At 37.8% G+C, this 71,807-nt stretch overlaps 4 protein-coding genes and 2 long non-coding RNA genes across 11 annotated transcripts in view; 2 read left to right on the top strand and 4 right to left on the bottom strand.

Annotated features, from left to right (window-relative positions):
- Positions 1–21,668, bottom strand: part of LOC113670255 (uncharacterized) — a 31,110-nt gene extending 9,442 nt beyond the window's left edge. For 4 of the 5 annotated variants that reach the window (XR_016187488.1, XR_016187486.1, XR_016187487.1 and 1 more), the window contains exons 1-6: positions 21,541–21,668; positions 18,748–19,092; positions 13,702–13,956; positions 6,613–6,879; positions 5,313–5,603; positions 3,623–3,934 (exon numbers count right to left, since the gene is read on the bottom strand). Coding sequence is in view for 2 of the 5 variants with exons in the window: in XM_089208964.1 (XP_089065090.1) it covers positions 3,623–3,934; positions 5,313–5,603; positions 6,613–6,879; positions 13,702–13,956; positions 18,748–19,092; positions 21,541–21,607 (1,537 nt within the window). In the remaining 3 variants the exon portion in view is untranslated. The remainder of the gene's footprint in view (positions 1–3,622; positions 3,935–5,312; positions 5,604–6,612; positions 6,880–13,701; positions 13,957–18,747; positions 19,093–21,540) is intronic. The other variant, XM_089208965.1, reaches the window with a different exon arrangement.
- A 4,813-nt stretch (positions 21,669–26,481) lies between these two features.
- LOC149044042 (tyrosine kinase receptor Cad96Ca-like) lies at positions 26,482–33,564 on the bottom strand. Of its 2 annotated transcripts, XM_089209069.1 has the most exons (15): positions 32,999–33,564; positions 32,775–32,827; positions 32,274–32,452; positions 32,007–32,117; positions 31,870–31,888; positions 31,706–31,736; positions 30,715–31,018; positions 30,438–30,548; positions 29,822–30,012; positions 29,005–29,127; positions 28,697–28,767; positions 28,487–28,527; positions 28,252–28,348; positions 28,067–28,166; positions 26,482–27,214 (listed from the first exon to the last, which is right to left on the bottom strand). In XM_089209069.1, the coding sequence occupies exons 1-15, from the start codon at positions 32,999–33,001 to the stop codon at positions 27,149–27,151; spliced, it is 1,500 nt and encodes a 499-aa protein (XP_089065195.1). In that variant the 5' UTR covers positions 33,002–33,564; the 3' UTR covers positions 26,482–27,148. The 2 variants fall into 2 exon arrangements, with proteins under 2 accessions (XP_089065195.1, XP_089065196.1); XM_089209070.1 differs by lacking the exons at positions 31,870–31,888; positions 32,007–32,117; positions 32,274–32,452; positions 32,775–32,827; positions 32,999–33,564 and adding an exon at positions 31,178–31,254 and having other exon boundaries at positions 31,706–31,720.
- Positions 33,565–42,009: 8,445 nt separating this feature from the next.
- On the bottom strand, positions 42,010–43,248 carry LOC149044041 (uncharacterized). The gene is made up of 2 exons (XR_016187552.1): positions 42,992–43,248; positions 42,010–42,505 (listed from the first exon to the last, which is right to left on the bottom strand). It is a non-coding gene; the product is annotated as an uncharacterized LOC149044041 (long non-coding RNA).
- A 522-nt stretch (positions 43,249–43,770) lies between these two features.
- Positions 43,771–71,385, bottom strand: LOC149044038 (peroxidasin homolog). The gene is made up of 5 exons (XM_089209967.1): positions 71,250–71,385; positions 60,073–60,420; positions 49,468–49,722; positions 44,960–45,232; positions 43,771–44,057 (listed from the first exon to the last, which is right to left on the bottom strand). Exons 2-5 carry the CDS (start codon positions 60,077–60,079, stop codon positions 43,771–43,773), a joined length of 822 nt encoding a protein of 273 aa, XP_089066093.1. The 5' UTR covers positions 60,080–60,420; positions 71,250–71,385.
- On the top strand, positions 45,810–49,479 carry LOC149044040 (uncharacterized). Its single transcript, XR_016187534.1, has 5 exons — positions 45,810–45,960; positions 46,682–46,727; positions 47,182–47,237; positions 47,590–47,755; positions 47,930–49,479. It is a non-coding gene; the product is annotated as an uncharacterized LOC149044040 (long non-coding RNA).
- Positions 52,174–56,848, top strand: LOC149044039 (uncharacterized). The gene is made up of 3 exons (XM_089209968.1): positions 52,174–52,305; positions 55,629–55,797; positions 56,283–56,848. The coding sequence occupies exons 1-3, from the start codon at positions 52,174–52,176 to the stop codon at positions 56,405–56,407; spliced, it is 426 nt and encodes a 141-aa protein (XP_089066094.1). The 3' UTR covers positions 56,408–56,848.
- Positions 71,386–71,807: the final 422 nt, after the last annotated feature.

Below are 71,807 nucleotides of genomic sequence, written 5' to 3'. Positions count from 1 at the left end.
AAATGAACTTTTGTTTGTTTGTTTGCACAAGAATTATCATTTGAACTCATGTATAAAGCCTTTACTTAAAAAGAACACTGACATAAAACGTACGAATGGGAGGCCAATTTGAGAGATATTGTTTTTCTTGTATTTTGTGTCACGATGGTGTCTTCAGAATCGTTCCCCTAGTCGTCTTCCTTTTCGCCGAAGTATAACTTTTTTAAATAACCGCAAGTTATGAAATAGATGACATCGGTAGAGCCAGTCTTAACATTATACTGACCAAACAGTTGTCCGTTTTACGCAAAAATAATATACCAGTTTTTGGATCATTTTGAAGTTATTTAAATTTGTTAGAAGGACAGGTCTTATTGCGTGATTGTGCCGCTAATATGGAATACGATCATTCTCTTCCTACTGTGACGTTTGTGGATTGCCAACTTTCGATCAGTTGTTAAAGACTCCCTTGAATGACAAAGGTAGGATGGCCACGGGTTTTTGAAGAACTGGCATATTGCCTCTGATATCTTGAAAAATCAGAACTGTCAATGTCTAGGCGATGAAGCCTAAGACACTTAGAATAAGGAATGGTATTCTTGACATGTAATGGATTTGAAGATGACAAAACCATGCGACTCCGTGGGTCTGCAGCACACCCACTAATGCATAGACCGTCATCTGTTAACTTTGACTTGTAGAGAAGCCAAAGAGGTGTCAGAAATTTCCCAGATCTATTTTAGAGCTGGATGAAAGTAACTGACAGCAGTTAAAAAATAATCGAGTTCCTCTCTGATGGAAAAAGTAGCGCTGATACAGTGATCAACGTAGCGACCTCAGACCCCCTATTTACGCCTAGTGGGTGACTCTATCTCTTTGTAATACATTTGCATGTCAAGGGTCGATTCCCTGTCACTATAAATAAGTCCCGTCTCGGAATGTAATTTCTGAATTCGATATTATTCACACAGCCATCGGCTGAGAGTGTAATTGCTGCCGTTCGTGAAGATCCTTAAGCAAGACTGCTGTTTCGATTCTTTCTGAATCTCTTTAGTTGCCTCCTAAGAACGAATTTGGTCGCGGAAGAATGACGAGAGCCCACAGGCCCTTCAACACTTTTTAACTTTCCTTTTTAACGAAGGAGCGGCAACAGACAGTGAATTCCCATTACATACATTTCTTGCTATTCTGTCTTCCATAAAAGATGTTCACTCGACTGCAACAGGATGCAAATGACTTAAGCCCCTTTCAAACGATCACGATCGTTGATGATAGACAACTGAACGATAGTTTCAACTTTCATTCACATCGCTGACTATCAAGTTTGTGTTCAAACGGTTCATGATAGTCGATGATAGTTGACAAGATACCACCCAATGAGATCGCGTAATTGTACACAAATATGGTGCACGCTGAGGTCAGCAATTTCAGTGACATTTGAAATTTTAGTCAAGAAGTTAATTACAAGTTAAAGATACTGAAGCCTACCAGGAAATGATGAGAATTAACTACGAGACATTCTGGGGAATTTCGACGGCTATTTTAGTCATTTTACCATTTGCCATCTCGGTTTGAGCCCGTTTTTGGCAAAACTGCTGACCTAACCACTATCATTCACTATCTTCCTCTCGTTCAAACAGCAAAAACTATCATTAACTATCATGTCGAATTTGAACATGTCCAAACTACATGATATTTGATGAAATGCGATGATAGAGCATGATAGTTCGTGTTCAAACGCGCTTGATAGTTGAAACTATCGTCAACTATCCTGACCGTTTAAACGGGGCTTCAGTTTTTCTTTTGCGATCATGATGATAGGCAATCAGAGTGCGCACAGGTTCAGGATAAATAACGTTTTCTTCTTCAGATGTCGTGTATGATGTAGGCGTCGGTTGAAATGATATTTCATTGAGCGTTATTGTGAACTTTGGTTTGGGAAAATAAGTTAGAGTTTTAAAGAAACGACCGTAAGCAACCTCCAGTTAAGAGATTACCGGTCGATTAATAGATGGGTATACGTGAGAACAGTGAGTCAGTGAAATAATTCGCCAGAAACGTACGGGCTTCTCTTATATCTTCTCTTTATGTCGCCAAGTATGACTGTTTACTCCACAGTTTTCTCTATTGTGTCAAACTCCTCCGATAATTGTATTAAATTAAAAAGAATAGTCACTTTCAACCAGTTATTTTCTCAATTCTTCTCTTTTGATTATTCGTGTTTCATGATTGTCCTCATTAAACCAAATTTCAATGATCATGGCAAGTCTGGCCGCTGAAATATGAAATTTGTCTTGTATCTGTTTCATGCGCTGCTAAAGTTTGATTTAAACAAAGACAAGCTAGAGCTAGAATATCTCATCTCAATCTTGATAACGACAAGAGACTTTAGACTCGACTTCAAAGATGTTTGTAGAAAACTAGAAAGGCTTCATGTTGGTTAGAGGGTGTGAAGCAACGCAAGGAAAGAATTTGCAACCCGTGTTTTGAGCGGGAAATCATACTGGTGAGGTTGTTGTTGAAAAGTGATTCTTGGTATTTTGCAATCTCTAATGAACTTGCAAAGCAACGATACTCAGAGCTAAAGTTTTTCCAAACGGAAGAAATTACGACAGTTCAAGTTCATGGGATCTCGAGTGAAAATAGACTGGAAATAGAGAGAGAGAGAGCGACCTAAGAGAGAAAGAACTGAAAAGACGTGGAGCGAGTCGAGAAAAACGCAAAATGGGGTTTGATAGGGCGAAGAATAGGTAGAACACAGTGAGGGGAAGACGATAGAGAACAAGAAAAGGCTGAAGTAAAATGGCGAATATCATGCGAAGACCAACGTGAGAAGGTTGAAAGAGCTCCAGAAAACAGACTAAAAAGAGGTCAACAACAAAGAGAAAGCGAACAACGCTTGTAGCGAAAACGAAAGTCCCCGAAAACTAGGACCTAAGACCTAAGGAAATGAAGACCCCTTCATGACCTTGAGACAGGAAGTTTGTGTCACGCTCTGTAGCTTCACCGAAGAAAATCTCTGAAAAGATTGACAACCTCTCTGCGTGAGGCAGCGTGATCATACATTCTTAATTAAGCTAAAGCGAAATCGCCGACAACAGGCCACTTCTGAGTTCTTGCGGCTCAGTAATCTGGTGTCGAAATTACGGTGCGCAGAGGAAGCTAAGTGCGAAGTCGCTTTCATCGGTATGAAGAGTAAAGTGCAGTGGTGGTGAAAATGACAGAAGAGTTCTCGGAATTCAGTGTGGGAGTGTGAAATTTTTTGCGGGAGAGAGGCATCAACTTACTGATGGCGGCAAAGGAAAGAAAAAAGCTCTCAATTTAAATGTGAAAAGACAAAACGAAAGTGTTGCAGACTACTCTTTCCAGATTCAGATCAGCATGTGTCAGTAAACTACTTAAAATATCTGTCTACGCCAGTCAATGATTGAAATCTCACTTAATAGATATGCCATATATTTGCAGTTGGCATACAAATATCAACTGCGACGTAAGTAAAATTTTTTCTCGTTGATTCAGGTTCTTGCAAGCGAAGAACTCACCCGTAAAAACCTCGATGTTGATGACACGGAGAGTGTTTCAAAACTAAGTAAAGAAAAGGATAAACCGTTGAAAGGAGAAAATAAGATTCATTTGAACATACTTCTTTCTGCCTTGACTTGCTGGATATTTGCTCCCTCTTGTTTCAGGCTTTCACCAAGCTCATTAGTTGCAGTAACGGCAAACTGATACACCTTTCCTCTCTCCAATGCTATTTTCAATTCTCTTACAGAAACATCACTGATTTCCTTTATTATTGTCCACTGTCCCACTTTCCCATCAGTCACTACTCTTTGGTACACTGTATACATGATAATAACTTTTCCATTACTTTCTGGCTCCTTCCACTTTAGGGTAATTGTATCATCTGTTGTTTCATCTGGCAGTTCGTCTATTTCGACCACATCTGGGGCTCCTAGATTGATGTCAACAACACGAACAGCGTGAAATTTCCAATAATTATACAACTTCTTCTTACAAACCTGGTCATACCATTATCAGTGATTAAATAATCTGTAAATTGGTCGAGGATTTATTTGGGATGTTTTTGAAACGGAAGTGTATGGCAAGCAAAATTAAGTTAAGTATTGAGATGAAGTGATAATGAGAAGCCTAAAATAATGATCGGTTATTGCCTAAAACAAATACTGCATTTACAAGGTGAATTGTAACGACACACTGACTTCTACTGGTATTTCATTGCTATTTACACGAGATCAAATAAAAGACCGATGTATAGATGACGTCGCAATTCGCTATTCGTTTGTGTCCCGTAATTACAGAAAGGATCTCACTGAGTTCGTGTACAACTATATTCTGCTTTGACATCGCGCATGACTTAGTACAGGCACTCTGCAATGACACAACGGGAAAATGAGTGCGCATGCTCCGCTTTTTTCTCCAGGGAGGTTGCCAGTCGAGGAGGCAATGACAAGAAGCGCTTAAGGGATAACAGGTGTGACGAACTTCATTGCTATGTTACGGCTGCTCAACTTCAGTTACTAAGTTCACACCTGTTACCACAATACGTTTTTTGTTGAGTGAGATATGTGCCGGATGAGATTCGAAAGAAACTTTCTTGAAAACGGCAACCTTAACTGTTTTGGTTTAAGCTTATCCTTGCGAAATGAAAACAAGCTATTTCTCATTTTAAAAAAAGAAAAAAACGGAGGATTCTTCGAGGCCGTCCACACACTGTTTGACGAGATTTCCCCATAATATTTGCATGTTAAAAGCGATTTTCATGCAAGGCCCATTTCTTCAAACTTCAATTCTTTGGTCAAACGATGTGTGGAAATTGTCTCACTGCCTAAAGGGATAGTTGGTTATTGGGCGTTCTGAATATGGCCGGTACGAGTTTAGGAAAAATGTATCCAACTAACCTAAAGGTCACTATCTAGCGGCCGTTGTTGCTGATTCATAACAGATTTTGAGACCTGAACATTAGAAAATAAAAAAAATAAAAAAAAACGACAAGGCAAACAATATTTAATAAATCAGGTAGCACTTACGGAACGTAACAGCGTAGGTTGTCTATTGTTCTCACCTACGTTCATTATTTTTTCTTTTTTTATTATTATGCTTCTTCAAACGTAGGTGCCTCTAAAACACTTATCACAAAGGGGAAAGGAAACTGGCCATTAAGGAGGGGACAAAAGCTGAAAAACGAAAATCTCATAACGTGGCAAGCAGATAACATTGTCAGTAAAACTGGATTACTCACAACATATCTAAGTTAGCGAAAAATGATTGGTGGAAAGTGCTCAATCACGATATCACTTTTGATTCCTCACCTTCAAACTTGGTCTTAATGTTCCATACAGTAGGATCTCCCTCGAATACAAAATTTCTGGAAAACAGTTTCACTGTGTAGTTGGTATCTTTCTGCAAACCAGGAAACGAATAACTTGTCGTCCCAGGATCGGTGATATTAACCTTTTTTATCTCAGTTTCATCCTTTTGTAAGATCATTAGGAATCCTGTAATCGGACTTCCTCCATCATCAGCTGGTGCAGTCCATCGTATTGTTATAGAAGTTGCTTGAATGACTGATTCTGATTTGATGGATGCTTTCCCTGGTTTTTCTACATAGTGCCATAAGAAAAGAGATCATTTTGAGTTTTGTCACAACACTAAGGATGAATGCAAGTCCACGTCTTCTCACAGTTTATTATTCAACTTTCCGGCATATACTGTTCGAATTCCGATTTTCTGATTAGATGATTTGTACCACATGATACTGTGTTGTGACGAAACAACCTCCTTGATGTCGTTATAGAGGTGTAATAGCCGAGGTGTAAATTCAACACACCATTGTCATTACACCATGGTTTGGTTACCTTGTATATAGTAGTTTGAATACAGTGTTTCTTTGAGGAGTGTATTCAATCTGAACAATAACAATGGTAACGCACTCATGGCTCCTGAATTATCAGGATTTACTTGTACTCGTTCACAAACAATGAACTCGTGCAGGTAAATCCCCATAGTTCACTCGCTGAGTGCGTTAACCTGTAATTAATGAATATAAATGTAGCTACCGGATAAATTCAGCTAAGAGCCTAATAAAAATAGGAACAATCGATAGTCCATGGTTGAGGAAGTTTCCTATGGATACTCGCAAGTTCGATGCTCTTTTGTAACGAGTTTAATGCTACCAAAGGGCAAGGTGTCGACAGTTTACTTAATTCGGCATAATTTCCGTAATATTCTGGTATACCTCACTAAGGTACAAAGGCGAAAAATATGTGAAGGTCTAATGCTGCTAAAGAGGGAAAAATGTGTGAATGGAACGCTCAGATGGCCAAATTGTTAGTAAATGAAAGAATAGTAGAATGATAAATCTCTTAATCGATGGTTTACGCTTATGTTTTTTTCACACACCTATGGGCCTTGCAAAATATCCGCACGTATTAAATGTTAAACTATCAAATGTACAAAGTGAATAAGTTACTCTGTTCAATACTTTGTAAGAACATTTGGGTTTTACCTCTAATACAACTGAAACAGTGATAATGAGCAAAGGCAAAAGGAAATGCTGACCTTATATATAGTTTTCTTTTAAATAAAAATACACTGATCTCATTGACTTACTTATCTGATTTATCTTTATTAATTTCTTATCAGATGGAACAAGTCCATTGGCAGCAGTGCACTTGTAATGACCAAAATCTTGATCATCCCTGAGTGGCACTTGTACTTTGTTTTCTCTGGCTCTGACTCTGTTTATTTCACTTCCTTCAGGTTTGTACCAAGAGAGTGTTGGTGTAGGAACACCATCAGAAAGACACTTCAAAGTCACAGTCTGGCCAATCCAAGACTTCTTAGATGACGTGGTGACATTTCGAATTGTGGGCGGATCTAAGAATAAATGTCAATGCAATAACCAATTGAATAAATAATTAGTGATAATTCATATCAGACAGAACAGTAATGACCTTTCATTCCACTGCTGTGTGACTTTACCAAAATATGCCATAGTATTACACTTTAGAACAAGCCAAAAATGCGTAGCAACATAGCCCTGAACGATCCAAACTTTCATTTTTTTGTTTAATTATTTTTTTAATTTGACTGTTTTAAGAAGGGAACTCTTAAGGAAGAAAGAACATCTTATACGACCGATACGATACACAGATAAGGCCATAGGATGTAATTCGCATACTAAAATTAAAACACTGATCACTGAAAATAATTGTGGAATAATAAATCCATTAATCGAGAGTTTAACATCTGATACGAGCGGAAATTTTGCTCATTGCTCATAATTTCTCTCGCCTCTTCAGGGCTCGAAAAAAATTACTTCGCAACCAGAATGAGGTGTACTTATTTTTTTCTTAGAGGGCACGTTAACGAATCCTGCAATCTGATGGTTCCTTAGCGCGGTCCGTATTTTCCTATCTCTGCCTACGGGCATAACAACACCTATCGTGAGATGCAGAGTCATCCGTACCTTCCATCCATTCTTCATAAATAAATTTCGTTTAGCTAGCTGGGCATTATTTTTAAGCAAAGACTTGGGTCACGACCTCAAGCCGATAAAGAACTTTTTAATCCTCTCTTTTCTCTCTCTCTCTTTCTCAAATCTCTTTAAATGCCAGCAAAATATTGGTTTAGAAATGAATTTTTGGTAGAAAAATTGCATCATTAAATGCGGCCTAAAAACCGCTTGTAATTAATTTTAATTCTTCACAAAAAGTTAAAACGTGAGGTATTTGTTTATAATTCAATTAATCAATGGGACTTGCACTGATTCAATAGAGGAGCGCGGAGAGCACGCAGCGTAGACTACACTTATTGGAAAAATAATAGTTGTAACAGTAACCCATCAAGTCGGAAAAAATTGATCATACGACCAAAATGACCCAAACCGCTACGATTCGTCAAAGGCAGTTTGCAAATCGTTTTACCGGAAGTCGATTCGCGGTTGATGCGTCCCGTTTTACCGGAAATCTGATAAACCATCTCTCATTAGATGGAAACGCATACCGGAAAACGATTTGCAAGACACTTCGAAAATATTTCGCAAGTAACTGTCAAGGATTGTTGAAAACGTTGTCGAATAAAATAAATCGTTTCAGTCAAAGTCGACCTGTCTAACCAGAAGTCGATTTGCTAGACACTTTCTGCAAGTAGCTACTAAATGGGGGTTGAAGATGTTGTCAAATCGAGTCGATTCGACCGACTCATCTCAGTTAAAGTCCACCTGTCACACCCGAAGTCGATTCGCAAGGTACTTAGAAAATATTCCACAGGTAACTACCAAGGGTCGTTGAGAATGTTGTCGAATCGAACGACTCGTCTCAGTTGATGTCGACTCGTCACACCGGAAGTCGATTTGCTAGACAACTTAGAAAATATTCCGCGAGTAACTACGAAGGAAGGCTGGAGATGTTGTCGAATTGACTCGATTCGACTCGAATCGAACGGCTCGTCACAGTTGATGTCGACCTGTCATACCGGAAGTCGATTCGCAAGACACTTCCAAAATTTTCCGCTAGTGACCGCGAAAGGGGTTGCAGATTTTGTCCAATCGACTCGATTCAAACCACTCCTCACACTTGATGTCTACCTGTCATACCGGAAGTCGATTTGCCCGACGACTTTACTAACGACGAGTCCAGTCGATCCGTGTGACTGGAGTCGATTCGTCTATATTGAATACCCCAATTTAACGCTTAAGTATGCATTGTCTTCTTTTGCGAATCGACTTCCGGTGAGACGGATCTATTTTACTTATGACGAGTCGTGTCCACCCGTTCGAATCGTGTCGATTCGTCAACATTTAATGCCTCTGTTTAATGCTTAAGGAAGAAAGAAGGTTAATTAAAATATTTATGTTATTCTGACAATGGAAATCCGGCCGTTTCATGCTTTTGGAACGTGGAAGGTTCATGTTGTCATTTTCTCTTTTCATGCTACTCATTTTCACACATTGCTTACCACCCTCCACTTCCGGTATGTTAACGCACGATTTCGACATCCAGTATACCATGCTACTCATTTTCAAAAAAAAAATTACTTGCCACGCTCCACTTCCGGTATGTTAACGCACGATTCGACTTCCGGTGTGTCGAACTATCGGCAAATCATCGCACTATTCGCAGAGTCCTAACTTTGGTTGTCTTTGTGTGCTGATTGGCTCCGAAGTATATTCTATTGTTACTTACTCACTTTCGGTAAACTCACTCGATGGCAATAGTCACTACTTTGCTCACGCGTAGTAGTCACAAAAACGTCTCACTAAAAAAATCGAAAATGGTTTTTCCATTTGGATAGATCATTTTCCCTATTGCTCTTGAAGAACACATTTCGAAAATACACCAGTTTTGGAAAGTCTAGCAGCATGGAGAAATTTAGCCGCGACTCGAATATTTCTCTCTCCTTCGCTGATGTAAATGCAACGCATCTCTCTTTAGGATTACGTATTTCCAAAAAGCTTCGGGGTAAGGATATCAATGAAACATTGCTCTTTTTTTAAAAGATTGAGCGTGGAAAATTTCAGTTCTGCATAGCCAAGACTACAAGTGCAGGGGAATGCAAGTTATCCAAGAATGAAATAATATTATTTCATGTTCCATCCTTGGCATCCTTCACCGCCACCGGTTTCATCTGTTACTTGCTCGTAAACAAACGTCCAGCTTCACAAGAAGCTGTTATTGGGAAGAATTTGTCGTACATTGACCTATTTGGCTGTTTGTTTTAAATTTTTTTTGTTTAAACTTTAATTTAATTGAAACCTGTCCGAAATTAATGTACATGTATTTGTGTTCATTCTCACTGAGAAGAGGTGCTACTCACCTCTCTCACGACATCGTAAGCCCACACTATACTTCGTGGAAGGGCGGAAAACAAAGAAAACGTAGTTGGTAAACACTCTTTTTAGACAGAAATGAAGTTCACTGAAAATCATTAGTAGTGATATAAAATGCCTTGAGACTATAAATCGGAAGAGATGCCATTTGCGATAAATAATCGTAATTTAAGGACTTTAGGACAAATAATCGTCAAATTTCACTCCAGAAATAAAAAAAAATCCGGAAATTAATAAACACCTGTTTACACTAGTTGCCAGATTAAGCAACATAGGCTTGAATACTAAGATAAAACAGCTCATAACTTTCATTTCTAGGAAGGGCAACCTTTAATCTCTGTTTTCAACGATATGCAAATTCGTCAAAATGAAAATCTTCAGTGCCCCCTCTTTTCGAACGACTGGCTGCAAGTCCACGTGGTCTTCCAGCAATACTGAACGACTTCATGAAAGGAAGTGTGCGTTAGCGAAGGGGAACATCCATCGGCCTCGAAGTGCAAATCAGAGGTCCTGCCTCACCAGTACCAAGACAATAGGGAAATTATATTGTCAATCCAAAAAACAACGTATGGCTCGAATTATTTAGTTCAGCATGTTTTATTTAACCGTTGAGTTCTAGTTTTGTTGCCAGCAATTTGAAGTTGTAGCAATCGACATTCGTTGTGTTTGATGTACGTTTAAACTTTCACTTTAGATCAATTCTTAAAGATGAATGCTACATTTTTGGCACTTAGCAAACCTGTGCGATTTCCTGTCGGCTGCTCTCTACAAACCTCTTCTGACCCACATTGTATGAGACCCTATTTATGGGGTCCTGGGTCCACAAGCCTAAGCCATATAATAAATAAATAAATAAATAAATATATATATATATATATATATATATATATATACACATATAATATATATTTATATATATATATTAATGTATATAATTTAATTTATTTTAATGTATGCTAGTGATGTAGGGGTTGAATAACAATTGGAACAAAAGTTCTCGGGCTGCAAAAGGAGAAGAAACAGAACTGCCGTTCCAATTGCTATCTAACTCCCTATATCACTAAAATACACTAAGAAAACAAATAGACATGTTGCAAATGTGTTTTGTAAATTCTATTACAATAGTATGGATTACTTGTATAAAGATAAGCCAGTTTCCACTCGAATTTAACAGATTCATTTCACTCCATCAGCAAAAACTTCATATCTTTCTTTTGGAAAGTATCACGCCAAGCTTATTAGCATCTTTCCCACTCTTCAGAATTTAATTTTCTCCTTTCCCATTTGTCCCTTGCAGCATGACATAAACAAAATGTAAGGGAGCCATTTTAATATTTGGCGCTCCTGCTATAATTACCTCACGCAAAGTGATGAAAGCGAGATATGACGCACTCTTCTACCAATCAGAGTGCATGCATCTCTATAATCACCCAGGCAATTGTACTAAAAACATATATCAATAGCAGCCAGGAGGATTATGAGTTTCTTGTTATTGTTTAGGCTGGTCTTAAAAGAGGAAAAATAGTGGATTGTTTTTATACCAGGTAGTAACAAGTTCCAAAGCTCAGCATTTCTAATTAAAAAATATGATATCCTATAATAATCTTGATTATGTCCGTGATTAAGTTATCATCATTAATGTCAAATTTACATGTACGACGACATGGCTAAAAGTATGCAAGTACATATATTACCTTACATCGATAGATATAAGACCATTCCTGGACTTGAAAATAGAAGCAGGTCTGATATCTCTCTACAAAAATCAGGAGGCGGTAGTGGAAATTACTGTTTTAACTCACTTTCTCTTGTAAAGAAGCAGATATTGAATATGGCTTGTTAAAAAGGTCGTCACAGAACGTCAGTAACAATAGATTTGTACTTGCACAAGTGCAACCCTAAAGCCAAAATGTGATCGGTGGGAGCAACAAACCCTTACGCTGCGATCTCGTTGCAATTGGCTTGGGCGAAACGGCATTTCCGGACATTTAAATTGTTTTTGTTTACTTGTTTTTTTTCGTACAGGAAATGTGTTATATATGTGGTATACTCCAAGAAAGCATGTCTGCTGTAATTTTGATGGGTGAGTTCAAAATCTAGAGATTAGCATAACGTTCATGCTTCCTTTTTACCTGCTCCTAACAACAGAAAGCAACAACAACAACAGCGCATATGCAAACACGGAAACAATGAATGAGTTGCCAGTAATCGGATCCTTGCGTTTGCACACAGATTTCTGGGATCGCCACGGGGCAAACATAGTAACTCGCTATGAAGGAACGTATGGTGAAAGGTTGTTTGGACGTCCAAAAAAAGCTATTTTGGCAAGAGATTATGAATTTTTCATAATAAAGATAATGTTGTTACCTTAGAAGTTAAAGTTTTTGCTGGAATTACCACGAAATATGTTATAAAAAATACCGAAAAACTTGCGTAAGGTCTATTGTGAAATCGCCATCGCGTAATGGTCTCAAAGTATTTCAAAATTACCCAGAAATCGCTAGGAAATAATTCTTTTAAGTCTTTTCAGTTCTGTTTATACATGTACAGCCTATTTTTATACTTTCTAACGTATTTGATAAATAAATTACGACGTTTGAAAGTATACTTCTTCAAAGGAGAGAAATCGTTGTCAGCGGTGATGGAAATTATTTTTACCGAGCTGATGCTCACCGAAAGGATAAAATAAGCGATGAATTAAACCATAAGGAAATCCCCAGTTCAAGTGATAGTTTGTTTGAGAAAAATCCAAAGATCTTTGAGCTGCAATTTTTCTTCTCGAACTCCCTAAAGGTTCCTGTCAGGAAAAACAAGATCACGGGGAAAAAAAAAACTGACACGGTTTGGTTGAGTTATTCCTTGGCGATTTATATGGTTAGTTTTTCTAAATTTCAAGACCATTACACGGTGTCAAATTCACAATAACCCTTGCGCATGGAAACAAGTTAATCGGTAGACTTTACCACATATTAAATGGCTTTCCAAACAAAAACTTACTCTTCCCTTGTATCAGCATTACCCTAATCCATTTCTGGTAAAGAAGCGGCGAAAAGGCGATAATCTCACTCTAAAATCTTTTATTTGGACGTTGGTTACACAACCTCCCAAACCAGAAAGCCATGGACATCAACTACACGGGCGCAGCATTTCTCTTTCCTTTCCCTGTCTTTCGATGAAAAAAAGAGTGAAGGTTGTAATCACTCCACAATACAGTCCGTCACTTTTGTGTTATTTGGCAGTCGAGTATTCAGTATAAGGTGGCAAGGCCTACGTGTAATGAAATATAAAATGGATTCTCGCCCTCAAATAGCATATCTCTTCGAGCGCCACTCACGCAAATATGTGCACAAACCTTAGGCATGCAGTCTTAATTTCAGCCCGTTTTACATCGAGCACCTGATCTCAGCTATCAGTAAAAATAAAGTGTAATTTCTCAGCTGACAGTGAGGATCTTGACCAATTTTTGGATTTCCATGAAGCCTCAACTAGCGCCCTCACACAGAATCAGAATATGCGCGAGCCTTGTGCGCTAGTCAAACGGAGTGAATTTTGGGTTGTCACAATGACTCACAAATGGCCTAAAGCCATTTTCTGAGTTAAACATAGTCCAACTGCAGCAATGACTTGGAGAGAATATTGTCACGCCCTCCAAAGCAAAATAATGTGAAAAATGATTCCACCTATATTCAATTGTCCCAATCAACACTTGAGACTGATGCACACAAAGCCGAAAATGATTTGAGGTGGAATTCTGTTTCCTTACACTTTGGAAAAGATTCGTCCGTTTTGGGTACTGAACCCAATAACAGGATTCGCACTGTAAATAAAGTAATTTCAGAAATAGAAAATTAAGGTTAAAACATACTTACAGTGAACTACAATTGTTTTGTCAATGGAAGTGACTTCCACCGAGTTATTGGCTCGACATGTATATTGTCCTGCATCTGTTCTGTTTATATTATCAAACTTTAAAAACGCAGCTTTCATCCCTGAACTTTCCAGTACTCCATTTCTGATCCATGCTACATCTGGCAGTGGTTTCCCAGAAGCTTCACATGCTATGGTGACAGGGGATCCTTCACTGTAATATTTTCCTCCTAAGGAGAGTTTTATAAGTGGTGCCTCTGAAAGGTAAAAGAGATTATATCATTCCTCATATGGCGTAGCAAATTTTACTTGGACTGAGTTTTAAAATTTACCCAATTACAATAAAATAAACAAAAGTATCCAGCAATTGGTTCCCCACAACCACCTATTATAAGGAGGCTCAAACTTTATTCAGTACAATTTAGCTTGCTCACGAGCTAAATTGTTCAGCAGAGCCCCAGTATCGGGAACTAAGAGCTAATTCAGGAAGTCACTCATTGGGCTAAGGACCCTAGCTTTTAAGCTAGCCCCATCTTTTTGGATAAAATTTTAGCCACTGCATAAACAAATAGGAACATAGCCAATCAAGCCACACCTCACTTGGAACTTGGTCTGACAAAGGATCTACTGAAGACATCCTCAACCCAGAGAACTAAAATTTTGATGAAAGAGATACTATGGATTCTTCCGGATAAAAATAATACACCAATGGCATGCTGAATGATGCTTGCCATTACTTAAAGTTAAAAGAAGAACTTACCCATCTCCTTGAACTGATCGTTCTTTTACCTAACATTAAATAATTTGATTGTTCATCATGATTGATCTGCAAAGGGAGTTTGCAGAAGGGAGAGTTTCGGACTCTTCCCCCACATGTTGAAGAATTATACTCACAAATAAAACGTTCTTAAGCCCAATTCAAACGCAAAGAAAAAAAATTACTGCCCTGCATTAAGAATGGACTTTATGGACTTACGGGCATTACAGTACAGCTCAGAGGTACTTGGCCCAAAATTCACGCGAAAAGCGCGTTAAAAAACCCATGCACACGCGTGCAATTTTTTCAAACGCACGTAAAAAAAACGTGCGCGAAAGAAGCTTACTGATATCTAGGAAGCATTCTTTTATTTAACTTGTAATGGTGTGTTATGTTTATAACAAAGGAGGTATTCCATGTTGGTGACATTACGTGGTTATGTCCCGAAGCGATTAGCGTCAGTTTATTTTTGAAATGGCCTGCCTGCATTGTGAAGAAAAAGGAAAAAGTTTTTGACCTACTTGGCACTTCCTTAGAAAGCGAGCAAGATCAGAAAATATCATGTTCAATAGAGTCGTTTCGTAAAAGTTTACGGCTTGCGACTAGCAGCAAAAGTTAACTCGTTTGCATTCATTCCTTAGTAAAGTTATGTGAAATTATCTGCAGTTTGCTGCAGCAGGAGACATTTTCCTAATGTTTTACCAGGATGATTTTAAGTTCATAGGATAAGTGAAGAAAATAAGATTCCATTCTGCTGTTTGCGGTTAACGTCAAGCTAAAAAAACATATTTGTTCACAAGTAGGTAAGACTGCCGCTACTGTTTGAACGATTTGATTCGCTCTATTTTCTTGAATCTTCAGTGTGAATCTGAGTTGCCAACAAAATTGCTCATAACTCCGCTCATTGTCAACTCAGCGCCGTACTCGACTCTTATCAATGAACAGAAGTAAACAAGAACGAGCGTCTGTTAAAAAGTGTCATAACGATCACTATCATTATCACATAACGCTAGGCATGAATACGAAAGTACGAACGAAGCAAAACTGCTCTTATGAAGGCAGTATTTCTTGAAATCTCGCGCGTAACATTTGTATTCAGTTTCAACCTTATAAATAAAAAGCTTCAAATCGCCGACCGTTAAAACCGTGCTCACGATCGATAGACGATGTTCAAATTTCGAGGTGAAGACAGCGATGTGTTGCGTTTCTATAGGACAGGTATCGGCGGAATCATAATTTTGCTCAAGTAACAGGTCACACGACCTCGAAGACAACCGGGATTAATCAATGATTCCTAAACACTGCGCGTTATAAAGACATCAAATTCACTTAATTTATCGATTTTATGAGTATCCTCGATGCTGCACATAAAAAAATGGCTAATAGAGGATCAAGGGGGAGCTCATAGCAAACCCGTCTGTTGCCACACGACCGTTGTATACAAATTTAAATGTGACCTGTGTCGAAAACGTGAAAAAGCTGTACCACGCTTCCTTATAAACTGACGATTTATTCGCTTGATTCAACAATTTTGCTACTACGCTTCGGTTGACTCCCACTCACAACTCTCGGCTAATTCGAAGGAAACACACTCAACGTCCCGTTGTAAGCACAAGGAACAGTGCCATATATGGACGATAAAACACGTGCCGCATACATGTTTGCTTAGTTATGTATAAATAAACGAAATCACTTGTAAATATCAATCAAATTGAGAATAACTAACGTATCGAACAGTTTCCAACACCTGTACGATGCAGGTTATGTTGGTTTTACACGCCGCCATCTACATCAACATGTTCAAGAACACAAAAAATCGACTCCATCGATTGGCAAGCATTTTCGCAACAAGCATTCTTTGGCCCCAAGGGATCTTACGAAGAATTTGAGTGTTTTAAAGAAGAGTACGAACAAATTTGACTGCCTAATTTACGAAATGTTTTTTATTCAAGAACTGAGACCTGCTCTCAATGTCCAGTTGGACTCAATTCCTGCAAAGGTTTTTAATTAGGATTTTAAGTTTCATTTCTAATTTCAATTTAGTTTTCAATTAGCTTCTAATTATTTCTTCTCTTTGTATGTTCTCATTGTCCGTTTACACTTCCATAAAATTTTCTACTTCTTACACGCATATTTATTTTCATCGTGACATTCTTACTGTTCACTTGAAAATGACCGAAGTTTGATCGAATAATTCTACCGTTCATTTTTGTCAAAAATTTTACGAAATCGCTATTGATCAGTCTAATATTGATAGAATATCTAAATAGAATTATATCTACCCATTTACAATTGCTGACCTGGCACTTTAAAGGAAAGATAGTAAAATTAGTTCAAAATACCACCTAAAGTATAAGTCTACACCTTAAGAAGAAAAATTATCAACTATTATCAACTAGGAAACTAAGAGACCAGAAGAAGGCAGATGTCCTTTAAATTGTACTAAAATGTGCCGCCTATCAAAAGGAACAAAATGATTCTTAGCTGTCTTCATATCTCAGAAACCTTGGGAGCATTAGCCTCATCAATATCATTGATGACATCAGCAGTAGAATAGAAGAAACCTTAGGATGTAAGCCAAATTTAGGTGTTCTACTTGGCTACACATGGAAGACCCTATGCTACCTGGAAAAAGGCATTTAACCACTTGAAGATGAATATAGTCAGGATAAAGATGAAATTTTTTCGAAACTCAATGCCAAAAGGATCATGGTGAACACGCTAAGTCAAAACTTGCAAAACTATTGACAGTGCACGGGACATCTTGGATATGCGGTGAGCAGACAGGAGAAAACTAGTGAATGAACAGCTGTCAAACCGGTCAAACGAGAATCTAAGTCTCTAACACACTTTTCCACAACATCTTGTTACATAATAGACTCCATTCTTTATGTAACAACTTCTATCCAAACGCAATCTATATGTAAACGACAACCAGCATTTTGGTAGAGATGAAAGAGGTGACAATTTTTATTCACCAGTCATAGACGATCAAAAACATTAAACAGTGAGTTTGGATTCTTTGCAACAAGTGAATAAAATCGTTCAAGAAAACAATGAAGTATTAAATTGTACATGAGTATTAAGATATCACAATTGTTTTCAACTTTGAATCACAGTTAAATGACCAAGAAGTTACATACTTAATATCACACATGTTTCTATGTACTTAAGGTTGTTAGGACATCCAAGGTACTGTGTTCGAAAATGAAAGTTAAAACACTCAGAGAGAAGATTAAAAAGTCTGCTCAAAGAACACTATGCTTCCGTTTTATACATGAAAATTTTTGGAAAAGTTTAGGTTGCATAAGCTCAAAAAATGTTTCATACTCTAAATTGAAATTGAGTACTTTTAGTCCCTTGGAGCTCTTTGTAGAACTCAGCCAGTTTCTCAGTGGAGCAACCAAAGTCAGCAATAAAATTAGAGCTGTTGAACTGACCTCCATGAATAACAGCATCTGCTAGGAACAGCACTCCTACCAGGCCAAGTTGATCATCATGGGATTATTTTCTGTTTGCATGCTCAACGTCTTTCAAAGAGCATAAAGAACTTGGATGATAGACTTTATTGGTTTATTACTTCCAAAACTTTAAGAAAATTTTGCTCCAGCATGTAAATTTAGTCCAAGTCTCGCCTTGCTCCTTAGTCTAAGAACTTACTTCAGGAAGTCACCATTCTCACTCAGTTGACTAAATTTACATCTGTAAACCTTGAAGTTTATAATCCTCAGAAAGCATCATAAAGCATAATGCCAACTTTCATTCCTTTGGCAAGTTCCTTTAAAAGACTTGAAAAGCAATGCCATTTTTTCACACCAAATTAATTTCACACAATGCCTGTGATTGGTCATGCAATATTCTCCTTCACTGATTTAGCAAAATCATGGAACTAGTAGGATAGTTTCCAGTTTTGACTGACCATTTTTAATTGACAGCTTCGCTAAGAGAAAATCTCAGTACTCATATTAATAATAGTTACCTATGCATAACAGAGCAACCCAGTAGTTGGTGCCAGAAAAATGAAGCAATTACTCTTTGAATTCTTACTGATGAGAATGACAGCAAAGTAAATGGTAGAATTTATTTTCTCCTTTTGTGGAGCATCACATGCCAAGTAAAAGTAGCACAATTGTTCGCAAAAGTCGGATTGGCTAGCTACTTTCAGCCCTGCATATAAAGGTTTGTGCAAATTTATGCTATTGTTTACTTTCTCCAGATCTCAGAAATATGAGACACATGAGTAGAATACATTTGATTTCTGTTTGACTATGAATGGTTCTGTAATACGCACCTGCCACAATAAGCTGAACTGTACTCTTAAGCGAGCTTAGGCCTCCCCTGAGTTCACATTGAAATTCAGTATTGTCTCCAGGGTTGATGTTCTCGATAACCAGGGTAGCTTTTCCTTCAATTTTAACTCTTCCTTTGTAAGATGGAGGAATGTTAGGATGTTCTTGGACACCAAGACTGTTATTAACCAACATTTCGACCCATCTACCATTAACCAGAACACTATAGATAATGCTCTGAATGTCATTTTGTGGATCAGTGTAGTCCCACACCAGGTTGGCATCACTACCATTGATGAAGTAGCTTGGATTAGAAGGTTCCTGGGTTAAACGCTGATTCACACCACCTAAAATAGACAATCATCAACATAATATTCTCAGCCCTTTGTTTACACATGTGAGGATAATATAACAATAATAAGTGTAAATATACTAGAATTCATATTCACTGATATCAGTCAGCTTGAAATATACTTTCATTTGCTATGAAATAAGGTTCAGTAACAGTAATAGTAATAGGTAACTATTTGCACCTTATGAAAATCATTTTTGACAAGTTCCACTTTCTGTAACCTCTGAAATATGTACAGTCTGTGGTGAATTCCCAAAATTTGAAAGTGGTACACTAGAAGAAATTTTATGAAGAATAACTTGTCAAGGTGGAAAATGGAAAGTGGAAGTATCCACATGTATTATATTTTAAAACTATGGAATGAGGGATTTATTATTCCACTCATTTCATTTCTGGTCTTTGGCTTCTAGTCTTGTAAAATTTGTATGGTCTTATATGAGCATCCTACCCATCACATGAGATGTGCATGAAAGAAGAAAACAACAGTAAAGAAACCATTTATTTTAAGTGTTCTTAATGACCAGAACAAAATTTTTTGTGGGCTTTAAAGTTCATTGTTAAAATACAGTCTAAAAATTTGAAAATAAATCAAAAATCACATGCATCACTTCTGTCTGTATTCTTGCCCTGTTCTACAGTTTAAAACCACGGCATATTTTGCGAGTTGCATTGCCCCTAATTACGGTAAAATGATATAATAGTGAACAAATATTAACAATATTTGCCGAAGGCAAAGCAAATGTTATTCATTGATCTTCCCTTTGCCTTCAGCAAATAATTGTTTTAGTATAATTGCTCACTCCAGGTGCTTTCAAATCTTGTCATATATTCAGTGAATAAAGAACTAAGTATTGCACACAGCTTGTTATAATTGTGTTGATTCCTTGTATCAGGATGAGCAAGCAGTGTTAAGGGATTTTTTCAATTGAATCAGCAAAAACTTTATCCCTTTGTTTTTTAAAGTGTTATGCTTAAATCTTTTAGCATCTTTCATGCTCTTCGCAATTTAATTTTCTTCTATTGCATTAATCACTTCCTTAGATGACTGAAAAGTGTTTGTTGATACCATAGGAATTATAGTGCCAATTTCAACCATAACTTTTTGCTCATTTACATAAGCACAAATGAAATGGCAAAGGTGGACTGTCATGCTTTCTTATCGGAGTCAGAATCTAGAAATTTAAGTCTTTTGTACCATTTTGGAGGAGATTCTACTTTAGTTCCTCAGATTGTGAATGTCAGGAATTGATCTAAGCAAAGATTTTGACAAAGATTGTGATCAGTTTGCATGAAGTGAAATCAGAGTGATTTTCACAAATTTTCATAAATTCCAGCTTTCTCTGACATTATCTTCGTAAATTAATTTAACTTGTTTACACCAACAGCTGACTTCTTGTTTTTAACCCTGAAGTCATGATTCCACAGTTGTATGCAACCAGCAAACATTGCTATCACTTTAGCAAAAGCCACACCACAAAGGCAAAGAAAACCCACACTACTGTTTTCACTGGTCAAAAATTTCGGCTCATTTCTCCCTTGTGAGAAAAACCATCTGACTTATCAGAATTTGCGCAGTTTATTACAAGTCAATTTTATTTTCAAATTTAGTTGGGAGAAAATCTCAGTACGTATATTTATCATAAGCCCACATGTATACACACACATTTCAAAAACTTTGGTCCTAGTAAAACTTTACCTTTTTCTAAATATGCAACAAGAATAAGTAGTGCATGACTACTGGTGTGGGATACCACAATCATATGAGCATAAAGCTAAAAACTGGTCAAGTCAGTAGACAAATCATACATGTCGGTAATTGAACAAATAATACTCAATTATCCATCCAAGTGCGTTATGTAGTTTCTTTACAGGATTGCTACCTAGAGAAAAAATCCCACTAAACTTAGCTGGCAGCAGTTATCCTCGCTGAGGTCATTCTTTGAACCAATAATGAGTGGAAAAATTGTAAACAACTCTTCCCAATAATGAACGATGGATGGCAAGGAAGAGAGTTTACGTATAGATGGCAACTCTTTCCTGGGTTTGCATGGCCATCATGTTTGTAATGGAGAGCCACCTGGCAAAGCAGGAACTTAAACTCAAACTATTCAAGAAAATAGTGCACCTCCCAGCTTCAGAGTTGATGTAAAATTCTGATCGTATGGTATTGTTACACTTGAACATTAAATCCTTTGCTCTTGATTTGCATTGCATCATTGTTATTCAGACTTCATTTATCACGTACGTCATTGAAATCCCAACATCATATCTTAAATTTGAAATTAAAAAAACTGTTGAAAGCCACCTTGGAGTTCGGAAATAATTTTGACGAACGTCACGTTCAGAAATAAAGGGTCGGCGTTTACGGTTTCTAAGCTTAAACTGGCACATGATAAAAAACACTGTAAAATCCTTTGTATGGGAGAATTAATTTCACACTTACCTGGCCCGTGAAACTTCACCAGCAGAAGAAAGATTAAGTAAATCTCATAATCACTGAAAGACACCATCTTATCAGACCTTCGCTGATGCTTCAATGAGGAAGGTTGTGCCTAAACTTGCGGAAGTCCCTTGAACGGGTAAAAAAGGAGGCCCCTCTTCGTATCGAGACTGGGACCGACTCTCACGATCACCCTCGTGAAATTGTCGGCCGTAGTCGGTAATATTGCCTATACAACATGGCGGATGATGCAATTTATGGAAGAAAACTCGATCTAACCTATACACTTGGGACATTTGCATGAATTGTGGAAACTTTCCTTTCGGCAAAATGTTCAATTTATCGTAAACCATACGTGAAACTTGCGAATGTGTCGAATGAGCGTGACTCGATGGCACCGAGATCAATCACGCGCGCGTATGAAGCTAACTTAAAGTCACGCAAATAAAAAATAACTTGTAACAGACAGTTTTCAACTCCTCTTTCCTGTTTATCAATCGTGGATTCTTTTCCAAGGGCCAATAAATATAATCAAGGTCGGGTTCCGCTGATCTATCTCTGTGGGGTCGTTTTCCTAAGGCCGGAAACGGAAGTCAAGCGGATCAAAATCCAGAAGCACAAACTCAGTCAGTACATAGCAAGAATCAATTTTATAGGGAGAAATTTTCCTCAAGATTCCCTCTATTTTGGTATCAGCTCTTTCGTGTATCTTCGAACCATGTCATCTCTAAGAATTTCTATCTTGTGCCTGATGTAAAATCAGCCGAGAAGCTACTGTACGAACACGAAATGGAAACAACAACAAGCTTTGATAAAGGTAAGTCTAACGCCAGAGGGCCGCCGTACATGAACTCTGCTTACGGGAGGGAATGTTAAGTGGAGGGATGCAGGCGTGTAGGGGAGACCAATAGGGGAAGGGGGATCCAAAAATTTCCTATTATGGCATTTCATAAAAACTACAAATGAAATCTACTCTTTATTTTGATTTTTAGAGACAGGTGTGTAATTCACTTTGTTGTTGTTGCTGTTTTTTTTTTGTTGCAAAAATTGGAAACATAAAAGCACTGTTGAACTCCAATAGCTTTAATGTGATAGCTTGAATGCCTGAAAACTGCAATAGCTTGAATGTCTGAAAAAAGGGGGGTTATATGTAGTTTTTGATATCCTATTTCAGATCTGATCCAAAAGAAAATACCTAGAGCACGTGCCTCCCGCATGACCACTTATTGACCAACTGACTGACTGACTGACTACCAGACAAAATTAATAAATGAATGACTGAATGAATGATTGTAATGTATATCTTATGTATGTATGTATATTTTTTCACTTTCAAACTTTCAACTTTGTATAAATTGTACCTGTTTGTCATATCTATTCCTCGGACCTTTAAGCACTCAAAGTTGAAGGAGGTGAGTCAATAACCTGGCTTCCTTTGTTTGGAATTGTGTGATTATATAATTTTGCTGTGTTACCACATTGTAACATGTAATAGTATTATTTAGACTGCATTAAATACTATTTCTCAAGCTTTCATTAATGCATGGTGCTTCTTATCAATGCTTATACCCAAACTAAACGTTGATATATGGAATTGGTCTCAAGAAATGGGAGTTTTAAAGGGTTGGAATCTGGAAAGGCAAGGATCCTCCTTTAATTCGGACTGAAATTAACGGGGGCCCTCCTTTTTTAATTCATGTTTTTACTTTGACCTGCCTCCTCCCCTGTAATGTTTAGGGCACATATATGAAGAGAACATTGTTTGTATTTTAATGCATGAAAGTAAATTTAATTGGCATCCACATAATGCACAAAGCAGGAAGATTAAAAAAATAAAAATAAGAGAGTTGTGCAGACCATATCTTATTTTTTTGCCTCCTCTGGATATATATTCAAATAACATAGTCAATATCAGTCTCAATCACTCTCACTTTCCACTGAGCTTGTGGAAAGAAGATAACCTCAGTATTTCTTTAAATGAAGAAAGGAAAGCATGCCCTCTCACCACAGATGGTTCTTTTGTGCATTATCAGTTCAAACCTGGCCCCAGTTGTTCGAAGGTTAGATAGCGCTCTCTACTGGATAAAACTCTATCCCATGAATAATGCTATACCTTTTGCTATCACTTATCCGCTGGATAGCAATTCATCTGTTGGATAGCGTTATCCGCTCTTCATGTAACTGGGTCCTGGTCTAATTTGTACACGAAGGTGATTGGTCCGGGTAGACTAACCTTATGAATTAGTTGTGAAGATTCCTTGAACCTGTCATTGTATGAATGTTTGACTTAATTCTACCTCTTTAACCCAAACTGAATAAATAAAAACTTGAAATTTATTTGGTATCCTTTTGAGGTGTGCATCAAAATTTCGAAGTCATCGAAGACTTGAACTACAGGTTTACCTGCTGCACAGGTACAGGCAGGTGTTGTAAAAAAGTTTGCTTTGCATTTTCATCAGTACGCATTTCTTTTTCTAGGAATCATAATTGTTTAGCCTATGCTGATTTCTAATTTTTCAACCAAATTCTAATTTAAAGAAAGCGACAACACTTTTGAGTTTGAAAGACATGTTTCGACAGAAACTTCTGTCATCTTCAGTTAATTACTTTACAAAGCGTTGAAAGTTGAATTATATAGTAAGTAGAACAATGCTAATTAAGACGAATAGTGACAACAAGAAAAGAGGTAAAGCACGAAAGTGTGAGAATTAAAAAGATAGTTTTAGATTTACATGGTGTGATTGCTGATTCAAAGATGGTTGTTCTCTTTGAATATGAATAGCCTCTTTTATCTTAAGCTGAAAGCTGGTGGAGGCGTGATCTAAAACATGGAAATTATCTGTTGAACACTACAGGAGAATCTTTCAGATGTTTGAAAATGTGAGAGGCCCTGTCACTGACTAAGTGTTCTCTAACACGTGTGGAAAAATGCCGGCAGGTTTCACCGACGTAACAGGCATTACAGCCAGCACATACAAACTTATAAACCACACGTGAACGGAGCCCGTCAGGGACAGGGTCTTTCACAACAAACAAATTACCGATTTTAAAGGAAGAGAAACCAGTTTGATATCCAAGTCATTGCAATAGCACTTAATAAAATGGCGGATTTTTTTTTGAGTGATAGCAGAGAAATGGCCCATGTAGGGTAGCTTAAAGTAGAACGTAGGTGAAGTGGTAGGAAGGGAATCCCGGGGATGATGATTGTTTTGGGTCCCAGTGATATAACGGTTTATAATCTTCTCTATTAAATGAGCTGGGAAAAGATTCTTTTTTAAAATATCAATAAGGTTGTTAATGTCCTCTTGAAATCTTAACCAGGTGTTATTAATTTTGTAGGCCCTATCAACGAGTGTCTTAATGAGACCCACTTTGTAAGAGTACGAGGTGAAGCTGAAATAATTAAGTTAGTAACCCAGTGAAAGTTTTCTTGTGGTAAACGTAACAATCATATTATTTTTTCCTCTGATCCTAGCTACTGACATTTTATTATGTGCAAGGATTGGTATTGGCTATAAATGTATAGTCAAATTATAGTTTTGTGCACAGCCTATGCATCAATGATTACCAGTAGTTCAAGACTATGGTAAAACAAAGGCTTCCCACTTCATCGCCTGATGTAAAAGCGAACCAAAAGTAATTTAATTTTTGTTCTTGTATTTGTTTGAGTTCTCCAGATTAAAAAATCACTTCATTTAGGCGCTTTTAGAAAGGATAAATGGCGGAACGATTGATTCTCCAATTAATGCAAATACCCGATTTCTAGCGCACCTGCAATTTCTATCGTCTTGAAACTAAACTTTTGAAGTCAAATTTTAAGTCAAAACGCTTCAGTAACAACTTAATTTATCGTCTTAGCAGATTACTCCAAAGACCGAGTTCTCCGTTCTTCCTTCCTCGTTCATCGTTTATCGTTTTTTAGTAACATCCCTCCAGAACATCACATATTGTTCCGTTGTTTACGTTAGTATGTATAGTCATGCTGATACTGATTTATAAATGACATATCAGGCAGTCATATAGCATGTGCTACACTGTTGAGAATGAGGATTCAAGAACGATTTTTCATGACTTGAAAAATGAAAAAAATAGAAATAAAAAACAGCGCCGTTTGAGTTTAGTGAAGAGTATGAACTAACCGACGGAAAGAACACACATGATACTCCTACAAACCCAACCACCTTATCAAACAACGTGTAATATTCTTCCCAAGAAGCGACTCTTAAAAGCAGTATAGTAATTATCCTTAGTAAACTTACCTTATCCCACTACAGACTAATGACAATCTTTGCATCAGGGGTGGACTCGTGATGTCGGTTAGAATGGCAAATTTGACAAAGTTCGACATTTGCAGAAATGTTAAGATAAAACTCATTTTCTTCTCAGTAAAAACCTTCAAAAAAATTATATATAAAAATTTAGGGTGAATTCACCACCCCCCCTTCCCCCCTCCATTTCACCCCCTCCCCTCTGTATGCTGAAGCATCATTTTGCCTCAAAAAACAAAATAACGTCAGGGAATATTTCCAAACAGACGCTAAACTCTCCTTCATTTGAATGTTAAGACTATTCCTCAGGTATCCTCTACTCCAGACTGAAAGAGCGTTATTTTGATATTAGGTACTGTTTCTAGTACAATTATTTATATCAGCTGAGGAAAGAAGGGTTTTGACTTAAAGGCAACCTATTTTATAATTATGTAAGATTGATAGACTCTTAACCTCTACTGAGAGTGACCGGAGAACATGGTCTCTTGGATGTAAGTCTCCTGAAACACGTACAAGCGATTTTTTGCACTTCCGGAAGCTCTGTTACTTTGGTTTGGTTTTGTCCTTCCTTCAAAGGAGAGATCTAGAGGGATGGGTCTAGATATGTTAGATCAATGTGGTGGAGAGAAATATGTGAACTCATGTACGGCATCATCATGTAGACAGAGTCAACACAGAACTTTTCAACACTTTTATTATATAAAAAAAAATTAAAGTTATCACATTAGCAACGTATCCAAGAAAAAAAGACTTCCACCCATATCTACGACCAGTTTCGTTGTGTATTAGTATCTAGTACGCGGAAACTATCGCCCTATTAGGCCAAACAACAAACTTTCTTGCAGAAGTAATGTGTCAAGTATAATTTTGATTAGAGTTCCGTATAAAAGTATTTCGAGTTGGTATCGCAAGTAAAGGCGGTCTTGGGGAAAGCAATTTATGCGCACGATTAGCTTTCCTGAAAACAAGCGGGTTTTGCGGCAAAATGTTTAAGTAATTTATTAAAATTGTACAACTATGGCTTTTAGAGCGAGATCTCATCATCACCTAAGAATTGAGCCAGAAAATAAACTGAACTCAAACGCTTGTGTCGAGGCATACATGTAAGTACTCGATACGTTAAAGAGAAAATGAGAGTAAACTTTATCGGTAAACTTATAAAAGCGTTTCAGCGTTTAGGAATATAAAGTCAATTGAATTACAACGTTCCAGCCTAACTACTAAACGCAACATGGCTATCTCTACCAAGTTAGCGTGTAAAGAAACGATGATTAATCCCTGACACTTGTCTGGGCGAAGTGTTCAAAATGTTAGCAGGTCATACACCGTAGATGTGTATCTAACTACGCCATGAAATCCTCGACGTTTGCATACAATTGCTTGTCGTACATTTTCATGTCGATTAGCTTCTGCAGAGGAAAATAATATCATAATAATCAAAAAAGTAATAAAAAAAGTTTTAAGTGGTTATCCTCATGAGTGGTCAGGTTTTCACACCAAAACAAATTCAAGGAGGAAGTATTTTATGGCGTCGTCATCTGCTACTCTTTGTGCGTCTCAATGCAGTTTTGCAATCACCCTATGATCTTTTAGTATAGTATAAGTAGTATAGTAGTAGTATAATCTTTATTTAAGCACGAAACAATTCATCAGCAATTACATTAACTAAAACTATTTAAAAATTAAAACACTAACTAATATTTAAAAGCTGTTTTCCGTGAATGCCGTGCGTTATAGAGTGGCATTGATCTTGCGTTTAAATAACCCCAGAGACTCTGTGTTCCTTATATCACATGGAAGACTATTCCATAATGTGGCTCCACTATAGCTAAAGCTTTTTCGATAATAGTTAGTGCGAGGTAGAGGAACATTGAGTTTATTTTCAGAGTCCCTGAGGTCATAAGCAGAGTTACGCCATTTAAACTTAGAATTAAGATATTCAGGAGCTAGCCCGTGCAGACATTTGAAAACCATGGTAACTCTATGAATTTCCTGCTGGCTTGTCAGATTTTTTTTTAAATAACCATAAAGTATTAATTGTCATTGAGACATTCTTGTTCACTTCTTTGATGTTTTTCGTAGAGTACTAGCTTCAGTGTCATAACAAAAAGATGCAATGCAAACTTCGTAAAAATTACAAAGATGAGTACATATTACTACGCTATTTAGGCTCAATGCTGTTAAGTTTAACCCTAATTAGCTAAGCCTAAGCCAGTCGGTCTTACGTGAAAAAAAACTTTCATATTGATAAAAATTCTGACCTTGTGTAGGGTTTCCATGTCCTTAAGCTGATTTTTCAATTCAGTGAAAGTTGGTCGTGCGTCTGGGTCATTCTTCCAGCATTTCATCATGATTTGATACCTGGCATTGTTCAAGTGATCTGTTTGAGATTTGAAGAGCATTTCCTTGTACAACGAGAGAGAACGAGGTAACAAAGAAAACTTACAATTTTTCATCGACGTGTGGTGGCTTAGGCATCCTGTATCCATCCTGGAGTAAGTTTGCAATTTTTCTTCCATCCATTCGTGGGTAAGGTGAACCGCCTGGAAGAACCACAAGATCATCGAAATATAAACGTGACAAAAAAAAGACCTTCACTAAAACATACCTGTGTCAATTGATGGAGTTTGAGGTTGCATGGGGAAGCTTATTACGTTTGTCTAACTTCCATTCGATGTTACCTATGGTGAAAATCTCGTACAACAAAACTCCATAACTCCATCTGCAGAAAGTCAAATCAAACGAACATAAATTAAGTGACTATAGACATAAACAGTATATACGACGAATAAAATATACGTATTCTTTGACAAAGCATAGAATTCAAGTCCAGACTAAAATTGATAAAACTTATTGATAAATTGCTACGGTTGATAATCAGGTATACTTACACATCACTTTTGGTGGTATATTTACCATACAATAAGGCCTCATAAGCTGTCCACTTCACGGGAAGACGGCCCTAAAGATTTTAAATATCACTTTGTGAAACAGCTCGAGAATTATAGGTAGCGACTAGTCAAAAACAGTGATATTTAAAGTTGTACTCGTATACGCATGGATAATGTTTTCATTAGGGTCCCAAGGAATTCATGATCGAAATCAGGAATATATCAGCTTTACCACAACAATGATTGTGAAAGATCACTAAACTGAACGATACGTAATACCGCCCCCACCTCCCTTTTTTCTTGAGTACCTTAGTCTTTCGTTCATAAATATTTTCCTGCTGCACATCTCTGGCCATTCCAAAGTCTGTCACTTTACATATTTCCTTTTGTCCAACCAACACATTACGGGCCGCAAGGTCTCGGTGAATGATCTTGAAAGGAATTGATGCAACAGCAAAAATTTGCGATTGCAGAAGAAAAAGAACTGAAATGAAATGGTTCGGATAGGAAAATAGAAATATCTAGCAACATAATATGGTGTGCGTATTTCTCTTTCTTCCAGATGGCAGAAAATTAAAACTACTACAATAACTCCTCCATATTCCAAAGAGAAGCAAACTACTTTATATCTGCAATACGTAGTTATTTCAAAGAACGCTAATCTTAAGATTTTAATCGAAATAGAATTCTGTAATGGAGCAGTTTAGCGACAAAAGTGAATTTTTTAATTTAAAGTTTTTATTCCTATTCTTCCTTGTCACTAAAATGGACGTTTGTTGTACACTTAGTTTAGGCTGAATATCCTAAAAGATCCTATGCATTCACGTCTCTGCCTTTGCCTGCACGAGAAAAATCCAGATATTTTATTTCGATGGGGTGCACCTGCAAAGATGCACAAATATCGCAATTCTCACATTGAAATAAAACTTATATGATGACGTCAAGATTGTGAGGGTTCCTGGCCCTAAAGAAATAGCCTCATCAAGACGATTGGAATACGTTTGTAACTCCCGGGCATGATCTTGTGAAGACATAATATTCTATGCAAGACAGTGCTTAACATGACGATAGACCTTACAAGAAGGTTTTAGAATTGTTTGTCTTTTGTGTTTTTAATTAACTTACAGATTTTGCGGACAAGTAACTCATTCCATCAGCAATTTGCCAAGAAAACCTCATCAGCTGCTGCGACGTCAGATTTGTTTGTGGTTTGATATCCGGGTCTTTGTAGTAAGTGTCTTTTAATCCACGGCTCTTTCTCAGGTAACCCAGCAGATCCCCAAAAGGCACATATTCAATCAAAACCAACAGCTGTTCTGAAGAAATTAAACAATTTAGTTCATATATTACTCTCTCTTAAAAAAAATTAGCAATAATTAGAATAAATAAATAAATACCCCAGTCATGGTCAACCCTTGAAGAAATCGCACGAAAGCAAGAAAACCTATGTAACGATCTCATTAGAAGGTACAGACCAATTATTCCCTCACAAAAAGCGTTTCTGCCTATACAACAGAATGATCTGCCCAGTGGCAAATATTCGGTCTTAGTCTGTCACTAAATCCAGGAACGTCTGTGTTGGCTAAAACAAGATAACCTTATGCGATGGTTGCTTGTTGTGCTCAATTGTGAAGCAGTGACTCTTCCATTGAAGCAAATTATCGACGAAGAGAAAGCGTTACAGAGTAAATCAGGTGAAAAATGTGTACAACAAAATTAAACCCGCATAACCAAAGCATACCAGATTCAGTAACACATCCCAGAAGTTTAATGACGTAAGGATGTGGTTTCAGCTGCTTCATTGTGTCAAGTTCCTTCATCAAATCTCTCTTGTCCGATTCAGCAGCGTTTGCTAGAGCGTTAAAAACAAGGAGTAAAATTTGGTTAACGGGAAGCGTGTCGAAATACCAACATAACTTATGAAAAGGCAAATAGCTAGAAAATTACGTTAACCCGGTAACAATTCTTGAATGTCTGTAGGCCAAGACTGTCATTCAATTTAAAGTACAAGAGCTCACTTTTAAGCATCTTAATAGCCACTGTGGTCGTCTCAGGACTCCCTGGAAGTCCTACTGCTGTTCCCTTGGCAACTTGACCAAAAGCGCCTTTACCAATTATTTTTTCTATGGTCAAGTGATGTCTTGGAACTTCCCAGCAGCGTGTTAATGGATGAAGAGGCGCGTAATCAGCACCTGGAGCTGTTCTTTGTGCTTTTCTATTATCTTTGTTGACTTCTATGAGATCCATGTATTCAGCAGGAGGCTGAGTGAGTTTTCTTGAATCGGGTAGACTTGGTTCGATATCTTCTAATCCTGTTCCATTCTATTAAACCAACACACCGTTGGTTATAAAAATCAGTTCACCCATTTTTCTCAGACAAACGTTTATATTCTTCCATGACAAGAGATGAAAAATAGTTTATAATCTCTTGTTCTTATTATTACTAACATTTTTTATTACTAACACTTTGTTATCACTAACATTTTGTTCTCTGCTTTTGAAACTATCATGTTCAGTGGAGTGATCGAGGCTCATAGCATATTCGCCGAAGCCACAAACTGCAACATGAAGATTGTCGATTGGTAGTGCAATTTTTGACAAATAAACGCAGGAAAAAAATCCTGCTGTACTCAGCTCCTAAACCCACCCTTAGAAAATAAAATATCAAGAAAATAAGACGGCCAAAAATGCGCGAAATCAATTGTTTAGAAAGCAAATATCAACCGGGTGCAGAACAGTTCGCGATCATTGAAGTGAAGGACAACCGAAAGAAAATCCATGGAGCAGCTTAGGACATGATCCCTGGACAAAGAACTTATCAAGCCTAACTTCCTCCTCTATTTCATTGTATCTGCCACTGATGCAATATGCTATTTTTATGTACAACTACATATTTTTTCCTTTTTATTTGCTGCAAGCGTTTATTTTCTTATAGAAAGTAGAGGTAAAGTGAGATTACATAATATCTGGCCACACTAACATGACCTCAATTTCTTAGCTTTAACTTACGTAGCAAACACCTCTTTCATCTTCATAAGTCCTACAATTGAGAAAGCATAGACATAATTATAAAACGCTTAGAATTTCATCAGTTTTGATTGGAATTTTTTGTTAAGATGAAACCACATCTGGTACATTACGTCGACACAATCCTACTGGCAGCAAATTCTTACCTCTGTTTCCCTACAGCGCCTGAAAAGAACGAAAGGACAAAAAGAACAGTGATGTGGATATGGTTAAAAATTTGCTTTTGCTTAATAATGAATCTTACAGCCAAACCTTCTATCACAGATTATGATCTTTTACCTACCTTTCTTATGTAGCCAGATTATGTAAATAATTAGAAGAAGGATTGTGAAGGCAAGAACCCCAATTATGGCCAACAAGACGTTGTTAGATGGGCAGTTGCATTCTTCAGGACCTTAAATAAAACAACAACATCGAAAAAAACAAAAACATGGAAATGTATCAGTCACAGAATAAGTTGTTTAATTAAACAGATACGGAATACAATTATAAACAGTCCATCTTCGGAAGAATACTTGTAACCATTTAACGATTTCTTTGTAAAATTTACCTTCTGTTGTGCTTTCCGAGCCATCCGTGGGTATTAAAACTTGTTTAATTGAGTCTGGATTGACTTTAAAACCTCCGAATTTGTCTTGCCTTGCAGCATCCGACAGGAGAATCAAAACATTGCTGACGACTACACTTTGATTGAACCTCATCATGAAGTCAAGAACAACACTGCCACACCTAGATAAGGGGGGGGGGGGGCGCGGAAAAGAGCAAAGAGTATTATCACACATATTTGTACTTTGGTGACTTTTAAGTGTTAAAATATATTGAGATTTAACCAATGTAATAAATTAAGGTAAATAAAATTAATTCGTATCCTTCTGTGCCAATATCTCACTGTATATTAAATGTAAATTATCTTGCATTAAATAAAATTTGCTCGAGAAGAAAAACCAGTTTTACCGCTAAAATACAACACACTGAGAAAAAGCTCATCCCCCCTTCCAAAACACAAATTTGCGTTTGTTGTTTCAGTGTAAAACAACAACATGTAACTTACCTGGTGTTCACAGTGTTGGCGGAGCAGCCAAACCTAAAGGCAATTTGACAAGCCTGAAAGGACATATCAATATTGTCGCATATTGAAGATCGTTCAAAATATCCTTTTTAACAGAAATATTACCATTTCATTCAAGAACAGATTGATTAAGATTCACTTTTCATGATAAATCTCATGGCAGTATTCCATAAACTCCAGTATGTGGATCAAGTAGATTATCTCACCATTTCTGGAAATTTCTCAGCAACTTCTGAACGTCTGCTACAGTTCTCCTGTATTGTCGCTGTCAGGTAAACTTCTGTGCTTACTGTTTGAATTGGAGAAAAACAAAATACGACTTAAAATGAACGTTTGTTTGTTTGCACAAGAATTATCATTTGAACTCATGTACAAAAAACAGCCTTTACTTACAAAGAACACTGTCATCAAATGTACGAAAGGGAGGCCAATTTGAGAGATATTTTTTTTCTTGTGTTCTGCGTCACGATGGTGTTCTCAGAATCGTTCCCCAAGTCGTCTTTCTTTTTCGCCGAAGTATAACTTTTTGAAATAACCGCAAGTTATGACATAGATGACATTGGTTGAGGCAGTCTCAACATTATTTATGATAGGAAAAGTTTTGTGTCATGCACGCAAGGTGAAAGCCTCGGGTTGATCATTTATTTAGAAAGTATTTCTGACCAAATAGTTGTCTATGTTTTATGCGAAAATAATATACCAGTTTTTGGATCATTTTGAAGTTATTTAAATTTGTTAGAAGGACAGGTCTTGCCGGTAAAATGGAATACGATCATTTTTTTCCTTCTGTGACGTTTGTAGAATGCCTACTTTCGATCAGTTTTTTAAGACTCCCTTGAATGACAAAGGTAGGAGAAGAACTGGCGTATTACCTCTGACATCTTGGAAAATCAGAACTGTCAGTATATAGGCGATGAAGCCTAAGACACTGAGAACAAGGAATGGTATTCTTGAGATGTGATAGATTTGAAGATAACAAAACTATGAGACATCGTGGGTCTGTAGTACACCCACTGATGCATAGACTGTTATCTGTTAACTTTGACTTCTAGAGAAGCCAAAGAGGTGTCAGAAATTTCCTAGATCTATTTTAGAGCTCAATGAAAGTAACTGACCGAAATTAAAAAATGACTGAGTTCCTCTCTGGTGGAAAAAGTAGCACTGATACAGTGATCAACGTAGCGACCTCAAATTCCAGCCCCCTATTTACGCCTGGTGGATGACTCTATCTCTTTGTAATACATTTGCATGTCAAGGGTCGATTCCCTGTCATTATAAATAAGTCCCGTCTAGGAATGTAATTTCTGAATTCGATATCATTTACACAGCCATCGGCTGAGAGTGTAATTGCTGCCGTTCGTAAAGATCCTTAAGCAAGACTGCTGTTTCGATTCTTTCTGAATCTCCTTAGTAGCCTCCTAAGAACGAATTTGGTCGCGGAAGAATTACGAGAGCCCACAGGCCCTTCAACTCTTTTTAATTTTCCTTTTTAACTTTCCTTTTTGACGAAGGAGCGGCAACAGACAGTGAATTCCCATTATATACATTTCTCGCTACTCTCTCTTCCATCAAAGATGTTCACTCGACTGCGACAAGATGCAAATGACTTAAGCCCCGTTAGACAACTGAATGACAGTTTCAACTTTCATTCACATCATTAACTATCAAGTTTGTGTTCAAACGGTTAGTCGATGATAGTGGACAAAAAATCACGCAGTGAGATCGCGTAATTGTACACAAATACGGTGCGCGCTGAAGTCAGCAATTTCAGCGGCATTTGAAATTTTAGTCAAGAAGTTACAAGTTAAAGATACTGAAGCCTACCAAGAAATGATGGGAATTAATTACGAGACATTCTGGGAAATTTCGACGGCTATTTTAGTCATTTTACCATTGCCATTTCGGTTTGAGCCCGTTTTTGGGCAAAACTGCTGACCTAACAACTATCATTCACTATCCTTCTCTCGTTCAAACAGCAAAAACTATCATTAACTATCATGTCGAATTTGGACATGTCCAAACCACATGATTTTTGATGAAATGCGATGATAGAACATGACAGTTCGTGTTCAAACGCGCTTGATAGTTAACACTATCGTCAAGTATCATGACCGTTTAAACGGGGCTTCAGTTTTACTTTTGCGAACATGATGCAAGGCAATCAGAGTGCGGACAGGTTCCGAATAAATAATGTTTTCTTCTTCAGATGTTGTGTATGATGTCAGCGTCGGTTGAAATGATATTTCATTGAGCGTTATTGTGAACTTTGGTTTGGGAAAATGAGTCAGAGTTGAAAGAAACGACCATAAGCAACTTATAGTTAAGAGATTACCGGTCGACTAATAGATGGGTACAAATGAGAAGAGTGAGTCAGTGAAACAATACGCCAGAAACGTACGGGCTTCTACTACATCTTCTCTTTATGTCGCCAGTTATGATTGTTCACTCCACAGTTTTCTCTATTGTGTCAAACTCCTCTGATAGTTGTACTAAATTAAAAAGAATAGTCACTTTCAACCTGTTATTTTTTCAGTTCTTCTCTTCAGATTATTCGTGTTTCACGATTTTCCTCTTTAAACCAAATTTCAATGATCATGGCAACTCTGGGCACTGAAATACGGAATTTGTCTTGTTTCTGTTTCTTTCGCTGCTAAAGTTTGATTTAAACGAAGACAAGCTAAGGAGGGGTCACTAAGGAGGGGACAAACGCTGAAAATCCAAAACCTTATAATGCAGCGAGCAGATAACGTTGTTAAAACTGGGTTACTCACAACAAATCTAAGTTGGCGAAAAAATGATTGGTGCAAAGTGCTCAGTCACCATATCACTTTTGATTCCTCACCTTCAAACGTGGTCTTAATGTTCCATACAGTAGGATCTCCCTCAAATACAAAATTTCTGGAAAACAGTTTCACTGTGTAGTTGGTATTTTTCTCCAAACCATGAAACGAATAACTTGTCGTCCCAGGATTGGTGATATTATCCTTTTTTATCTCAGTTCCATCCTTTTGTAAGATCATTTGGAATCCTGTAATCTGACTTCCTCCATCATCAGCTGGTGCAGTCCATCGTATTGTTATAGAAGTTGCTTGAATGACTGATTCTGATTTGATGGATGCTTTCCCTGGTTTCTCTACATAGTGCCATAAGAAAAGAGATTATTTTGAGTTTTGTCACAAAACTAAGGATGAATGGAAGTCCACGACTTCTAACAGTTTATTATTCAACTTTCATACACTGTTCGAATTCCGATTTTCTGATTAGATGATTTTACCACGTGATACTGGGTTGTGACGAAACAACCTCCTTGACGTCATTATCGTGGTGTAATAGTCCGTGAACTCGTGCAGGTAAATCCCCATAGTTCATTCGCTGAGTGCGTTAACATGTAATTAATGAATATAAATGTAGCTACCGGATACATTCAGCCAAGAGACTCATAAAAAGTGAAAAAATTTAAGTCCATGGTTGAGGAAGTTTCCTATAGATACCCGCATGGGAAGATGTCATCAATCTGCCTGAAGTTCAATGCTCTTTGTGACGTGTTTAATGCTACCAAAGGGCAAGGTGTCGACAGTTTACTTTAAACCTTTTTTTTTATAAATTTGGGTGTATTTCCCACTAAAAGATCAGGCTAACAATATCTGGCATAATTCCACTATTACGCCGTTATACCTCATTGGGAAACAAACGCGAAAAATATGTGTAGGTCAAACGCAGCGAAAGAGGAGAAAAATGCGAACGGGGCGCTCAGATAAGGCCGCAGGATGTCTGTCGAAATCTAGGCGGCCAAATTGTTAGTAAATGAAAGAATAGTAGAATGATAAATCCCTCACTCAATGGTTTAACATAAGCATATGTTTTTGCCACACGCTTATGGGCCTTGAAAAATATTCGCACGTATTAAATGTTAAATCATCGAATGAGATGTACAAAGTGAATAAGTTACTCTGTCCAATACTTTGTAAGAACATTTGGGTTTTACTTCTAATACAACTGAAACAGTGATAATGAGCAAAGGCAAAAGAAAATGCTGACCTTATATATAGTTTTCTTCTTATCACAATACACTGATCTTTTTAACTTACTTATCTGATTTATCTTTATCAATTTCTCATCAGATGGAGGAAGTCCATTGGCAGCAATGCACTTGTAATGACCAAAATCTTGATCAACCCTGAGTAGTACTTGTACTTTGTTTTCTCTGGCTCTGACTCTGTTTATTTCACTTCCTTCAGGTTTGTACCATGAGAGTGTTGGTGTAGGAACACCATCAGAAAGACACTTCAAAGTCACTGTCTGGCCAATCCAAGACTTCTTAGATGACGTGGTGACATTTTGAATTGTGGGCGGGTCTAAGAATGAATACAAATGCAATAAGCCATTGAATAACTAATTGGTGATACTTCATATGAATCAGAACATTAATGAGCTTTATCATTCCATTACTGTGTCATTTTACCAAATAAAGTAATGAGGAAGGCAAAATATGCCACAGTATTACATTTTAAAACAAGGCAAAAATACGTCGCAACATATTGGCAGCACTGAACGATCCAAACATTGTTTTTTTTTTCGTTTTTTACATTTGACTTTTAAAGAAGCGAACTTTTAAGCACAAAAGAACACAAAGGACATTTGAATGCTTTAGTTCTGGTTGTTTCCATCTTTCGCGCATATCTTATGCAATGGATACGATGCACAGATAAAGCCGTAGGATGTAATTCGCACACTAAAAGTTAAAATACTAAAAACTGAAAATAATAGTGGAATAATAAATCTCTCATTCGATGGTTTAACACATAACACGAGCGGAAATCTTGCTAGTTGCTTGTATTTTTTCCTCGCCTATTCAGGGCTTGGAAAAGTTATTATGTTGACAGCGATGCGACCTCCTCGGAAACTCAAACTGGTGTTTAATTTACTGTGAAATTTATTTGACATAAAAATCCAATAAAGCAAGGGTACAATCTAAAAGAACACAACAGAAATTTTTAAAACCTGAGCTTCTGAGGGTGTTTTGTATAAAATTATCGAAGGCGTGAGTGTGGAACTTGTCAACCAACTCCGACAACTCATGAAAGTGTTTGTTGTAAGGAAATCGGGCAATTGTGGCAAAAAGTAGATGAGCAAGGGCCTGAAATCCAGATAAGTTGTATCACTGAGCATCCACGTTTTCAGTCGATTTCTGGGTGCTGGAGACGGCCTATTACGCGTACAGGCAGCAGTAAGGCACAGATAATCACACCGGAAACGAGTAAGCTAAATGTTTTCTGTTTCATCTGTTTTGTTACATTTTGAGATCGATTTGCTTGAGTTGTTTCTGCCATTGATTTAATAATACAATACTACAGCTAGTTGTTTTTCACTTCTTTCCCGGCAGGAAATTTCGCTAAATTGCCTACAGATAGCTTGTTCGTCAGTGTTGGGGTTATCTCGGCAAACACTTCAGGATAGCTGTGCCACCTTGTGCGGTAAACAAAATCCGAAACATTTTTCCAGCGGATTTTGGATCGTCTTACATTGGATTAAAACCGCAAAACCTTTGAGAGAAACAAAGGTACATGTTAATGCAGATCTTAGTTATTTGTGTCTTACTGCACTGGCGGTTGTGCCCGTTCTTTATGAGATACTTATGTATTGCTTTCCTTCATCTCCGAAGCATTTCCATCGATAAACAAGTTGTACCATGTACATTTCCTGGTGTGGCCTTCATAATTATCCAACCCTGTTTGTGTTTGATTCGATTTGAAATACTGAAAAGATAGTTTTGCAAGCTGAAATTAGGATCTTTTAAGTTGTACTCAAAATGATAAATATTGTCCTACTGACCTCTGAATGTAATTTCACTGCTGTGGAAACCGTGACACAAATTCTTCTACTGTTTCTCTGCAGGGTTTCTCAAAGGAAGCAACAAGTGGGGCTGGCATGGATTCCCTTATAGAACATAAGGGTTGATTATGGGATCCTGTATAGAATTCTTCATATCGAACCAACAAAATTCCAGATCACGTTATTACACACCGACATCAAGGAATTCTCTTTCTTTGACACGTGTTTCGAATTCATGCAAATGTTCAGACAGGTCATTGTCTTTTATGGGCTCAGCGCTGACTCCCGAACAACTGGCTTCCCCATAATCATTCATTAGATGAGAAAAAAGATGTTTTTAGAGAACCAATAAAGCTATTGTTGTTTAATTAACGAAACGTTTTCATGTAAATCGATTTTGTACTTTCTCTGTTGACCTCTAACTTTTGAAGAGCTCAACTGTACGGACTGTATGGGTCGTTTTCATACTTCCGAATAATTTGCTTCTGGTAGGGTCTGAATCGTCGGTACAGGACCAGGAAGAAAAATGACTGCTACAAACAACAGAATGTTCGAACGGCTCCACGAAATCGGCTATTTTCACTAGAACAAATTTAACAAATTGTCGCTTCAAATTTGCGTTATTTGGAAATATTTGCATTGTACGCCCAGTTTTGTTTGAATCAGTACAAAACTGGACGACACAACGTTTTACCATTATGAAAAGATTGAATATATTGAAACAAACTGTAAGTAAAAAAATCATGATGAGACCACCAAACAACGGCTGTGGAAAAGACTCCTTCGTGTCTCACGCGATCACAAAACGAAACTTCGGAGGTTCCACCCGTGACGTCACAGGAAAGATGGCGTCATTCAAGATGGCGAATGTTTCTAATTTGGAAGAGCTTTTACAAAGTGAAAATGGACTTTTGAGAAAAAACCAATGGTACCTTTGGTGTACTTGATATATTTGCTAAACATCTATGTGTTTAATGCTTTCTAGAGAAGGTTGACACATAGGAGAAAAATTGGCAGAGCGCACAGTCATACCAAGCGACACCAAGAGAAGATATAAGAGAAGCCCATAAACTTCCGGAGTACTGTTTCCCCGACTCACTGTTCTCAGGTGAATACCCTACAATTGAACGCTGATATCTTAACTCGAAGTCGTTTATGGTCGTTTCTTTAATTTTGGCTCGTTTTCGCAAACCAATATTTTAATTCATTTCAATAGAATATCATTTCATTTTACGCACGACCCCACAAGCGTGTAGTCGCTTTAACAATTATCGTGTTTAAATAAAGTCTTTGTATTGTATTGTATTGTATTTCAACTGATACTAACATCATACACTACATCTGAAGAAGGAAACTTTCCCTATCCTCGAAAATCTGTTCAAAACATCAGGAATATCAACAGAGGTCTTCATCTGCTTGAAAATATCGCTGACTAGCACCTATGCTGGTCACTTTGTTAAGTTGTGAAAACACCATCCCTCAATTCAGACCCCAATTTTCTCCCTTCCCCCACCCCAGCTGGTCCCCTTCAATAACCTCTTTGACAACGACTGCAGAGGACTTTAATAAAGTGAAGGGCTAGAAAATAAACTTACTGAAGCTCTGCTTTTAAGCTTGGCTAAATCTATGTATTATGTGAATTCTCTCTTGTTCGTTGTGAATGGGTGAGTAAAGTTTTCAGCTCTGCTACAAATACGCTTTCAATAAGTCTTTCCAAGTCCGTTAATTTGGACATTTGTACTGTAAATTGCAGAGCAGAAACCAAATTGAAAGAAACTCACTGAGAAAAGGTCATATTGACTCTTGTTGTGTCTAGTAAAAGTGTCTCAGTTGAATTTAGTTCCTGGGTGGAAGAAAGACCAGATTTACACACGCCCATTGCAGCAAACAAACGAGCAAACCCTCACAACTTCAAAACATACATTTGAATTTACTTGCACTGACTTTTGTTGTCATTTACTGACTGAACAGAGGTAAATCTTTGTACATTAATTGTTGATGGAGGTGAATAATACTTTACCTAAGAACATTGACTGTTTTTGAAGAAAAAATTGTTGTGAGAGTTATTGAACTTTTTTTCGAAAGTGTACATGCACTTTTTTTCCAAGTGCTCTCTAATTGACAGGTGTCAGATAGTGACAGATACTTGTAAAAATAATGTTTCAAAGTTTGTTTGGAAGCCTTATCAATCACCCACATCATAATGCAAATAACAATGTTTTGGTGAAGCCTTTCTCTTTAATTTGTATTACCTCCATTTTAACTACAATTTACTCACTCAAGGTTTGTTCAGTTTATGGAGGATCTCGCCATAATTACAGCCCTAAATCAACTCATGCTCTTTTGGCAAGTATTTTGTTAACTTCAAGAAAAAATAAAAATGTTCTTAACCAGTCTAGGTTGGTCTGAATTGTGTGTCTTGGGTCTGTCTTGTGTACTGCCCCTTTGGCAGTACTAAAGACTTTAGGCATAGTTTTCCCCAATACTGACCTCCCGGCCTACGATTAACATATATTTATTATCCAACTTCACCTAAGAGAGTACAAATAATGCACAGATCAAGTTAAAAAATCTTGCCATAGTTGGACAGTTGGTTGTTTTGTACAATAATGAAACCTGTTTTTAACATGGATTGAATTTACACAAAAAAAATCATCCTTAATTTTAATCGAGTTGTTCCACTTTATGTGACCATTCATTACAGGTGGAAGACAACACAAACAGGCTGTTGTCACTCACTCAAAGGTGACCACAACCACTTATTAGAGGTGACCACTATAAAGAGGTAAAAATTACAACAATTAAGGAGAAAAAAATTTGGGACTCTGACAACTGACCGCTAAATACAGGGTGACCACTTAATATTGTGCTGCTTAATATAAGTCTGACTGTATCATTTATTCAACAGCTGTGGCAGCTTTTTATGACATATTGAAAAAAAGACTTACATTGCACAGTGACATAACCCTTGCGAAATGGCTTTTGGAATTCCTAGGAATTCCTAGGAATAAAGGTGTGAATTTTCACGGTAAATTCAGACTGGGAATTCCTAGGAATTCCTAGGAATTCCCAACCATAACAACTCTGGTTCTAAAAACCTAGAAATTCCTAGAAATTCCTAGAAATTCCTAGAAATTCCCAGAAATTCCAAGTTTATAGCCAACAGGACTTGGAATTCCTAGGAATTCCTAGGAATTCCAACTCAGAGAACCAATGACTTTCCCTGAAAAGCTGTAAATCTAAAAAATTCCTAGGAATTTCTGGGAATTTCTGGGAATTTTTGGGAATTTTTAGGAATGTTTAAGAATTACTGGGAATTTTAAGCAAAAATTTGAGGCTAATGATATAAAATAAATACTTTAAATTAAAAAAAACCCAGCTAAAATTCAAGTATTCAATGAAATTTATTTAGAAGCTTAATTAAGGCTTACATGTAAAATATTTTTGATTAATTAACATCAATGTGTGGTAATATTAGGATGGAATTTGATTTATTTTTCTTTTCTTGAAAACTTCATACGGATTAATCCTCAATTACAGCTATTCATATAAAATAGTTCTAATCAATCATTAAATTTGGTTTGACACAAATTGTGAATAAAATCTGTTGATTCTTTTCCATAAAATACAATATCTTAAGTTATATTTGAAAACCAAGCACTCTTGGGAGTGAAGGGGCTAATTACAGACAAATAAAATTGATTTTTTGATTAAAATCTTATTGTAATTGTAACAATAAATTAGAATGAAGTTATCCTAAACTGCAAACTTAGCTGCTGTTTGTACTGTTTGTATTTTTTTTCCTGGGCTCACAATGAGTTGGCCTTGAATGAGGTTGTCAACAAGAACCTTGACCATTTTGTATCTGGATTCCTTGACATCTGAATTTGAAAAAAATAATATATTAAAATATGCATATTTAAAGCTCAGACCAGGCTTTTAAGATAGCTATGAGGAAAAGGGCATTCCTTGGATTCTCAAATTGAGAAATCTCTGTTATATTGAGTGACTTTTATATTGGAGTTAGTACATCTCTCTCATAGATTTTACTAAAAAAGGGCTGAATACATTATTTTGTTTTTACCAAGGAGGGCTTCTTTATGTACTAAGGTTTGTTTAATAACAGTTCCTATTATGAATCTTGAATGTTCCCAAACGTGACTAGAGGAATCTTGAAACCTTACTGATAGGTTTATTTCATTGTAAAGCATAAGCTTAAGAAACTGCGGCATGCAAGTGACCGATTCGATTCTCAGAATTATTATAGTTTCAGTTGCGCCGAGCGTTATGTAAGCTTAATTCAACCCGCTACATCTATTCTTTTATAAGATTTTGATCACGTAACGAATATCGCAGTTTTTACTCACCACAAACTTTCAAAATCGTAGCTTTACAGATGGCCACTCGACCCTTGTTTGTACCAGTCAATGTCAACTGTTGTCCCTTCTTTTAACTCCACGGCGCCAACGACTTTCTTTTCTTTTACAACACTCACGCTATTCTCGTTTTCCCATTGAACCACAATAAAAGCTATCTTTAGAAATGTTATATTAAGCAAAACAGTTGAGAAAAGCGATCAACCGATCCAAAGTACATTCAAAGATGAGCGCCAAATGGAGTCTTCTTTGTTTCCGATCACGGGCATGATCACGTGGATCTTTTAGGTCTTGTCATTGGCTAGCAAAGTGAATCCGCTGGCTTGCCGATTGCAGTGTTAAGACAATCGTACAACTTTATTCTGACTTCTCCGACCGGTTCTCTGCTACTAGAAGATGGATAGCTTGGTGATATAAATAAAGATGTGAGCTCACTCTATGTAGAAATAATCGAAAAGAATCGATCGTATTACAAATGCACGATTTGTGGCCGAAAGTTGTCGAGGAAACAAAGACTCGAAACTCACTTGAGTTGTGTTAATGGCCAAGGTGAGAAATAACACAAGCCAATCACAGTTTTGAATGCGACTACAAATCGTCTTTTACCCTCATATTTATAAAAGAAGGATACCACATTCGGAAGTATAAGAGATACATAGATGATCCCAGTGTACCAGTACCTAAATCTACAAAGCTTGACCGTAGCAAGCGTTCAGCAACACGTTCCAACACCGCCATCTCGATTCCTCAGTCAGTCGTTTCCACTGAACTTAAAGCAGTATTGACAAATGGAGTGAGACAGGAAAAGACAGTAAGAAGAGCTTAGCTCTTACTGTCTTTTCCTGTCTCACTCCATTGCTTGCGATGCAAACATATTCTCCTGCATCATTCCTGTTACTACTGGAGATGTTCAGCTGTTTGGTGTCTGAAAACTTAATCCCAGATTTTTCCCATCTTATCTTAGGTTCAGGAAAACCAGAGGCATCACAGCTCAAAAACAGAGGAGCTGAAGTGTTAACTGTTATATTCTGTGGCACTTCTGTGAATTGGACAGAAACTGGAAAAGAGGAGAGGAACAAAAGAGGTTTCAAACCATAACATCAGAGTGCGATTTGGTTCAAAATCATCCCCTTCATACACTAAAGATAGAGACAAAGACACGAGAGATAAGATTATAAAATGTAGCACGTACACTACAAAAATATTGAAAAAAAAAAAAAAAAAAAAAAAAAAGGAAACGAACTTTCACTTTGTCAGCTAATCATAATTTGCACCAGTTTTAAAATATTCCAATGAAAAGCAAATATTCTAATGAAAAGCATAAGTTTACAGTTTTTAGTGGACAAAGGATAATTGCTTCAGCCTGGCAAGCACCACGGGGTGCCATTCCCGCCAAATCATTGCTTTGTTTCTATGATGCACTTGTGAACCATTATTAGGCTTGTTTCATTATTATTAGACACAAGTTCATCATAATAAGTTATTGGTTATTATTATTAAACAACTGCCATTTTGTTATTAGGCACAAGCCCATCATTATTAGGCATCTGGTCATCATTATTAAGTACCAGTTCATTATTATCAGGCACAACTTTTGCTATTAAGCACCCATTTACTATTAGGCCCTGGCTAAATTTTCTGAGACAGGCATCCTAATCACCACCCCTTTTCCAAAGTACCTTGGAGAGGAGCATTGTGTGGAAAGCTGATGGAGTCACTTCTTTAGGTGGACTTTTTTTTCTCCTTCCCCTAACCCACCGCACACTCTGCACTCATTCCCATTACTCACAGGAAAAGCCTCCCAGGAAAAGGGGGGGGGGGGCAGGCACAACATGTCAACCTTGTTACTAGGGTCTCTATTCTTCCCTGGTCAGGGATGTAATGAGTGTTGGAAGTTTCATCGATGCAATGTAAATAGGTAAAAAGTAGTTAAAAATGCTCAAAGACATTTCTACCCACCAAATATGTTAACTCTCACAGTGGCTTCTACTCCATCTCCTACAGCATTATGTGGGACACATTTGTACTCGCCATGGTGCTGAGATCGGTTGACGTTATTGAGAGTATACTCACTGTTGCTGTTATTACTGAGGAGGTAGCCATTGAAGTAGAACTTGTAAATTGACACTTGTGGCACAGCAGCCATAACTATGCACTTGAATGTAACTGTATCTCCTTTAATGATAGTATTTTGTGAAGCATTGGTAGTGAGCCTTGCACCTTCAGGTTTGTCTAAAAATGGAAATCAAAATCAAAATCTTAATCTCTGTTTATTTCAGGACTCACACATTTCCCTTGTTGTTAATCATAATCCCTTGTAAAAGTCTAGAGGGGGTATGATAATGCAATGAGGAAGTATTAATCTTGTGCGTGGGTTAATCTCGTATCAGTTGATGGAGTGCCCTGGGCAAGAAATATAATGCTTTTGGAAAGGAAAATTGCAGCAATTAAGTCATCCACCAATCTTCTCAGTTGCCCCATGTTCAACTCCTTAGCTGCACTTTGTCTGTAGGCAACCGGTCTGCCTCTCCTGCCATTTATGATTGGGAAGTTTATTAAAAACATCAAGAAAACAAACTATGTCCCTTCAACACATGCTAAAAACACAAAAAGAGAATCTGGAATGTACTGATAGGTACAAAATTAGCCACTCAGCTACCTTTTAACTTGTTAAGTTGGCTAAAGATACCCAAGGAGTAAAAACTGTCCAATCATCAATATGTATTGTGACAGCTCATTAAAAACAATCTCAGGTTAACTTTATGAGTTTGAAATGTATCAAGGCAGTCTGACTTTCTATTTCAGAAGTTTGCAGACAGTACTATGGACCTTTGGCAGTTGGCAATGCTGTGGTAGATGTCAATTAAAAAGGGATTTAGATTTTTAGTTGGAATTTCACACATGAATGGCTGAATGTGTTCACGGTTTCTTATGATGTCTCACTTTAAATTCAGGATAATGTACGTTGGGTTCCAGACGGATGCAGATTATTTGCCATGGGGTTTTCATTCACAGACAATGCAAATTTTTGTGATTTCACACTGTTGTATGTGAGAAGATAGCTAAGAAATGTATAAAGTTTTAAAAGGCATGTGCTGAACTGTTATTCTGCCCATTACAGCTTTTGTTTTGCGATGTCCTTGTTGTCACCACCGTTACAAGTTTTGCGTTAAAGTCCCTCAAGTGCTTGCACTGTAAAACAAACTTAGCTGTAACTTACTTGCCATCAAATTTAAAAATACTTGTGTTGCATACGCAGTTAGACTTTTTGGTGCAGTTTCCTTTTGGGTGCAAAATTAAATTTGGTTAAAATGATCTTAAGCAATGTACATGTATCTATTTGGAAGCTCAAGGTTACAATTCAAAATTTCTACTAGTTCCCAATAAAATCCCTTGATGGAGAAGTTCAGAGCACTGAGATGGATTCATAAACCAAAATTGGCTGACCATGTGTACCTTTTTCCTATTGCAGTAGATGAGTCAGTCATCCCAAAATGAAAGATGTAAACACGTTCAAGATTGAAACTATACAGTCAATTTTTGTTAGCAGCCAATATAATTAACAGCTACAGTCTTTAATTCAAAACATTAGGGTTACAATTAATTATCAGAACTTACTACTCAATTAATAGTACGCCATTAGATTGAAACAGAGCTGACGTCCCTCATTTGTAATTCCAGCTACCAAGATGACCTCCACAAATGGCAAGTGTCAAGTTCCAGCCGTGTGAGTTGCAGCAAGATGTTAACACATGATCATCAGGAGAAAAATTACGAAACCCTCGGAGAGTAAATTTTAAATAGAGGCAATGTTTCTCTCACACAATATTTCAATTATAAATATATAAATAAAAAGTGGCTGCTTATCAGAATACAAGTAATCCAAGCTATTGTAGCAGAATGTACAATTTTTAATTTACAAAACAAATTTACAACATAATTTGAAAGCACTCTTGCAATAATACTAAAGCAACTATTTGCCACAGACTCAGTGAAGAAAGTTGATTGATCTCATTGGCTTTATCATATGGCTTACAAACTGAAGAAATGAAGAGTTTATTTAAGCAGAGGTTGTCAATTTACATCCCGTGATATAAATTCATTGACTCAAACCCACAATTTTCCACTTAGTGATTTAAACTTTATATACCACACGGCTTTATATTTTCTTTCCCTGCTAGGGTTTCTGGGAGCCAATTCCAAACATCAAGATCCAAGGTTTAGCAGTGCAAATAAGGTTGGAGTCAAATCCAGCAATAAGCTAATTACTGTTAATGCCAACAAGGACTTGTTTGTCAAGCTCCTCATCTCATCCAATCTGCCTGAAAGATGTGCTGAGCTTTGACATGTCTTCAATCCCATATTCACTTACTAATGGAAGTCTTAGAAAAGGTGTTAAGAGCACACTATGCTCTCTTCTATAGAAAGACATTCATGTAGTTCAGCAGCTTACAGTATTGACAAATCCACAGGTTGTTGTTATCCATGGCAATGGCAGTTCTACAGTTGACAAAATCTTCTGGAGGAGATATCTTTGGTGAATTCTTACAAAAATATTTCAACATCTTCATTTCCCTCCTCTTTTCTAGCAACTGTCTGCAAGTCCATGTGGTATTTAATCAATACTGAGCAACTTCACGAAAGGAGGGCGTCAGCAAAGGGGAACATTCATTGGCCTCAAAATGCAAATCAGAGGTCTTGCCACTCCAGTACCAAGACAATGGGGAAAGTATCTTGCAAATCCAAAAAAAAAAGGTATGGCTTGAATTATTTAGTTCAGCATGTTTTATTTCCACCATTGGTATATAGTTTCATTACCAGAAATTTAGAGCTGTAGCAATCAACATTTGTTGCATTTGATGTATGTTTATTCTTAAACATGAATGCTATGTTTTTGTCTCTAGGTAAACCAATGCAATTTCCTCTTAGTTGCTTTCTGCAGATTTGGCAAAAGTGAAACCTTTGTTTGCAGCTTTTACATGACTGCAAAAAGACAAGCATTGCAGATGAATTATGTTATCACATGTTCTGCCAGAATAAGCAAAAAAACGAAATGCTTCCACCACCGATTGTCTACTTCAACATCTGAAGCAATCAAACTACAAAGCATTCGTGTGGAGTTATGCCCTTGAAGCTATGCAGGATCTTAAATCAACGGAGGGTCATGGATGGACGAAGAACAGGGAGCTTCTTGTACCACAACCAATCACAAAAGCACTAGCACCAGTAAACTTTCTCAGTGACTCAGAAGAAAGCTGTGAAGAGAGTATCTTTGAAGAGGAACTGTTAAATAGTTGACATACGAGACATAATACTTAAGAGGATAGCTTTCAGTCGATTAATGATGGAAAAGCTCAACAGACCAAAATAAGTAATGATATTGTGTTTTTTAGTTGCAATATGTATCGCTCTGAGGTAAGAGGTAGTGTAAATACAAGATTTGGAAGGATGACATAAGTATGATTTCACTTTAAGACAAGAGGGCAGATTTTAATAAGGCCCCTTGGAGGTCACATGCTTGGTAATGTGACATAATTTGTATAAGTTGAGCACACCTGGCTTCTTGCCATAAAGAGCTAATGATATAGTCAGAAGTTATTTTTTCACAAACAGTGGTAATCTGACTGCCCTTCTGTTTCCATAAATTGAAAGGGTGACATACAAAAATGCCTTCTTAACTCATAACTAATTCTCAATTCAACTCTACAAACTACCTCCCAAACCAGAAAGTCACGGAAATCAATTATCAAAGCGCAGCATTTGTCTTTCCTTTCCCAGTTTTTAGATGGAAAAAAGTGAAGGTTGTAATCACTCAGTAGTAGAGTCCATCACTTTTGTATTATTTAGCACTCAAGTATTTAGTATAAGGTGGCAAGGCCTTCAAATTATGAATTATAAAATGGATTCTTGCCCCTAAATAGTATATCTTTTTGAATGCCACAAATGCAAATATGTGCACAAATCTTAAGCATGTGGTTTTAGTTTTGGCCCATTTTTGCTTTTATCCACCTATCTCAGCTATCAGTAAAACACTGAAACGTGCAATTTATCAGCTGACACTTGGAATTTAGGCCAGTTCTCAGATTTCCATCAAGCTTCAACCAAGGCCCTTTGCACTAGCCTTGTGCACTAGTCAAATGGAGTGAATTTTGGGTTGTCACAATGACTCAGAAATGGCCTTAAGCCATTTTCTGAGTTTAACACAATCCAAGCAACAACTTAGTAAAAACATTTTCATGTCCTCCTAAGCAAAATAATGTGAGTAATAATTCCACTGAAATTCAAGAGTCCCAACCAGTACTTAGGACCAATGCATACAAAGCCAAAAAGGATTTGATGTGGAATTCAGTTTTCTTGCACTTTTGTACAGATTCGTCAGTTTTGTGTAACTGACCCTAATAACAGGAGTCACACTGTAAACTTAAATTAAATTCAGATATAGAAAATTAAGGTTAAAATATACTTACAGTGAACTACAATTGTTGTGTTAATGGAAGTGACTTCCATTGAGTTATTGGCTTGACATGTATATTGTCCTGCATCTGTTCTGTTTATATTATTGAACTCCAAAGATACAGCTTCCTTCCCTGAACTTTTCCGTACTCCATTTCTAATCCATGCTACATATGGTGGTGGTTTCCCAGAAGCTTTACAGGTTATGGTGGCATTGGATCCTTCAATGAAATATTTTCCTCCTAAAGAGAGGTTTATAAGTAATGCCTCTGAAAGGTAAAAGAAATTACATCATTCCTCATATGGTGTAGCAAATCTTACTTGGACTGAGTCCTAAAATTTACCCAGTTACAATAAAATAATCAAAAGTATCCAGCAATTGGTCTCCAACAACCAACCTAGGGAATTAAGGGATAATTCAGGAAGTCACTCATTAAACTAAGGACCCCAGCTTTAAAGCTACTCCCAATTTTGTTGATAAAACTTTTGCTGCTGCACAAACAAATAGGAACAGAGCCAATCAAGCCACACCTCACTTGGAACTTAGCCTGAAAGAAGATCTACTAAAGCATCCCCAACCCAGAGAATTGAAATTTTGATGAAAGAGAAACCATGAATTCTTTGGGATAAAAAGAATACACCAGTGGCATGCTGAATGCTGCTTGCCATTACCTAAAGTTAAAAGGAGAACTTACTAAACTCCTTGTATTGATTGTTCTTTTATCAAACATTACATAACTTGATTGCTCATCATGATTGTTCTGCAAAGGGAGTTTGCAGAAGGGAGAGTTTTTGACTCTTTCTCCACATGTTGAAATATTATACTCACAAATAAAACGTTCTTAAGCCCAAGTCAAATGCCAAGAAAACAAATTACTTCCCTGCATTAAGAATGGACTGTATGGAGACCACTGTTTAACAATTTGTACTAAAACTAGTATTATTAAAAGTTTTGCAATTTCCCAACAGAGAGGTTATCACTCAGCAAATTAAACACATACTCAATCTGTTGCGGGCATTACAGTACAGGTCAGAGGTACTTGGCCCTTAATTCATGTGAAAAGTGCATTAAAAAACCCATGCACACACGTGCAATTTTTGCAAACGCACGCAAAAAAATGTGCGCGAAAGAAGCTCATTAATATTAATGAAGCAATCTTTTGTTTAACATTGAATGGTGTGTTTTATTTATAACAAAGGAGGGATTCCATGGTAGTGACATGACGTGGTTTTGTCCGAAAGCGTTTGGCGTCAGTATATTTTTGAAATGGCCTGCCTGCATTGTGAAGAAAAAAAAAAGGTTTTGACCTGCTGGGTACTTCCTTAGAGAGTGAGCAAGCTCAGAAAATATCAGGCTCAATAAAGTCGTTATCATAAAAGTTTACAAGCTAGAAAAGTTGAATCGTTTCCATTCATTCGTCAGTAAAGTCATGTGAAGTTATCTGCAGTTTACTGGAGCCATTTTCCTAAAGTTTTACCAGGATAATTTTAGGGTCATAGATCACTAAATTAAATTCTAGGGTAAATCTTCTTCAAAGAGCCAGAAAGTACCTGAATTTATCACGCTTTAATTAAACCAATCTTCGAATATTTATTGTTGATCAGTGTGGGGAAACACTAAGACTGATAATTTACAAAGGCTCCTAGGAATTCAAAAACGTTGTGCCAGAGTAATTTTAAATGCAGGCACTGAAAGAACAGTTGGCCTTTTTAAGAGATTAGCTTGGATTCCCATTAGTGACATAATAGAGCAAAAGAAATTGTGTATTATGCATAACATTATCCATGGGAAATGTCCCGATTACTTTAATCATTATATTCATTATGTTAAAAATAGACATCATTACACAACTCAGACGTCAACTAATATGGACTTATCCACACCTTTCTTTAGCACTATGACCGGCAAACGTTCATTTCTTGCAAGTGGCACTAGATTATGGAACAACCAAGACAATAATTTTACTATAAGCAGAAATTTTTAATTAATTTTTAATTTTTAACTGTATTTTTACTTCGTATTTTTGCTATTAGAATTTGAAGTTTTAGAAGACCACAATGAGAACTACTGGTTCTACCAGTAATTGTGTTATCCAATAAAGTCATCATCATTATTATTATTATTATTATTATAATTATTATGTGAAGAAAATAAGATTCCATTCAGCTGTTTGCGGTTAACGTCAAGCTAAAAAACATATTTGTTCACAAGTAGGCAAGACAGCTGCTACTGTTCGAATGATTTGAATCTGTGTGAATCTGGATTGCCAACAAAACTGCTCATAACTCCGCTCATTATCAACACGGCACCGTACTTGACTCTTATTAATGAACAGAAGTAAACAAGAATGAGCGTCTGTTAAAATTTGTCATGACGATCATTACCATTATCACATAATGCTATGCATGAATAAAAAGTACTAACGAAGCAAAACTGCTCTTATGAAAGCAGCATTTCCTGAAATGTCGCGCGTAACATTTGTATTCAGTTTCAACCTTATAAATCAAAAGCTTTAAATTGTTAAAACCATTCTCACAACCGATAGACGATGTTCAAATTTCGAGATGAAGACAGCTATGTGTTATAGGACAGGTATCGGCGGAATGATAATTTTGCACAAATTACAGGTCACACGACCTCAAAGACAAATGCGATTAATCAACGATTCCTAAACAGCGTGCGTTATATAGACGTCAGTTTCACTTAATTTATCGATGTTATGGGTATCCTCGATGCTGCGCTTAAAAAACAATGGCTAATAGAGGATCAAGGGGGAGCTCATAGCAAACCCGTCTGTTGCCACACGACCGTTGTTTACAAATTTAAATGTGACCTGTACGATGCAGGTTATGTTGGTTTTACATGCCACCATCTGCATCAACATGTTCAATAACACAGAAAATCGACTCCATTGATTAACAAGCATTTTCGCAACAAGCATTATTTGGCCCCAAGGGATCTTACGAAGAATTTTAGTGTTTTAAAGAAGAGTGCAAAGAACTTAACCCTGCTTTCAATGTTTAGTCGGACTTAATTCGTGCAAAGGTTTTTAATTAGGATTTTAATTTAGATTTAATTTGGTTTTCAATTCGCATAATTATTTCTTCTCTTTGTATGTTCTTATTGTCCGTTCACACTTCCAAAACATTTTCTACTTCTTACACGCATATTTATTTTCATCGTGACATTCTTACTATTCACTTGAAAATGACCGAAGTTTGATCGAAATGTCGTCTTCTACCGTTCATTTTTATTGCCAAATATTTTAGGAAATCGCTATTGATCAGTCTAATATCTATAGAATAATATCTGCACATTTACAGTTGCTGGTCTGAAACTTTGAAGAAAAGATTGTACAAATAAAATATGTAATTTTTCTCTCTGTGCCTTTTTGTCATTAACCTGCCATCTCATCAGTAGGCGCAGAACTGTTTAGCCCACAACATATACCAGACCTCCACCAAGATTACGCTGAGTCATCGCCGCACTCTGCTGGTATTTCTATGTAAACGCAGCTATGGTTAAAGTACATTTACACAAAGTGAATTTGTTCAAAATGCCACTTAAAGTAGATTAGTCTGAACCCAATCAAGAAAAATCATCAACTCTTATCAACTAGGAAACTAGGAGACCAGAAGAAGGCAGATTTCCTTCAAATTGTGATAAAATGTGCAAATCAATGCCAAAAGGATCATGGTGAACACACTAAGTCAAAACTTGCAAAACTATAGTGACAGCGCACAGGACATCTTGGATATGAGGTTAGCAGACGGGAGAAATCTATGGAATGAAGAGCTGTCAAACCAGTCAAATGAGAATCAAAGTCACTAACACACTTCTCCACAACAATTAAGTTTATCTGGTTACATAATAGACTCTATTCTTTATGTCACAACTTTTGTCCAAACGCAATCTACATGTCAACCTCAACCAGCATTTTGGTAGAGATAAAAGACATGAAAGAGATAACAATTTGTATTCACTAGTCATAGACGATCAAAAACAGTAAACAGAGAGACATGGTTTGATGCTACTCTGGTTTAAAGATTTAATGAATGTAACCGAAGAAGTTACAATTCATAGACCCAACCCCTTGCGAACTGAATTCCCAGTTTTCTGGGAATTCCTAGGAATTCCTAGGAATTCTCAAAAATTCCCAATTATGCAAATGACCCTTGCAAACTGAATTCCCAGTTTTCTGGGAATTTCTGGGAATTCCTAGGAATTCCTAAAAATTCCTAGGAATTCCTAGGAATTCCTAGGAATTCTCAAAAATTCCCAACTATGCAAATAAACTCTGATTTAAAAAGCTTGGAATTACTGGGAATTTCTGGGAAAGGAAGACTCCAGTTTTGTGAGGACTTGGAATCCCTAGGAATTCCTAGGAATTCTCAGCTTTACAAACTACCTATAATTTAAGAAGTGTGGAACTCTTGGGAATTTCTGGGAATTGAATTTGAGGCAATTTTAATACCCTGAGGTCCACATAAATTCTAAGAAATTCTCAATACCTTGAATGTGAAGGTTTTAAGAAAAAGAGTAATTTCAGAGGCTTAAAACTTTGGCTCAATAAAAGGTATGCTATACAAAACTTACCAAGAGATATACATACATATACATGTTTATAACTTAAAGATCATGAAATTTATTACTCAAACTAAGTTTTAGAAAATCTTTACATTAATGTGGATTTTCTCATGAACCAGCTGTTACTAGTTATGTTAAATGGAAATTGCCAACTTCCACAATAATTAACAATAATTACAATGTTATCTTACTTCCCTAACCTACATTACTGGTTGCCTTTGTTAGAAAACCTTGGAACAGTCAAGCTCAGTTGCCTCAAACGCTGTCAGAGACTTTTTGTTGACAATACTTTTAGTAGAAATTTCATGCCTTAAACAAACAAATTCAACACCTAATTAATCTTTATTTTTTCATGATTGTTGTTGCTGCTTTTTTTTTCAGTTTTTTGCTCTATTTTCATGACTAATTGCTGTAATTTGTTTTGCTGTTTTTATTCTTACAAAACATTTTTGTAAGAGTTCCAATACTTGTGGATCATCCACACACTTTGCAAACATTTGGCATGCAGACAAGACAGAGGTAGTCAATGTTCCCTTAGAGGAAAAACACCTTTTATATGACATCTTCAATTTACTTTATTTGAAACTCTGATCTGAAAATATTTGTCAACAAGACTTGTTAGTAGTGAGAAGTACCAACCAAGTTTCCTTTCATAACTTAATTTCTTAAATGTCCCAATCACTGGATCTCCCAAAAAAATATTACATCTTTTTATTTTTGGTGCAAATTACAAGTCCTTCTTTATATAAAAATGAAAAGTGCTAGTCACACTTCAATAATAACAGCTCTTAAGTTTACTTGTTGTTCTTCTCTGTCTGTCAGCTATCAACAAGATTGTTTTATACTTCGGGCAGTGCTATTTGTGGACCAGAGTTCCAACGCACCTCTGTAATCGCATATAGCTACTCCTGTCTCTTGTATAAATGTTTCTCCTTTGTAAGACGCACTCTACTCTGTTGTCAATACTGCTTTAAGTTCAGTGGAAACGACTGACTGAGGAATCGAGATGGCGGTGTTGGAACGTGTTGCTGAACGCTTGCTACGGTCAAGCTTTGTAGATTTAGGTACTGGTACACTGGGATCATCTATGTATCTCTTATACTTCCGAATGTGGTATCCTTCTTTTATAAATATGAGGGTAAAAGACGATTTGTAGTCGCATTCAAAACTGTGATTGGCTTGTGTTATTTCTCACCTTTGCCATTAACACAACTCAAGTGAGTTTCGAGTCTTTGTTTCCTCGACAACTTTCGGCCACAAATCGTGCATTTGTAATACGATCGATTCTTTTCGATTATTTCTACATAGAGTGAGCTCACATCTTTATTTATATCACCAAGCTTATCCATCTTCTAGTAGCAGAGAACCGGTCGGAGAAGTCAGTATAAAGTTGGGCGCTTCTCTTAACACTGCAATCGGCAAGCCAGCGGATTCACTTTGCTAGCCAATGACAAGACCTAAAAGATCCACGTGATCATGCCCGTGATCGGAAACAAAGAAGACTCCATTTGGCGCTCATCTTTGAATGTACTTTGGATCGGTTGATCGCTTTTCTCAACTGTTTTGCTTAATATAACATTTCTAAAGATAGCTTTTATTGTGGTTCAATGGGAAAACGAAAATAGCGTGAGTGTTGTAAAAGAAAAGAAAGTCGTTGGCGCCGTGGAGTTAAAAGAAGGGACAACAGTTGACATATTGACTGGTACAAACAAGGGTCGAGTGGCCATCTGTAAAGCTACGATTTTGAAAGTTTGTGGTGAGTAAAAATTGTGATATTCGTTACGTGATCAAAATCTTATAAAAGAATAGATGTAGCGGGTTGAATTAAGCTTACATAACGCTCCGCAACTGAAACTAGAATAATTCTGAGAATCGAATCGGTCACTTGCATGCCGCAGTTTCTTAAGCTTATGCTTTACAATGAAATAAACCTATCAGTAAGGTTTCAAGATTCCTCTAGTCACGTTTGGGAACATTCAAGATTCATAATAGGAACTGTTATTAAACAAACCTTAGTACATAAAGAAGCCCTCCTTGGTAAAAACAAAATAATGTATTCAGCCCTTTTTTAGTAAAATCCATGAGAGAGATGTACTAACTCCAATATAAAAGTCACTCAATATAACAGAGATTTCTAAATTTGAGAATCCAATGAATGCCCTTTTCCTCATAGCCATCTTAAAAGCCTGGTCTGAGCTTTAAATATACATATTTTAATATATTATTTTTTTTCAAATTCAGATGTCAAGGAATCCAGATACAAAATGGTCAAGGTTCTTGTTGACAACCTCATTCAAGGCCAACTCATTGTGAGCCCAGGAAAAAAAATACAAACAGTACAAACAGCAGCTAAGTTTGCAGTTTAGGATAACTTCATTCTAATTTATTGTTACAGTTACAACAAGATTTTAATCAAAAAATCAATTTTATTTGTCTGTAATTAGCCCCTTCACTCCCAAGAGTGCTTGGTTTTCAAATATAACTTAAGATATTGTATTTTATGGAAAAGATTCAACAGATTTTATTCACAATTTGTGTCAAACCAAATTTAATGATTGATTAGAACTATCTTATATGAATAGCTGTAATTGAGGATTAATCCGTATGAAGTTTTCAAGAAAAGAAAAATAAATCAAATTCCATCCTAATATTACCACACATTGATGTTAATTAATCAAAAATATTTTACATGTAAGCCTTAATTAAGCTTCTAAATAAATTTCATTGAATACTTGAATTTTAGCTGGGTTTTTTTTAATTTAAAGTATTTATTTTATATCATTAGCCTCAAATTTTTGCTTAAAATTCCCAGTAATTCTTAAACATTCCTAAAAATTCCCAAAAATTCCCAGAAATTCCCAGAAATTCCTAGGAATTTTTTAGATTTACAGCTTTTCAGGGAAAGTCATTGGTTCTCTGAGTTGGAATTCCTAGGAATTCCAAGTCCTGTTGGCTATAAACTTGGAATTTCTGGGAATTTCTGGGAATTTCTGGGAATTTCTGGGAATTTCTAGGAATTTCTAGGTTTTTAGAACCAGAGTTGTTATGGTTGGGAATTCCTAGGAATTCCTAGGAATTCCCAGTCCGAATTTACCGTGAAAATTCACACCTTTATTCCTAGGAATTCCAAAAGCCATTTCGCAAGGGACGTTTTGACACTCCTGTCCAGTGCCTTCATCAGGGGTGACCTAAATGCTGCAACAAGATGTCCTTAAATACGATCGCTAATTCGCTGGTTTTTTTTTTCTGATGAGGTGTAAATGGGCGTCAGGAAGTAAGCCGCCATTATCACAATAAATTTTTATTCTTTGCAAAAGAAAACCGCTTTTTGATGCTCTTACAAACGTGTACCAAACTGAATTTGGTCTGTCCGATGTATTTGTTGTCACAGTCATTGCAAGGAATAGAATAAATGGCGTCGGTTCATTGAAAAGGTTTTTGAGCAACTTTAACGTTGTGGCTATTCAAAATTCTCTTGATGGGTTCCATAACACCCTGAATGTAAGGAATAATAACAAAACCAGTCGCTGGTTCTCTTTCATCAGGAGTGCTACTAGTTGTAACTGGTTCTTGGCAGTTACGGAGAAAAGTTTTTCTATTGCCATTCGCCTTTAGGACATTAGAAATATATTTTCTCTCCTCAGCCTTCGAATCGAGTGAAGATGGTAGACAGTCAGCCCTCCTGAGTAAAGTTTTGGCTGCAGACTTTTTTATGGAAAATAGGCTGGTGAGAATCGAAAGCGAGGTATTTGTTGGTGTGGGTAGGTTTACAATAGACACTTGTCTCTAAATTCCCCTGTTCCCCTCTGGACACAGTTAAATCAAGAAAGGGCAGATGTCTATCCTTTTCACGCTCAAAGGTGAATTGGATAGACGGCTCTACCGAATTCAAATGTGATAGGAAGCGCTCCGCCTCATTTCCGGATACCGTAGAAATAACATCGCGGACATATCGTTTCCAGAAAAAGGGTTTAACCGGTGAATTAGCTAAGGTCTTTTGTTCCACGTCTTCTATTACCATGTTGGCAATGACAGCAGAGACGGGCGAACCCATAACTGTTCCAAAAACCTGTTGATAGTGGGTGCCGTTGTATGCAAATTGCGTGGTTTTGAGGCAAAAAGACAGCAGATGAATAATATCCTTCACTGACAAAAAGTTCTTTGTCCTGGGGAAGCATCTTCTCTTAGTCTCTCCTCCGCAACCTTAACGGCAAGATTAACTGGGATTTTAGTGAAGAGCGAAACAACGTCGAAAGATACTAATTCTTCCCAGGCGTTAAGAGTTTTATCTCTCATGAAATCCGCAAATTCGCAGGAACTTTTGACTGATTACAATGTCGGAGCACTCTTGCCTAACGAACCATACAATTGGGTGGGATAAGTTTTAAATTATCACCCCTAGCCGGCGTTACCACCAGCGCCTTTGTTTGGAAGCCTCGCATATTAACTCCACCCACGCTCCTTTAAATCGTGATAATGGCGGCTTACTTCCTGAGGCCCATTTACTCCTCGTCAGAAAAAACAGGCAGCTAGTTAGTGATCGTATCAAAGGACCTCTTGTTGCAGCATTTAGATCACCCCTGATGAAGGCACAAGGCAGGAGTGTCGAAACGTTGGGTCTATGAATTGTAACTTCTTCGGTTACACTCATTAAATCTTTAAACCCGAGTAGCATCAAACTTAATGTCTGATTGTCCACCTGGTTGCCATGTGAACTTTGTTATATAGTATAGTAAACAGTGAGTTTGGATTCTTCACAACAAGTGAATAAAATCGTTCAAGAAAACAATGAAGTAAATTGTACATGAGTATTGAAATATCACAAATGTTTTCAACTTTGAATCACAGTTAAATGACCAACAAGTTACATACTGAGTCTTAATATCACACTTGTTTTCATGTACTTAAGGTTGTTAGGACATCTAAGATAATGTGTTGGAAAATGAAAGTTAAAACACTCAGAGAGAAGATTAAAAAGTCTGTTCAAAGAACACTACGTTTCCGTTTCATACATGAAAAGTTTTTCAAAAGTTTAGGTTGCAATTAAGCTCAAAAATGTTTCGTACTCTAAATTGAAATTGAATACTTTTAGTCTCTTGGAGCTCTTTGCGGAACACAGCCAGTTTCTCAGTGGAGCAACCAAAGTCAGCAATAAAATTAGAGCTGCTGTTGAATGGACCTCTATGAATAACGGCATCTGCTAAGAACAGCATTCCTACCTGGCCATGTTGATCATCATTGAATTATTTTCTTTTTGCATGCTGAACGTCTTTAAAAGAGCATAAATAGCTTGGATCATAGACTTTGTTGGTTTATTGCTTCCATAACTTTAAGAAAATTTTGTTCCATCGCGCAAATCAAATCGAAGTCTTGACTGGCTCCTTAGTCTCAGAACTTACTTGAGGAAGTTACCGTTCTGTAGACTAAATTTACATCTGTAAACCTTGAAGATCACATTTCCTCAGAAAGCAGCCAAAGGCGTAACGCCGACTTTCATTCCCTCTAGCAAGTACCTTTAAAGGGCTTGAAAAGTAATGCCAGTTTTTTCACACCAAATTTTTCACATGCTGATTGTGATTGGTCATGCAATATTTGTCTTCACTGATCTAGCAAAATCATAGAACTAGTTGGACTGTTTCTAGTTTTGACTGACCATTTTTAATTGACAGCTTTGCTAAGAGAAAATCTCAATATTCAAATTAATAATAGTTATCTATGCATAACAGAACAACCCTGTAGTTGGTGCCAGAAGAATAAAGCAATAACTCTTTGAATTCTCTCTGATGAGAATTACTTCAAAGTGAACGGTAGAATTTATTTTCTCCTTTTGTGGAGCATCACATGCCAAGTAAAAGTAGCACTATTGTTCCCAAAAGTCAGGTTAGCTAGCTACTTTCAGCCCTGCATATAGAGGTTTGTGCAAATTTATGCTATTGTTTACTTTCTCCAGATTTCAGAAATATGAGAGACATGAGTTGAATGCATTTAATTTATGTTTGATTGTTAACGCAGCTATGTCTTTAATACGTACCTGCCATAATAAGCTGCACTGTACTTTCTACTGAGTTCGAAAAGCTTCCAATGAGTTCACAGTTAAATTTGGTATTGTCTCCAGGGTTGATGTTCTTGATGACCAGGGTAGCTCTTCCTTCAATTTTAACTCTTCCTTGGTAAGATTGAGGAATGTCAGGATGTTCTTGGACACCAAAACTGCCATTCACCAGCAATCTGACAAATGCATTTTTTACCAGAACACTATAGATAATGTACTGAATTTTATTATGTGGATCAGTGTAGTCCCACACCAGCTTGGCATCACTACCATTGTTAAAGTAGCTTGGATTAGTAGGCTCCTGGGTGAAATGCACATCCACACCCCCTAATTAGACAACCATAAACATAATATTCTCAGCCCTTTAGTTACAAGTGTAAGGATAATATTTAGGAAGAAGGGCTTAAATAGAGTCCACACAGAGGACCATTGCCCTAACAAGGTAAATAACATAATAATGAATAAGAATTAAGAAATATATGCTAAAGTTGAAGTGAATATTATTTTTCAATCTTCTCTTCACCTTCAACAAATAATTGTTTCAGTAGACAGTAATTGCTCAGGTGCTTTCAAATTCTTTTACAAATTCTGTAAATAAAGAAAGCATTGCCCAGATTTTGTAACAATTGAGTTGATTACCTGTATCAAGATGAGCTGGCAGTTTTAAGAGGCTTTTTGCAATCAATCAGCAAAAGCTTCATCTCTTTGTTTAATAAAGTGTTCTGCTAATCTTTCATGCTCTTCATAGTTTAATTTTCTGCTATTGCTTTTGTCAATTCCTCACAAATATTTGACAAAATGCAAGGCAGCCATTTTGAAATTTAGTGCTATTGCTATAATCACCTGCACATGGTGATTATAGCAAGACATGATGTAATCCCGGCCTTAACCAATAAGAGCAAGCGCATCTCTATAATCACCTGTGCAATTATACTAATGGTATTTAATCATTGAAGTCATCACATAAAAACAAGTTAAAACAACAATGCAATGATCAATCATGTCAGGTGTGCATGATTTTCTGGAAACTTCAGCATATTATGCTGACATAAAAATTCCAATGTTATTATAAAAAAGGAATCAACCATAATTTTCTATTTTCTAGAACCTTGGCCATAGAAAGGATGTCAACAATGTTCAAAACTGTTTTGAAATCACACAGCTGCTCCTCCTTTGGCTTTGAATATCTTTGACCTAATTCTATGATCAATAAGGTTTTACATTATAAGCTGAATTCTACATGCATTTTGATTGGTTCTTTCATGTACTTATGATCTATGCATTAGACAAATGCATTAGTGATGTCACCATTGATAAATTTTGCTTCTTCATTAATAAAACAAATAGATTCCATGTTGCCGTGGCTCTGTACAGTTATAAATCACAGAGGATGTCAGAACATGCTAAGAACATCAGAGACACACTCATCTGTGCCTAACTTGTTCTAGGCATTTAGAAAGCAAAACAATAGTGAACATTGCTGTCATTTCCCTTGCTTTTTCACTCCTCTGCTACTGTTGCATCTAGTTTGCTCCATTTTAATAAGTGAATGCCTGGAACAAGCTAAGCTGCATCTTATAAATGCCCCTTTTTTTACTTACCATATTCTGACATCACATGTGATCTTTTACAGTACAGATGCAGAACAAAATGACTTCCTGCTTTGCTGTGGTAGACTAAAAGAAAATAACTTCAAAAAACAAAGTAGTGTTCACAAAAAATAAAAAATAGAGTTCCGAAAATGGTTAAATATGTTTGGGAAATGTAGGAAATATAGATGATTCATATTTAATGAGTGGGTGTGGTTTATAGTCACAAGATGTGAGGAATAAAACAAAGGGCAGGGAACAGGCAAATTTTTGTCCATAAAAATCGTACATGCAAACTTTAAGTAATGTAAGGAACTGCAGGTTGTGAGTGTTTTATATGCAGAAAATGGAGGAACATTTACATTACTGCTGCTGGAACAAAGTAATGACAAAAACAAGGAATAAATTAGATGATTGAAAAGCATTTGTTGATACCATGGGAATTATAGTGCCAATTTGAAGCATAAATTTTTGCTCATTGACACATGAGCACAGATGAAATGGCAAAGGTGGACCATAATGCTTTCTTATCAGAGTCAGAATCTAGAAATTTAAGTCTTTTGTACCATTTTGGAGGAGATTCCACTTTAGTTCCTCAGATTGTGAATGTCAGGAATTGATCAAAGCAAAGATTTTGACAAAGATTGTGATCAGTTTGCATGAGGTGAAATCAGAGTGATTTTCACAAATTTTAATAACCACACGGTAAATGACATTGAATTGAACAACTATCTGTAGATTGAAATAGAACTGACCTCCCCCTTTGTAATTGTGGTTACCAAGATAACCTCTGAAAATGGCGAATATTGAGTTTAAGCTGCGTAAGTTGCAGTAAGATGTTCACAGCACCTAGAGATCAATATTTCAATTTGAATTGAGTAACTTAAATTTAATGGTCTAAATTTGTGAAGGAACAAGAGAGAAAAGAAAGAAAATAACAAAACTTTGTGAATGTGGAGTCTAGGGAGAGTATATTTTAAATGGAGGCAATATTTTTACTACATAATATTTCAAATATAAATATAAATTAAAAAATGCCTCCTTATCTCGATACAAGTAATCCAAACTATTGTAACTAAATTTACAATCTTCAACTTTTAAAACAAATTTACAACAGAATTCAAAAGCACCTTAGCCATAATACCAACGCAACTATTTGCCTCAGACTCAGTGTGAATTGATCAAAGCAAAGATTTTGACAAAGATTGTGATCAGTTTGCATGAGGTGAAATCAGAGTGATTTTCACAAATTTTCATAAAATCCAGCCTTCTCTGACATTATCTTCATAAATTAATTTAACTTGTTTACACCAACAGCTGATTTCTTGTTTTAACCCTGAAGTCATGATTCTACATATGACGCTTGCGACGAAAGAGGAAACTTCGAGGGGTGTCGCTATGCGTGTTTTCTAAGTGTCGCTGATGTGGGACTATTTTACCGGTCGTAATGAAACCACGAAAACCAAGATGACTATCAACGGTGTTTATTTAGATCACGGTCAAGATCACGATCGTAAACTGAAATTGCAATAATATTATAACGAATGCATGAATGAAACGCTTTACGTGCCTATGTCGATAACTCGATTAAAATAACAACAATCAACGTGAATTAACATAAACAAATCATAAAAGGCTAAATTAAAACTAATCGAGATTCAAAGATCGGCTACACAATGACCATTTGCGGCTGATTAACAGCCCAAAGACTAAAATGTGGGCGTTACTTTGCGAGCGTCTAGTTATTTCAAAATATTCCTTCGATTTCAAGGTAATTAGTTGTACTGTTGTACAACACAGTACATATGTGCGCTATCGCCTAAGGTGAAAAACTAAACTTAAACATATAGAATTAAAACTAACAAAATCACTTACATATCGGTGCCGCTTGTGCCAAAGGTTTGGAACGAAAGACGAAGTTATTGCCGTTCAAGGTGAAATCTTACGAAACTCTGGCTTATAGGGACGCTAAGTTAGCTTTTATATGCGCGTGGTGACGCTAAAATATCCGATTACAAACCAATAGGGAAAAAGATAAACATTGTAACTAAGATCGTAACTAGGCACGCAAATTAAAGTAATTGACAATTGATCTAAACAAAAAAAAAGGCTGTTCTTTGTTCGATATCCTTAACATGGCTCCCCTGAAATATTCATATTTCACTAATCAATACATCTGTCAATTTATTAGTTAATCTATTTATCATTCTATTAATCAATCAATTACTGTTCTATAAGTTCCTTTTTCATGGATCAGTTCATTTCTTAGAAGGCTCCTCGGCTGGGAATTACCCCGGATCTCAATCTTTCTTTGACGCTGGCAACGGCAATACCAACTTCTGTACTGGTCTCTCCAGGTACCGCACAGTTCTGATCCTCTTGCCTTTGCTGTCCAAGCAGCTATCCGCAAGAGCTACTTGAACCTTGCGTACTTGGCCATCGGAACTAGGGTAGACCACTGATACTCTTGCTAGCTGCCAGGCACTCCGAGGAAGACTTTCATCTTTCACTATGACTACATCACCAACAATCAAGTTTCTCCGAGGGCGTGACCACTTTTGGCGCTGCTGTAAACTGAGGAGGAATTCTTTTCTCCGTCGAGTCCAGAACTCGTTCGCCAAATGCTGAACTCGCCTCCAACGCTTTCTACAATACATGTCGGCTGGCTGGAAGGCACCTGGTGGAGCAAGAACGACCTTTGACTTCATTGTCAAGAGGTGGTTGGGAGTGAGTGGACTGGCTGAATCTGGATCAGTAAGCTGGGTCACTGTCAAGGGGCGGCTGTTGACAATAGCTTCTGCTTCGCACATCAAGGTTCTAAGAGACTCGTCGTCTAGCTGTTGTCCATTGTCTTGTAATAGTGATGCGAGGACGTTACGAACTGTTCTGATTTGTCGCTCCCAAACGCCTCCCATGTGGCTCGCCGCTGGGACGTTCATTTTGAAGGTGAACCAGTCACACTGTTCTTCGAGCAGCTTTTTCTTGATTTTGTCTTGGTTCATCTCAGCTAATGCTTGGGTGAGTTCTGTGCGAGTTCCAACGAAGTTCGTCCCCTGATCGCTCCTTAACTGGCGGATAGGTCCTCGACGACTTACGAATCTTCTCAGGGCATTTATAAATGAGTCAGTCTCGAGGGAGTTTGCAATCTCGATGTGTATTGTTCTTGAAGCCATGCAGGTGAAGAGCACGCCATAACGTTTTAGTTCCTTCCTTCTCTCTTTGATGACAAAGGGCCCAAAATAATCAACGGCGCAGTATGTGAAGGGTGTGGTGGACTCGAGGCGATCTTCGGGTAAATCTGACATCCTTTGTTCTTGCACTGCTCCGCGCAGTTTCTGGCACTTGACGCAGGATGAAATCATGTTGGCGACTACCGATGAACCGCTGACCACCCAGAAGCCATTTGATCGTACTTCATTTAAAGTCATCCCTTTGCCTTGATGTTGTGTACGTTCATGAAAATGCTTGACAATCAGCTTGGTGACGTGGCTGTTTCGAGGCAGGATGATGGGAAACTTCACGTCTTCTGTCAAGCTTGCACGTCTGAGACGTCCACCGACTCGCAAAATTCCGTTTCCATCCAAGAACGGGTCGAGCTTGTAGAGCGAGCTGCTTGTTTTCATGTTGGTCTTTCTCTGTCGGGCGAAAACTCTACTGTCAGGGTCGGTGTTTTCCTGCTTCATCTTCTGTAAAACTTCTATTACCTCTTTAAAGGCTTTAATCTGTGCATCACAAATAATTGCACTCTCGGCGTTCTTCAAATCACTGACGTTCAGCACTTGCACTTCTCCATGGATGCACTTCTTCTTGAGCGCTCGATCTCTCAGAACTCTGACGTAGCGTTGACATAGGGCAACTGCTCGCTTGGCTCGATACCAGTCAGAGAAATATTCTATTCTTTCAGCAAGGCTCAACTTTTCTGAATGTGCTTGCACTATTGTCGTGGTTACCATGGTGACAGACTTCTTAACTTCTGGGTCGTTTTCTTGGAGTTTGTGGTCTTCTTTGGGTAGCCACTTGTTTTCGTTCTCCCAAAGAAACGCTGGCCCAGTAATCCAGCGGGAATGTAACAGCTCTTGTGTCTTCAGGCCTCGAGACGCTTCATCTGCTGGGTTTTGTTTTGATTCGACGTACTTCCACTGATCAATTGAAGTGTGTTCTTGAATTTCTTGAACTCTGTTGGCGACGAACACGTGAAAACGCCTACTCTCGTTGGCTATATATCCAAGTACCACTCTACTGTCTGTCCAGAAGTATTCTTTGTTAATGGTGTACTCTAGCTCAAGTCGCAACTGCTGTCTGATTCTCACTGAGCACACGGCGGCGGTAAGTTCCAGGCGTGGTATAGTTACAGGCTTCAACGGTGCCACTCTTGACTTTCCCATAACAAAGGAGCAATGAACTCTCTGGTTTTCGTCTACAAGGCGCAGGTAACTACACTGACCATAACCTTTGACGCTCGCGTCCGAGAAGTGATGAAGTTGTGCGCTCACAACACGACCAAAGTCATCGGGCTTATAGCATCTGGGAATTGAAATGCGTCGAACTTCTAACAAATCTGATCTCCACTTTTCCCACTTAACTTTGATGTCTTCTGGTATCGGATCATCCCAGCCTACTTCATGGCGACACAAATCTTGAAGAATTGACTTTCCATCCAACAAGAGCGGAGCAACGAGTCCGAGCGGATCGAAAATCGAGCTCACAGTGGAGAGTATACCCCGTCTAGTGCATGGCTTATCTTGTAGTACGATAGCGAACTGGAAGCAGTGAGACTCAACACACCAATGGACGCCGAGTGCGCGCTCTAAGGGAAGTGAATCAAGGTCTTAGTCTAACTCTTTCACACCATCTGCTCTGTCTTGCTCTGGGATTCTTTTGATGACTTCTTTACTGTTGGACACAAACTTGTGAAGCCGGAAGCCTCCTTTGCTGCACATCTGCTTTACACTTACGATCAGCTTCACTGCGTCTTCTACCAAGGGAACGGACTTCAAACCGTCGTCAACGTAGAAGTCCTTACGAACGAAATCTGCGGCGCTAGCTCCAAATTCTTCTTCAAAATCATTGGCCGTAGACTTCAAAGCGAAATTTGCGCAGCCTGGGGACGAGGTGGCTCCAAACAAGTGTACGGTCATTCTATACTCTTTCGGTTCTTTGGTGAGGTCGCCATCTTCCCACCAGAAAAAGCGCAACAAGTCTCTGAATTCTTCACTCACTTTTACTTGGTGAAACATGGCTTCTATGTCACACATGAAAGCGATTGGCTCTTGTCGAAACCTGCAAAGCACTCCAGTCAAATTGTTTGTCAAGTCGGGGCCTTGAAGCAGGTGCTTGTTTAGCGATTCACTTTCGTACTCGGCAGCACAATCGAAAACTACACGAATCTTATTGGGCTTCTTAGGGTGATAGACTCCATGGTGTGGAATGTACCAAACGTTCGCCTTCTCTTGAACTTGACCATGGGATGCATGTTCCGATTTAGACATCTCTGGTACCCTCTCAGCGTATCCATTCTTTATCAATTTCTTCATAAATTCCGAGTAGTCCGTGTAGTATTTCTGGCCGTTTCTACCCACGAACCTTCTTTTTAGCTGATTAAGTCTGCGAAGCGCTACTGTCTTGTTGTTTGGAAGCTCAATGGTTTCGTTCTTCAAGGGTAGTGGGAGCTCATAATGGCCATCATCGCGATGTTGAATTCCCCTTTCTGCTATCTGAATAAACTTTCTGTCTTCTTTGGATAGACCATGCTTCGATTTGTTTTTGTGTTCCAAGAAGTCGAGCTCGAACATCTGATTAATTGCTGATGGGTTTATGACCTCCTTCGTTTTTCCGTGGAGAATGAAACTCAACTGGTTAGCGCTGTCACTTACTCCAGAAATAACCTCTCTTGTCAAGGTACGATGACAGGTGGAATCTAGGGCGTGGCCGTCTCTAGGGGTGTCTGATGTGGCAACTGGTCCCACGATACTCCAACCTAGCAAGGTTCGGACAGCGTAAGGTTCTTCTCCTTTACCGCGAATGACTTCTGTTGGTGTGATCGCTTTGGGGCAGTTGCAACCAATTAGCAGGCCAATATCTACGTCTTCATCGTACGGAGGAATTTTGCCTTGGATCCTTTTAAGGTGCGGCCAGTTGTTCACGGTTTCTGGTCTTGGAATTTGGTCTCGACGGGAAGGAATGGTCTGCCTTGAATACGTCTTGGGTAGGTCAACTTCGGTGCGTTTGTCAAGTCGCTGAACAATCAAGCCATCAATTCTTTCAACTGCTATCCTCTGTCGACCAAGCATCGTGCTTAAATCTAAACTAGTTTCAACACCCTTGATACCGAGTTCACGCTGTACTTGGGTGGTCACGAAGGTTGTGTCACTTGCATCGTCTAGGAGGGCGTAGACCTTGATTGCTTTGGCTGGGTTATCCTTGTGGAACAGAAGAACTTGGATGATTCGACAATTAGTGATTACGCTGGCAGACTCTGTAGCTGAGCTGTGCGTTACACTGATCAGGTTTGAGCTCGCGGATCCTGAAACTGGAGGTTTCTCGCTGAGTGGTTCATTCTTGTTAGATGGGCGCTGAGTTTCTTGTGACTTGCGGTCAGGCTGTGGACGACTCTCGGTGGATTTTGGTTTTACGCCATGCAATAAGGTGTGGTGACGTCTTCCACATTCTTTGCAAATGGATCTATTACGACATCCCGAAGACATGTGACCTGACTTGAAACAGCCGAAACAAAGAGCTTTACTGCGAATAAATTCACTGCGTTCATCTACCGAACTCTTGAGAAATTTGCTGCACTTGACGAGGGCGTGCTGACCGTTGCAAAGGGGGCAGGCCTGATCTGTTTGATCTGCAAATGGTTTTGTTGACGTAGCAAGATCGCTGGGGTGTGGAGTACCTGATGTCGCGAGTGAATTGGCGCTCAAATTACTATCGTCCTTCTTCTTTGACTTGTTCTTCCATCCCCACTTCGGCTGGGTACCAGTCTTCTTGCGTTCCGCTTTCAGGGCATCAGGTGAGAAGATGGGGTCATTTGCAAGTTCTGCTTCTTCTCTGACAAAGTTCATAAAGGCGCTAAATGTGATTATTTTCTTAGACTTGGTTTGCCTTTCATGAGCATGCCGGCACCATTTCACAGCAGAGTAAGAAGGAAGTTTGCTGCTGACAAGGCGGAGAGTTTCTGTTGAGTCGAGGTCTCCCATTGACTGCATCGTCTTCATTGCTTCTTCGCATCGTATGAGAAAATCAGAGAAGTCCCGGAGGCCACTGCTATCACCATCATTTATCTTTGGCCAGTTTCTTAGACTAGACTTGTAAGCCTCAGCTACGTGGACGGGATTCCCGAAACGCTGGTCTAACATCTTCCGAGCTTTATCGTAGGCACTGTCAGAGCTCATAGCCAGGAAACCTTTCACTACGTTGTTAGCCTTGCCTCTGGTGTACTTGTCAAGGAAATACAGCCGGTCTTTGTTCGATGGTACATTACTGCAAATGATGGAATCGAAGGCGGTCACGAAGGCTGGATATTCAAAGTAATCTCCGGAGAAGACCGGCGGCTCTTTAACCGGGAGGCTGCTAATCTTCTGCTGATTGATAATTAATGAGCTCAATTCGGCCTGCTTCGCTTGTAGGCTGACGATTTCTTGAAGAGTGGTATTAACGCCATTCTCTTGAAATTGGGGCGTGAACGCAGGATCTGCTTTCCGAGGCTCAAAGGGTGGCGTTAGATAACTTCCAGGAACGAACGGAGGAGCGTACGGGTTAGCCTTAAAGCTTCTTTCTTGTTTAATGTTCTCGTCACTAACGTCTGGTTTTAACTCCTGTTTAACCGCGGGATTAACGTCTTTGACACTTGACTCCTCTTTATAGCCCGCTAGTCTTTCTTCATCTAGGATTCACTTTATCGCTACTTTTTCGGCGCTTGCGATAGCTATCTCTTTCTCAAGATGCAGCCGCCTTAATTCTCTTTCTTTGTCGAGAAATTCCATTTCGGCCTGTAACTTGGCAGCCTTGGATGCGGCGTCGAGTAGCGCAAAGGAAAGATGTTTTGTAGAGGACGTACTAAATTTAGACTTTCCAGACGCCTTTGATTTCATGCTGTGACCAGATTCGACAGATCTCACTGACTGTGCCCGACTGAGGTATCTTTCAAGTGATTGCATACGTTCACAAAGTCGAACTCTGCACTCAATAAATTCCCGATCGCGAATATCGAACCGTCGATATGAATCTTCCTTTTCTTTTTCTGACTGAATTAGATCATCGTGCTCCTTGAATGCGGTATTGAATTTGTCTTTCAAGTTGTCCAATTTGAATCTCTCTTCTTCTAATTGTTCTATTGTTGTCTCGGGTAAATCGCGCAGCACATTAATCTTATCCATCTGTTGTTTTAATTTTTTGAAGGCGGAGTTCCGATTAAAAAGTTTTGTTTCCAGCTGATAAGCCAAACCCTTTTCGGTCATTACTCTTCTTCGTCCAGTTGTTTTGGAGAATTCGAATCGTGAAAGTTCTACGCCCGCCACACTCCTGGGTGGCTTTGGTATTTGAGGCGTCGTCTCAAAGTCCAACTCTGATGGTGTCCTAATACGTCCGAGGACCGGTTCGCTAAAAACACTAATCGTTCCTTTGCCAAGAAACAAAGTACCAAAGGATCGAGACGAAGTTTAAATAGAATTCGAAACCATTTGGCGGAATTAAGCCACGATATTTCTACACCAACGTGTTTTACTAAAAATAGGCTAATTGGTTAAGGATAAATAAACATTATAAAAAGTCTCAATGTTCATGCTTAAAACTGTCAAATGATCAGCAAAGTCAATGGCTCCTCGGCTGGGATTCACCCCGGGATTCGCTCTCATAGTCATCTTTAGACATCAACAGGACAAGCTTCTGAACTGGACGCTCCAGGAACTTCACTTCCTTGACTCTCCTTCCTTTCTTATCAAGACAGGCGTCTGCTAGAGCTAACTTCACCGTGCGAACGCGTCCATCAGAACTTCGGTTGACTGCACAAACACGCGCCAGCTGCCAACGACTGCGGGGAGCGTTATCATCTTTAATGATAACGATGTCGTCCACACCCACATCTTTCCAGGACATCATCCACTTCTGACGTTGTTGTAAGCTAAGCAGGTATTCTTTCCGCCATCGTGACCAGAACTCGTTGGCCAAATGTTGGACACGCCTCCAACGCTTTCTGCAGAACTTGTCGGCTGCCGGAAAAACTCCAGGTGGCGAGAGAACAACTTTCGTCTTCATTGTGAGTAAGTGGTTGGGTGTCAAGGGGCTCAGCGAACCTGGGTCATTTAAGAGATCAACTGTCAACGGACGGCTATTAATGATGGCCTCCACCTCGCACATGAACGTTCTAAGCGACTCGTCGTCCAGCTGTAGGCCATTATTCTAAAGAAGTGGGGACAGGACACTTCTGACTGTACGGATCTGCCGCTCCCAAACTCCACCCATGTGGCTTGAAGATGGAACATTCATAGCGAAGGCGAACCAATCACAATTCTTCTAAGCCTAAAATGGCGCATGGTAAAAAACATTGCAAAATCCTTTCACACTTACCTGACCCGTGAAACTTTACCAGCAGAAGAAAGAGTAAGTAAATTTTACAATCACGGAAAGACACCGTCTTATCAGACCTTCGATGATGCTTCAATGAGGAAGGTTGTGCCTAAATCTTACGGAAGTCCCTTGAAGGGATAGAATAGAAAGCCCTCTTCGTTTTGAGACTGGGACCGAGTGTCACGATCACCCTCGTGAACTTGTCGGCCGTAGTCGACAAAATTGCCTAAACAACATGGCGGATGGTGCAATTTATGGAAGAAAACTCGATCTAACCCATACACTTGGGACATTTGCATGAGTTGTAGAAACTTTCCTTTCGGAGAAACGTTCCATTCAGAGTAAACTACGCGTGAAACTTGCGAACGTGTCGAATGAGCGTGACTCGATGGCACTGATATCGATCACGCGCGTGTATGAAGGTAAATTAAAGTCACGCAAATGAAAAATAGAGAGTGGATTCTTTTCAGTCAAGCGGATCACAAGCGAAATAATTACGCAATTCAGACGCGCAAACTCAGTTAGTATATAGCAAGAAATGCGGGAAAATTAAATCGA

The sequence above is a fragment of the Pocillopora damicornis genome, chromosome 6, assembly GCF_964200805.1.
Source record: "Pocillopora damicornis chromosome 6, jaPocDami1.2, whole genome shotgun sequence".
NCBI classification, from domain to species: domain Eukaryota; kingdom Metazoa; phylum Cnidaria; class Anthozoa; order Scleractinia; family Pocilloporidae; genus Pocillopora; species Pocillopora damicornis.
Note: the sequence above shows the minus strand (reverse complement) of the source record. Positions and strands in the feature narration are given on the sequence as shown.

Coding starts and splice junctions, on each gene's coding strand:
- LOC149044042 (XM_089209069.1), bottom strand. Junction 28,768..29,004: donor TTTATGAACGAAAGACTAAG/GTACTCAAGAAA, acceptor TAAAATCTTTAG/GGCCGTCTTCCCGTGAAGTG. Junction 28,349..28,486: donor GTACGAGATTTTCACCATAG/GTAACATCGAAT, acceptor TGGTTCTTCCAG/GCGGTTCACCTTACCCACGA.
- LOC149044039 (XM_089209968.1), top strand. CDS start 52,174: ATGGGTATCCTCGATGCTGCGCTTAAAAAACAATGGCTAATAGAGGAT. Junction 52,306..55,628: donor ACCTGTACGATGCAGGTTAT/GTTGGTTTTACA, acceptor ACATTTCTAAAG/ATAGCTTTTATTGTGGTTCA. Junction 55,798..56,282: donor TACGATTTTGAAAGTTTGTG/GTGAGTAAAAAT, acceptor TTTCAAATTCAG/ATGTCAAGGAATCCAGATAC.
- LOC149044038 (XM_089209967.1), bottom strand. Junction 45,233..49,467: donor CACAACAATTGTAGTTCACT/GTAAGTATATTT, acceptor TTCCATTTTTAG/ACAAACCTGAAGGTGCAAGG. Junction 44,058..44,959: donor TGTGAGAGTTAACATATTTG/GTGGGTAGAAAT, acceptor CCTCTTTTCCAG/TTTCTGTCCAATTCACAGAA.